The sequence below is a fragment of the Xenopus laevis genome, chromosome 3L (assembly GCF_017654675.1).
Source record: "Xenopus laevis strain J_2021 chromosome 3L, Xenopus_laevis_v10.1, whole genome shotgun sequence".
Classification (NCBI taxonomy): Eukaryota; Metazoa; Chordata; class Amphibia; order Anura; family Pipidae; genus Xenopus; species Xenopus laevis.
In genome coordinates this window covers 46342011-46414099 of record NC_054375.1, presented here as the reverse complement: position 1 = coordinate 46414099, position 72089 = coordinate 46342011, and the positions used below count along the sequence as shown (strand labels likewise).

The window sequence follows — 72089 nt, the reverse complement described above, 5'->3', positions numbered from 1 at the left end:
CACACACACACACACACACACACTGGACCACGTAGCATCTCTAGCTTGCAGCACATGGCTCATAAATTAAATTACAACTTGAAGATGATCTACATGAAGTTTGCATGTTCTCCCTGTGTCTAAATGAGTTTTCTCCCACAATCAAACAACATACAGGCATGGTAACTGGTTCCTGATAAAACTGCCCATAGTGTAGGTTAATGTGACCTTAGATTATAACTTCAACTGGGGGAGAGTCTGATGGGAATGTGATAAAGACCTTAGACTGTATGCTCATTGGGACAGGCTGGTGATAGGGACCTAAAAGTGTAAGCTTACTGGGGCAGTGACTGATGAGAAGGTGATAGGGAACTTAGAGTGTAAGCTCACTGGGTAAGCACTGATAGCATGGTGATAGGGATCTTAGAGTGTAAGCTTACTGGGGCAGTGACTGATGGGAATGTGACAGGGACCTTAAAGTGTAAGCTCACTGGGGTAAGCACTGATAGGATGGTGATAGGGACCTTAGAGTGTAAGCTTACTGGGGCAGTGACTGATGAGAATGTGATAGGAACCTTAGAGTGTAAGCTCACTGGGGTAAGCACTGATAGGATGGTGATAGGGACCTTAGAGTGTAAGCTTACTGGGGCAGTGACTGTTGGAAATGTGACAGGAACCTTAGAGTGTAAGCTTACTGGGACAAGGAATGGTGGGAATGTGACAAGGACCTTAAGAGTGTAAGCTTATGTGAATCATGCAAAGCATTGTGCAGATATATTGTTGTTATATAAATAGGAAATTAAAAAAGCAATGTACATTCAGTTCTGTAGTCATGGTGTAGCCTGTTACAAGCCAAAAAATCAATGAAATAGAAAACGTCAATTAAAATAGGGTTTTTTTTTATGCGAAAAGTAGTTACCATTATAATTTACATTATGTGGGAGAAAGGACAATAGAACTGTTTTAGGTATCAATTATCATTTTTAAAGTTCCAATATAATGTGCAAAGCACCACAGCGAAGAATGAAATATTGTGTAGAAATAGGGAAAAATACTGACATTTTAAAACAATCGTCATTGTCCTTTCTAGCACTCCCTTACTTCTTAAACAGGAACATAATAAAGAATAGGTATTCTAAAGGACAGCAAAGCCATAAACTTCATCCAATTGTACATTATTAATCATAATATAGAAACTTTAGGCAAGAAAAATATAATTGTAACCCATTCATAAATGTCATCTTTTTAAAATCATTTAATTCCAGGACAGTAGAGCCCACTGTTTTACAAAGAATAAAGCTGGTGTCAGACATAGCCGTTTCTTAGTTACGCTAATCATCTTAGTCACTCTTGCACACTGTTTTACAAAGAATAAAGCTGGTGTCAGACATAGCCGTTTCTTAGTTACGCTAATCATCTTAGTCACTCTTGCAAACTGCTGTATGGTTGCTAGGGTAAACTGGACCCTAGCAACCCATATAGTTGATTAAATTGCCTACTAGGAATTTGCTCACAAGAAAGCTACAATTTAAAAACAAAGCCAGTTGCAGATTTTTCCAATTTCAATTTCAGAATCATACAAAATATTAAAGGTGAACTATACTTTAAATGTTTAACTTTACCTTTAAACTAAAATGTCTTGGTTATATGCTTTTAGATATGCAACAAAAGCTTACTCTATATTTAAAAAAAACCTCACCGATTAAGTTTTCGTGTGGTAAATGTACACAATGATCATTCTGGGTTAATGATTATTAACTACGCAACAATCAAAACCGCAGCTTTGACACTTGCTCCCAAACTTGCCAATAAATGGTTAGCTAGACTTAAAGGGGCGGTTCACCTTTAAGGTAACTTTTATTATGATGTAGAACGGCCGATTCGAAGCAACTTTTTAATTGGTTTTCATTGTTTATTTTTTATTGTTTTATAATTATTTGCCTTTTTTCTTCTGACTCTTTGCAACTTTCAAATGGGGGTCACTGACTACAGTCTAAACAAATGCTCTGTAAGGCTACAAATGTATTGTTACTTTTTATTACTCATCTTTCTATTCAAGCCTCTCCTATTCATAATCCAGTCTCTTATTCAAATAAATTTATGGTTTGGACCCTAGCAACCAGATTGTTGAAATTACAAACTGGAGAGCTGTTGAAGAAAAAGCAAAATAACTCAAAAACCACAAATAATAAGAATATCGATCTCTACATCATACTAAAAGTTTACATACTAAAAGAAAAGTTATCTTAAAGGTGAACAACCCCTTTAAAGGGCCAGTAACATCAACAAAAATTTTACAAAAAATTTGTTAGAATACAACGAAAAAAAAACACTGTTGGGGAAACAGAACCGACTGCTACTGGAGCCTATGGATTTCGTCTGGCCAACAATGCCTCGTATTCTGGATCCGGGGAACTTGCACCAAGAAACACCAACGAGTGGATCAGAATAACAAGTTCCGTCTATTATAGCCCAAACATAGGCTTATATAGGGTATAAGCAAAGACATCCCAATATAGTGACGTATTAGCATAGTATATGTCTTGTAATAGGTTCAGCATTCAGGATAGAAAAGAGAGAAATAACAGACAATTATGTGCGTGCGTATTAGCTAAGATATTTTGGCTAAGGCAAGCTGATAACATTGTTTATGGTACATGATGCTGCTTTTGCAAGGTTGTCTAAGAAGAGACAGTACAGGGTCGTACAGAAAAACAAGTACAGAGGTCTGCAAGGATCGGCACGTAGGCATGACAACCCTTCAACCCCCTCTTTGATCATAACATGATCATAAGACAAAGAATACAAAGTTAAGCAGGGTTCTAGAGGTGGTCATAAAGAAGGGATAGTTGAGATTGCTCAGCAGTATGAATAAGAGAATTAACACGAGAACGAAAAGAACAAATGAGATACAAATTAAACAAAACAAGAACAGTATAACAGTAACAACAAGAATAGGATAAAATATAGCTGGCATAATTTGAGTAGGAGACTAGCCAGTGAAAACATCAAACTAGTGGTGCTGTAAATCATCTTGCAATAGAGAACCTAAAAAAATTCATCTGTGTTTGGTAGCAACAGTTTTAACAACAGTATCATAAAATTTATCAGTGTGTTTGCGATATGCAGCAACAGTGTCAGTATGATGATGAATAAGTGAATGACACAGAGAAACAGGGAGTTAATAATTAGCAATAAGTAAAATTAACCTAAACTATAAACTCACCTAAATGCAAATAACCGTATTGAGACTACTATGCTCTGAAGAGGGGCTAGGCCAGTCTTCAAAACCAAGAACTCATTCTTGACCAGCAGAATTAACACAACTACATGCTGGAGAGTTCCTAATCCATCACAATCTTGTTATTTGCCTAACTATACAAACTACTTCAGTTTAAAAGAATTAACATGAAGTATTACATATCTAATTCAACCAACACCCAAAAGATTCCATGCCATGTATTTTGAAATATTGCGTTTAGTAAACGTAAGTCTTTTTATCCATGTTCCAGTTCCGTTTAGAAAAGATGTTTTGAATAAAGGCATCTGCAAAGGTATTGTCCCAAGTATAGTTCTTAGAAGTGATGAACTTAGTATATCTCCATGATATAGTCGTGTTCTTGTAGAGATAGGTGTCAGCAAACATTTTCTTTAAAGTGCTTTGGAAAGAGACATGGAAAAGACGTCCGTAATTAAAGGGAACTGTGAAATAGGAATGGTTCCTATCTATCACAGATTTTGAATTATCAATAAAGAGTGTTCATTTGAAATCATCATCATCATAAACATGTAGCAAGATAAACAATTGCCAAAATCTTCCACATGCTCAGTTGTTTATCTATAGAAGTAAACAAATTATAATGTTAGAAACTACTTTTATAAAGAATTTCAGAATCAGGATCTTGAATCCTGACACGGTAGATATGTTTAGCATTAGGTTTTGTACTCTGAGAAATTATAAACACAGTAAGTTTAGAAAGGGCATAAAATTATAGCAATATAATGAAAACCATGAACAAGAAAACACTATCTTGCTTAAGTAAAACTAAATATATTACTAAATTGGAAACCTTTAAAAGGGTTCCACCCCTTATGCTTAATTGCCCTTGCTTCATATTGTAACTCTTTAATCTTATTTACAATTCCACAAAAAATATGAAACCTTACTATGGTAAACAATTCTCTTAAAAAGATTGTGGCGTGATATTAAAAAAATTGCTGTTAGATTATCCTAATCTACAATTGCTATGGCAGGAGCTGAAGTAGCAATAATACAGGTGCCATTGCTATTCTCTGGTAACCAAACATAAGGCCATGTACCACATATAAAGTAGTAGGTAGATTTCTATGTTATTAATCCATAAATAGCTAATTTTATTTTAGAATAGAATAGGTTCCAAAACTTAAAATTAGTATCTGTCAAATTAAGAGTTGTTTTATAAATACCATCTTCTGATCGATGCTAAATTCTTAAGCTTCATCTTTGGTTGCCTGTAAAAACACACTTAGACCAATCATTATTTCCCATGTGTCATTTAAACGTGTTTAATGCTTTAAAAGTGCTATTTTCCAAGCCGTATATAAATAATAATTGTTATTGTTAAACTAGTTTATGAGCAGAAATTGGGAAAACTACCATGGGTAGTCCCATTGAATCAGTTGGCCTAATGCCACACACCCAACAATTAGTTTTATTGGTTCCCTTAGTTATTCTTTTTTTGTAAAGTTATGTAATGATTTGATTGTTCATAAAAATTACTTTTGCTAGAGGACATATGAACGAAACCAAAAATCAGTAGTACTTAAAATACAAATACATGCTTGTCGGGTACACTTGCTCTACTACAATTTCGAAACATGTATCTATATATCTTTGTTATGTAATTTTACTGAAGTAGGTGTTACTGATTGCACTTAGAAAGGACCTTCAAACCTTGGGTCCAAGCTGTTCCTCACAAGCTTTTTAATCACTACCCAGTCACCCGGTTTAAGATAGTGTGAACCAGTATTGACATTTGGATATGGAATAGAATCAAAAACATATTTGTATATTTCATTTAGACATTTCTGTACAATAGCTACATATACAATCCCATTCTTAGGGCTGACCCAGACAGAATGTCTGTAAGGGCCTTTTGGATTGGCGCATATTGAGAACAAATCAGTGGAAGGAAGTTAACCCAAGACTTTAATGTTTCTTCAGAATCTATTACATTTTATTCTATATAACACCATTTAGGCTTTCAACCTTCCTAAAACTCTGAGGGTTATTTTTATTTAAGACATTATCTGCCCTGTAAAATGTGTACTCCTGTTACTTTCAATGTAGGTTGGTAAAGAATACCTACACATTACCTCATTTAAAGTTTCTTAGCAGTTGCTTTTGTTGTAGCCTTAGCAACTTGGCCATGCCTCAGGCCATCCTGAGAACATGTCAATACATACTTGTACATATTCATATGGACCTAATTTAGGCAGTTGGCTGTAGTCTATTTGTAATCGCTGGAAGGGTTATTCTGGTTTAGCAAAGTGCTGTCTCGGAGATTTGACTATCTGACCAGGATTATGACGTAAACAGGTAACACAAGAAAACACACATTTTGCAACAAATGCTGGAAACACAGGTGCTATCCAACTTTTCTGAACTGAAGCAGCCATTGCATTCTTACCTGAGCGCGCAAGTCCATGAGTTAGATGTGCCATCATAGCATACACTGTTTTTGATAGACAGTATAATACACCATTTCTCCATAGATCCATGTCATCCTTGGAGTCTCCCAGCTTCGGCCACTTTCCCTTTTACATCTCAGGGGCCTAGTCCTGTATTTTAGCCAGGATATCCATGTCCAACGGCCCATTGTGGTCTTTCTGGATGCAACTTACTGTCATTATAGGCAAGAGGGCAGCTGACTTGGCTCTCTCATCAGCTTTTGCATTTCCTTTAGCTTCTGGAATCTGAAGCTTTGTGTGCGCTTGTACTTTAAGAATGGCTACCTTAGTTGGAAGCTGTAATGCTAACAATAGCTGTTTTACTAAATTTGTATTTGTATTCTTATTTGGATTACCTGATGACGTCATAACATTTCTGGCCCTCCAAATCAGAAGATAGTCGAGACAAATACCAATACAGTACCTGCTTTCAGAAAAGATGTTTACCCTTTGACCTTCCGCTAGTATGCATGCTGTGAGGAATGCTTGTAGTTCAGCTTCTTGAGCTGACATGTGTGGAGGTAGATTCTGCTGAACTAAAACATCAAACAAATGTTACAACAGCATATGATATTTAGCATCCTCAGTACAGTAGCGAGAACCATCAAAAAACAATTCACAATAAGCATTTAACAAAGGTTTATCTTTTACATTATCAAACCCATGTACCTCACTTTGTCAGGGTGTATGAAACATTTGATTTATCCCAATGTCTTTACAGATTTGTTGAATCTATCTGCAATATCTGAAATGGGTACATTGATTGTACATATTTGGCTGCGATAGATGAGAACCCGGGGCAAACCACACTCTTGATACTGCATCACACCTCCCCCTTTTTGAAATGTGGGTGAGACCATGTGAGGCAACAACCAAATATGGTAACAGAGCATGGGGTGCGACAGGGCAATCTCCTAAGCGCAAAAAATAAACATCACCTTCTGGAGTTTTGCAATCTGCTTTGGTAGTCACATTAGGCACTACCGGATGGGATGCAATAACAACTTTGTTAACTGCTGTGAGATCCTGAACAAAACGCCACTCATTCTTGCCGGGCTTTTTAATTGGCAAGATGGGCTGATCTTGTGAATTAACACTCCCCTGTCAAGTAACCCTTGAATGACTGGGCGAATCCCCTCTCCTTGCGCCCTGGACAGTGGGTGCTATGGGATTTTGGGCAGGGGAGCCGTGGGTCTACTTGTTTGGACACAGGTGGGATGGATGACATCAACTAGACATCCGTCGGTGATAAAGTCCACAAACTGCTTAGGACACATTGTAATTCAGGAGGTATGGAAGGTTCCTCCTTAGACATTTCTTTGAGTGACAAAAAATTTGCTGTATCTTGGGCATTAGTCATCTCAACACTTACTGGGGTGGGACAGACACACACACTCAATCTGGAATGCAGTATATGGTGCACCCTAGTTTACAAAGGATGTCCCTACCTATGAAACTGTCAGGGATGGGGGCACTGATAGAAAGGGAGCTTGTGTAGATACGGGACCCCTACTTGGGCTGAGTCAACAGGGTTAGTGTCCCAATTCATTTTAGCTAGCAGATGTTGGTAATCCGCTGGACCAGACACATGTATGATTACAACTAACATATCAATCCAATTAGGGTTATGGGCATTATGGATAAACAAGAGTTCCTGTCCAAATTTGTGTGGATTAGTATGGGGCTGTGGAACGTCTTGAAAAATCCTTCTAAGTTTTGGTGCTGTCCATGGAATGAGGTTTCTGTCTGTGTTAATGAGACGTGCTGCAGGGACGCTTGCCACCCCCCGTTTTTCTCTACGGGCGGGGTAGAGCTTGGCTGCGGGGCTGAGAACTGCCTGTATCAGCGCTGCTGTTTTCAGCACTGAAAGATGAATTGTCTCTTCTCACTATTCTCTATTTTCTAACGTAACCCTTCTACTAGCAGCTTTTCTTGTTCCTCTCTTTGCCTTCTAGTTTCCTCTGATTCTACGGCACTTTCCTGACCTTCTATGTCACTTACCTAACCTTCTTCTATGTCACTTTCTGATTCTTGCTCTCCTTTGCTCTTATTATGGGAAACATTCCTCGTTACAACCACTCAACTCTTGTAGGGCTAGAGCTTCTAATACATCACTTTAACTTTCCCATTTGATTCGATTATTCTTCGTTCAGACCAAAATTCTTTGTGTAAGCATGTAGCAACTTTGAACCATGCTTCAGCGGTCTCTACAAAACCCGTATCATTATGATGTACAGAGACAGAGTTGTTTCAGCGTCCTATCGACGTCCAGATACCACACACATTAATCATCTAATTTTACTCTTTAGGAAAGAGAATATCACAAAACATAAAACACAAACCCGGGTAATAGATAGCTCTATACAGGTTCAATAAAGAGCTGCAGGCAAGAAAATATCTGTTGTTGCTGGCTGCCAGGAGTCGATTTAGACAACAGGTATGAACAATAATAGCAGGTTTGACACGAGTAAGAAACTATAAAAATAGGTCTTCCCGTGTCCCGGAGGTGATCAGTCTCCGTCTCTACACCAGAAGAACCACACTGACACAAGATGTTCAGTATAGGAAAAACTTCTCCCCATCCTGCTATTTTATCTACCTGTGGGTCTACATAAAATCCCCCTGTGGGGCTACACCTATACACATATTGTTTACACATTTCTCCGTAGACCTTTAAAACCTTTACTTCCCATGATGGGAAAATTTCACAGAATTACAGTATAAATAGGTTGAAATGAATCAGGAGCTAGATAAAGCTGTCTTGAGATCAGAGGTATGAACAATATCTTGAAAAATATTTAGGATGCAATTAATGACAAAAACACTTACGGGTATAACACGCTGTTTGCTTGCACCAAGTAAGTAGTGAGTTTCTTAGTGAGAAAAGAAGAGAGGGCAAATAGAAATACTAAAATTAAATATATGTAGTGTTACATGCAACTTTCAGAGTTCCTAAAGGAAGACTGCTTATTTGAAAGAATACTATAGAAGTGGTTATTACAACTTATATCCTAGATTTCAGAAATAATAAAAAAAAATACAGCCTGTCTCTGGATGGCAGAGCTCATGTACACTAATAGTGATTTATAGGGAACGTGTGGTTTCTAAACTCAAATACTACTACTGAGCACAAGCAAGACGTCAAAAAGAAAGAGGAAAGCGATCGCAATAAATCAAGACAATTTACGGGCTGTCTTGGGAGCAAGGGTCCTTAATATAGCGATCGTTTTACATGTAATTATACACAACAAAAATATGCATTAAATACCTTGAAAAGTTATTAGAACATACAAACAGTAAAAGACAGACACATACAACATGCAGTTGAATACAAGGCAGTGACGTCAGAGCAGAAATCCATTCCAGGAGTCACAATATATATCAACCGGGGCCCCTTTCTTTAAACCTGGAGTTAACTCTGAACTCCTAAACCTGGAGTTAACTCTGAACTCCTAAACCTGGAGTTAACTCTGAACTCCTAAACCTGGAGTTAACTCTGAACTCCTAAACCTGGAGTTAACTCTGAACTCCTATTGAATCACTCGTCAGGGATTTCCTTATATAAATAGCTCACTAAAAGCTATTTGTTTCCCCAAAAAGCTAAGAATACAGCATTAAGCATATACGGATGGCAAGAAAAATATCGTCTAAAAGACAGATCCTTTGCTTACCTTTTCCGTGCCGCTTACTGTAACCGCTTCTGACACCAGACTGTTTGGGAAACAGAACCGACTGCTACTGGAGCCTATGGATTTCGTCTGGCCAACAATGCCTCGTATTCCGGATCCGGGGGAACTTGCACCAAGAAACACCAACGAGTGGATCAGAATAACAAGTTCTGTCTATTATAGCCCAAACATAGGCTTATATAGGGTATTGCTCCCCCCTCAGCAGGAGAAATGAACCCTTCCACAAGCTTTTTGTATCAGCTGGTTTCACATAAGATGCTCAAAGAACTGCTGTTCTCCCCCTCAATCACTGCCTGCCTCACTCTCTCCCAGCAGCAGCCGTGGCAGACATTTACATCCCTTCAGTAACATTAAAGAAAAGGTTCAGCTTAAACTCAGCACTTCCACAATTCAAGTTGGCATTATTAAAGTTTTTACTTGCTAAGGCAGAAATTAGCAGTAGCAACAGCAGCACCAGATCTCCTGACTGCGGGAAGAGACTATAACTTCCTGATAACTTCGGCAGCCAATCACAGGAGAGGTATGAAGGGACACAAACTTCCTGATAACTTCGGCAGCCAATCAGAGGAGAGGTATGAAGGGACACAAACTTCCTGATAACTTCGGCAGCCAATCAGAGGAGAGGTATGAAAAAAAAAGACACAGGAAGCAGCAGACATGCGCAGTAACTGTAGAAGCTCTTCTCTTGTGCAAAAAGGAGTCAGCGACCCCCTCCCTGGTGCCTCCACTAACTCCTGCCCTAGAAAGAAATCCTATCTTTAGAGGTAATTTTCTCAAAAACGGTAGACCTTTTTTTAAATAGATACATTACATAGTTTCTTAAAGGGACCTTAAAGTTCACTCAAAGTTAAAAAAATCTAACACCTATTTGGGCCATACGGGGTTAATTCACCAGCTAGTTTAATAGAGCATGGGTTACACGTGACTAACACTTAAGGCTAGGGCCTTCGCTATATGGAAGATTAAAGGTGTGGTGTAGTGAAACTACAACTCCCACAGGCTACTGTGCAATAACAAAAGACTTGGGCGCCAGAAGGTTCTTAATAAAACAGGGATAAGGTTTATTAAACTATGCACGAGGCAAGTGACATCATATTGAGAGAGTTCACACAGATCTGCAGGCAGGCTCACCTAGAGCAGACACAGGCATTTCATGAGGTGGAGCCTCCATTAGGCATTTGCTGAATTCACACACATTCCCTCCTGGAAGTTGTCAGGAAATCAGCTTCTACCCTACAGTCCCTCTTCACTGAGGTCCCTGACTGGAGGCAACACACAGAGCCTCTGGGAAGCTACTCCCTTACTACAAATCCTTGTTGGAGCTCAGAACTGCTCTTTTTCCCTAACGTCTCTGCCTTTCTCTCCTAGAGAGACTATGACAAGTCTGCCCTAGTATATCTGTTCCTCATTCACGGGGTTTCCTGGTCACCGACTTGGACACATGCCTTCTTCTGGGCCTATTGCACTCAGTATTATAAAGTATTATAGTAATGTGTTTAAAATAATCTTTAAGAGCTGAGCTTATTTTACCCAGAGAGCTTTATTTACCAAGACAATTTTGTTCATTCACAAGACTAGAAGTTGTATTTTGCCCATTCCCTGTGAGTTTTGCCCTGATGCGCAGCTCTCTTCCCTCCTAGAATGGAGTACAAAGCAATTGGCTGTGCTGTTTAGAATGGGAGAGTGGTGGGCAGCATGTTGGCAACTCCTGGAATGACCTCTGGCTTGTTTATTGTTCAAGTCCATTACCCTAAGCCTTATTTACTAAACTCCGAATGCAAAAATCACGAAAAATTTGTGCTTTTTTTTTTTATTAAAATCTGACTTTTAAAAATTCCCAAATTTTTCGGAATTAATTAAAGCACGAGGATGGAAAAGTCCGAATCTGAAAATCTCAGACCTGTCGAGGTTGCATATAAGTCAATGGGAGAAGTCCCAATGATTTTTTGATGTGTGCCGGGTTTCAGGCAATACCCCGAAGTTTTCAGGTGAAAATTACCAAAAAATTGTGAAAATCGGATGAAAAAGTCCTTAAAATTCGTGAAAATCTGATTTTTCCTGCAAAGCAAATTTTCAGTCAAATGTAATAATAAATAAGCGTTAAACCCGAGTGGATTTGATTGGAGTTTGTAGCTGAAAATATTGAGATGAATTCGGACTTAAACACTAATTCACAGCAGGGAGCCTTGAGTTGAGCGCTGGATCGTTGTAGTATCCCACTTTCTATAGACGGAGATCTTGCCGGCTGCCTATTTGTCAGATCTGCCATTGCCATGGTAACACTTCCTGTCAATGAAGAGCTGGCGCTCGCAGCTCTTCTGTAGAGCTCGACTGGCGCTTTAGGCAGTAGTAGAACTAGCAGATGGGGCCGCGACCCAGCAAGGAAGTGAGAACGTCTGATTGCCTGATACTCAATGGCCACGGCGAGCTCTGTGGCATGCTGCCAGAAAGTCCTGAAGGGCCCTGGGGCCACACACAATATTGAGGGGCGAATCTAACAGCAATGGACACACTTGCAGCAACTTTAGTGATGTGCCAGTCGCTCCTTCCAGTACTGTGCACCGGACTCTCACATACTCTAAATATTTGGCTTCACTGGGATATCGAGGGGCGAATCTAACAGCAATGGACACACTAGTCGCAACTTTAGCGGTCTGCCAGTCACTTCTTCCTGTACTGTGCAGAAACTAACCTAGAGCTGTGGGTCTGCATTGCTCTGTAGCTGTTGCAACTGTCGCACCAGCACTGATTAAACTGTCTACTTCGGTGTGTCACTGTGTCCTGATGCTCAGCCAAGCTGCTGGATTGCACTTAGGGCACACAGCTACAGAACAGTGAACATTGGGATGAGCACAGTATTTCGCCACGTTGTGCTGTAAAAATGCCTATATACCATATATTAAAAGTCAGGCAGCAACATAGGACAGATATGTGCAGACTGGAAACAGACACACAGGCAGGGAGATGGGAGGGTTTGTTTGTCAGCCTGTCAGTCAGTGATGTTACCATTTCCTGTGAGAGACTGAACAGACACTCCCATCTCTCATTTCAGCCTAGCTTCTGACCTGAGAGGTTCTCATTGCAGCTCTGATATAATGACACTTTTAGCAGGTAAAATGCATTCAAAACGGGGGTTTTTTCTGCATCATTACATTGTTTGAGGAAAGGGCTTTTCTGGATAATGGATCTTCATACCATAGTCTACTAGAAGATCATGTAAATATTAACTAAACCCAATAAGATGGTTTTGCTTCCACTAAGGATTAATTATATCTTAGTTGGGATTAAGTACAAGGTACAGTTTTATTATTACAGAGAAAAATAAAATAAGTTTAAAACATTTGGACAGGATAAAATGGAGTCTATGGGAGACAGACTTTCCATAATTTGGAGCTTTTGGGAGAACGGGTGACCGGTTAACAGATCTCATACCTGTACTATGTATGGATGTAGGCCAAACCAGTAGAAAATTTAGGATCACCTCAATTTAGGTCCATTAACATTGCAGCATGTAAAATGTCCAGAAATGCTGTGCATCCTATAGGCCACAAAGAGTGTATTAAGCTCTTATTTGTGTTCATTATACTAGCAATAGATGTCTTACTGCCTTAATGAAAGCTACCTTAATATTGTAGTGCATTCCCGGAGTTCTTAAAGAAGTACTACCAGTATGGCACCCGTTATCCAGAAAGCACCAAATTATGAGAAGGCTATCTACCATAGACTCAATTTTATCCAAATAATTTTAAAAAGTATTTCCTTTGTGCCTGTAATAATAAAACAGTATCTTGTACTTGATCCAAACTAAGATATAATTAATCCTTATTGGAATAAATGCACTAGGGTGTAACTAGGGTCCAAATTACCCTAGCAACCATGCACTGATTTGAACAAGAGACTGGAATATGAATAGGAGAGGCCTTCATAGAAGGATCAGTAATAAAAAGTAGCAGTAACAATACAGTTGTAGCCTTACAGCGATGCCCTTTTGAAAGCTGCAAAGAGTCAGAAGAAAAAGGCAAAAAACTATAAAAAAATAAATAATGAAAACCAATTGAAAAGTTGCTTAGAATTGGCCGTTCTATAACATAATAAAAGTTACCTTGAAGGTGAACCACCCTTTAAGTAGGTTTTTTTCCCTGATTTTTATTCACTGTACGGTTTTCCACAAAATAAAGAGCTATTCGGTTTTAAACGGCATATGCAACAAGTAAATTCAAGGAGAGCTAAAGATTTCTGCCCTACAGAGAAGGTTGGTTGTAGTATGATGTATGCCTTATATTTTTTTCAGATACAGTATATTCCTTGCAGTGCAATCCATACACAGTTCAGAAAATGCCCACTAGATGCTGCTTTTGGACTGGTGAATGCCTCACCAAAAATTCACTGATATTCTATATGTACAATAAATAGTATTTATAAAGAAATCAAATATGCAGTGCTGGAAAAGTCCTTTCTTGCTAATAAAAATAACTTGCATCTACTTCCCCAGTAATGTTTTTCCTTCTACGAAAAACTAATTTTTATTTTTGCCAAACACAAAGGTGTCCACTGTGCAGGTTGAGATTTTTTTTCACATTTTTATCACGCAGCAATAACTTTGGCCATAGATTATATCATAACATGAATCCAGATCTGATCAAAGATCAAAACCACCAAAAAGGGGTGTTTTATAATTTTAGCATGATCATAGTAGCATTACCAATATTAGCATGATATACCGAGTTGGTAATATTCTTGCTAGTAAATACAGTAGTCAACACCACCCTATAAGATGCATAGAAAAGATTTATATCACCAGGGAACATGTTCAGGTTAAAACTTATCAAACCAACTGACCAATATCCATGGCTAAAGCATGCTTACAATATTCTCTGTTTTTATTTTGTGCTCTTGTATAAACAGTAGTTTAATCTCAGATTGTTGAAGTTGAAATTGTGGCATAATATCAGTCGCTTTTATGTTCTCAGTTTTTGGGCAATCAGAAAGGTCTGTACAGAATTAAAGAATGTATCCTGGTAATACGCATTATTCACGCATCTCATGGATGCAGCTTTCATTTGCCAAGATTCCCAGCATCCAGCAGCAACTTTGCAATCAGCTGCAAAGGAGGGTCCTGTCTGACACGATTACACTCCATTGGTTTTAAACATGCAAACCTTGAAAAATAGAGGCAAACACACCCATTCCTGATAAAACTCCTTAGATGAAGCTAGATGTATGTCCCATGTGTAAATTAGGAGCTGACAATTTTCATATGTTTCATTGTTTTCTATGGTCTATGGTCTAGTTGTCTGTTATGATCCCACTGGAAGTAATAAAACCAACTAACTTTGGACTGTGGAAACTTACCCTGGTGGTCTAGCGGGGCGCTTCTAGCAGGGAGGCCGAAGCCTTAGGTTGCGAGCCGATGCTGTGTTGCTAGATTCAAATATTGAAAGGCACATGCGGCAATTGTCAGTGTCTATTTTTATAGTTCCTGGGTGTGTTTATTCTGTGTTCTTGATCTGTTACTGACACTGCCTGACTCTGATTGTGTCTAGTTTGCTGCCTGTCCTGATTATTGCCTGGTTTTCGACTACTCTCTTGAATCCTGTTCTGTACTTTTTTGGTGTGTTTGACCTGGCCTGTTACCGTGACCATTCCTACATCCCTTGTATCTGTACCACATTGACTGATTTTTACCGACCCAGCCTGGCTTTTGACTATGCTCCTTGTTTCCCATTCTAAAACCCCACTCTTGGTTCCTTTGCTTGCTCAGAACTATCTCCTTGGGCCTCTCACATTAAGACCCTGCGGTATCTAAGTAGTGGAGGGCTGGTCCTGAAGCCAAAGGCAGCTGTGATAAGCAGAAAGGTGAGCCGTGAGTAACCTTGAAGGTGAACCACCCCTTTAAGTAGATTTTGTTCCTGTTTTGTATTTACTGCAGGTTTTTCCACAAAATAAAGAGCTATTCAGTTTTAAATGGCATCTACAGCAAGTAAATTCTAGGAGAGCTAAAGATTTCTGCCCTACAGAGAAGTTTGGTTCTAGCCCAAGACAACCACAGCTCTTCAGCAGTAACGGTCTGTGATAGAGTCCTGCAGCGGTTCGGGTACCCACGGGTTACAGATGGAAGTTTCGGGAGCAGGTATAGACGCGGGTCATCGGTTCTCCGGGTTTGCGGGTCATGGTTCTGTCGCGGGTCTACTCAATAGCGAGTTTTACTTATTTTTTTCTGATCAGGCCAAATTGTAATGATGTCACTTCTGGTTTACAATGACAGCACTTCCTGTTTCTTGATGGTCAGCAGGTTGCTGGTCGAGTAGCGAGTCCAAGTGGGTAACTATGCGGGTCTGGGTGTGGGTTGCGGGTTGGGTTTAACAAATTGGTTCTGCGCAGGACTCTAGTCTGTGGTTCCAAAGATGCTCCTAGTAACTCCCCATCTTCTTTTTTGTTGGTTCACAACACATATTTCGTACTCCTGTCAGTTACCTGAGGAACCACAACTCACAGGGTCGAAGTGAAAATTCCAATTTTCGAATTAGATTTTCGAATTAGAATATTTTTTTATTGCCAAAACTGTCAAATTCGACTAGGGAATTGTTAAAATTCGATTCGAGTTTTTTTTAAAAATTGGATTGTAGACTGCTTGAGACCTCTCTGCTGACTGAATCGGGATCTCCCAATCGCCTGCCGCAGATGTTAAAGTTTTACTTTAACATCAATGGATTATACTATGTCTAAATGTAAAAAAATGGCTTACATTAAAGGGTTTTTCTGATGTAGAAAAAAGTTAGCTCTTTATAATGGATGATAAGTGTGCCTTATATTTTTTCCAAATACTGTATATTCCTTGCAGTGCAGTCCACATACAGTTCAAAAAAATGCCCACTAGATGCTGCTTTTGGACTGGTGAATGTCTCACCAAAAATTCACTGATATTCTTTATGTACAATAAATAGTATTTATAAAGAAATCAAATATACAGTGCTCGAAAAGTCCTTTTTTGCTAATAAAAATAACTTGCACCTACTTCCCCAGTAATTCTGGTTTTCAACTACTCTCTTGGATCCTGTTCTGTACTACGATTGTGGTGTGTTTGACCCGGTCTGTGATCCCGACCATTCCCACATCCCCTGTATCTGTACCGCATTAACTGATTCTACAATCCCTCGCTTGGTAGTGTCCTGCAGCGGGTTGGGTACCTGATCTTCAACTTGCAACCCACAAAAACCTGCGGTACCCTGTGGGTTGCAAGTGTACTTTGTGTACTTCGGCTAGGGAATAGTCCAAATTCAATTTGAATATCGAAATTTATCATGTACTGTCTCTTTAAAAATTCGACTTCGACCATTCGCCATCTAAAACATGCCGAATGGCTGTTTTCGCCTATGGGAGACCTCCTACAAGCTATTTGGAGTTAATTGGTGGAGAAAAACTTTGAGTCAAATTCAATCGTATGCGGTATTACTTTACGATTCGTATGATTCGAATTCTGACGAATACGGACCTATCCGAAAGAAAACGGACCTCTTCGGCCGAAATTTTATTTTTCTTCGACATTCGACCCTTGATAAGTATGCCCCTTAGTGTAATAAAGCTAATCACGGCAATGCATGAAGTAGTGAAGGCATTCAAAGTATGCTTTATAAAAATATTATGCAACAAATAAATGGTATATGTCATTTGGGTATCTATTTCCTTCTAAACTTAAATGGATATTCTCATCATAGCTCCTTTAGACTATAAAGTATAATACATGTTGTTATTAGATTTCTTTACGATATTAGGTATTGTGAGTGAAAGTACAAGGCCTTTCTCAGATTTCTATTCTGTTCCATATTATTTCTAATCAATATATTTTTATATATTCTACTAAGAAATTATTTATTTCAGTGCTGTCCAACTTCTGTGGTACCGAGGGCCAATATTTTAATGGCCTATGTGGTGGAGGGCCGATAATAGAAGTCAGTGTTGGCCAGTCCCCCTTTTAAACCACACCCACTGTAAACCACACCCATATTACCACAAAAACCAAATGGTTGGTGCTCACTGCAGGGAAATCCCTCATCACTCATATGTGAAAAATTTGAGTCATGTTAAAACATACCCTTAAATCCATATGCCTCATCCTCCCCTGTGGATAATACAACAAACCCCAACACATGTTTAAACGCCTCAGGGGCCCTTAACAATTTCTAAATGCTAACAAACCCCAAGAACAAACCCCTAACAGACTTACATTATACAGGTAGCATAGGGCAAGCAGAGAATGGCACACACAAGCAGCACTGGACAAGCAGAGAATGGCACACAAGCAGCACTGAGTAAGCAGAGAATGGCACACACAAGCAACACTGGACAAGCAGAGAATGGCACACAAGCAGCACTGAGTAAGCAGAGAATGGCACACACAAGCAGCACTGGGCAAGCAGAGAATGGCACATACAAGCAGCACTGGGCAAGCACACACAGGGAGGGAGGGCAGAACCGAGCAGGAGACAAGGAAAGTTATCATTCTAAAATGTACTACATACAGTGACACAGTGCTGGTGCCCCATTAGCATTTTGAATAAGGTGTGAACAATGTGGGCAGTTTCAGTCTGGGTCTCAAAATATATATTGTATGTTGGCGTAAGTCTTTAGAATTAGAAAAATATGTTAGCAGGTGGCCACATAAGCAATAAGTACAAAACCAGTGCTGTTATGCTAAACATATACAGAAATAAAATTTTCTGCTGATTTGTTAGGCGGGCTGATAACATTTGAATTCCTTTTAGTTTACCCTGGATTTTATTTTAAGGACAACCTAGGTAAGTTTTCTTAATGTGGCTGACTTTTGTGTTATTACTCTTCAACTCCAAATACATCGAACTCCAAATACTTAAAATAATGAAACTGATTTGAACTAATTTATCTGTACATTATTGAATGTAACGGAGCATACTTAAAATTGCAATTTGAATAATATCAATATAACAGCAAGATAACCCCAGAACTTATATTTTGCATTCCACAGAATTTGATAAGGTTAAATATATCTTCACTATAATTTATAAAACATCCACTTTTCTGCATTTTACCTCCCCCACCCTTTTAGGTACAGTGAGAAAACTTCCTTAATTTTAATCCCAGGGATCTTCTGAACAAACCAATGCCCAATTTGTATATGGTTAGCCAATTATTTGTCATTTAGAAACCCCCAAATAAAATTAGTACAGGTATAGGATCCCTTATCCGGAAACCTGATATCCAGAAAGCTCCAAATTATGGAATGGCTGTCTCCCATAGACTCCATTTTATCCAAATAATCCAAATTTTTAAAATTATTTCCTTTTTCTCTGTAATAATAAAACAGTAGCTTGTACTTGATCCCAACCAAGATATAATTAATACTTATTGGAAGCAAAACCAGCCTATTGGGTTTATTTAATGTTTAAATGAATTTCTAGTAGACTTAATGCATGAAGACCCAAATTACGGAAAGATCCGTTATCCAGAAAACCCCAGGTCCCGAGCATTCTGGATAACAGGTCCCATACCTGTACTTACAAATGGTTATGGCTGATATTTCATCTACTCCAAGAAAAACACACTGCTTGTGCATCAGATATTTATTACAAATACACATTCTGATCAATACAGGGTATGTTTTTCTTCTCCAAATATGGAAACTATGGTTTATAATTATCTGTGATTTATATTCAGTAATGCATCCACCCTCTTTAATAATAAGCACCAGGCATTTCTTATTTATATATTTAAATCCAAAGTTTAATGCTGAAGCAGTTTTTTTTATATTAAACATTCCTATGTTTTTTTTTAAAAAAATTACAAACTATTATAGAAATAATGTCCAGACTGCAAAACCAGCCATAGAATGAACTTTGTTATCCTGATCGTGATTCCCCTCTCTGCTTTTTTCTTTTTATTAAAACATATATTCATTATGTTGGTTACAGAATGACACCTCTCAATGAGATTGCTGACTACAGATTACAGTGATAAAAATAAGGTTATATAGACTGGATATTGAAGCATTTGGCAGCACTTGAAACAATAATAGCTCTGCAGCATCCCACTCATATATAATGGGCTTAAACTTGCTTTGGCGTTTGTTGCTAGGAAACAGGCCTCATAGATAATGTGCAAAATACGAAGCCATTTTGTCTGTCTCTTCAGTCTCAACTGAACATGGCATAGTAATAAAAATATCTTTTAATATTTCTAACAATCTTTCATTAACCTTGTTTTATGAGATTGAGTATCACACGTTGTTCTAAGTAAATAATATTGCGGGCATTTCCTGGGTTCAAATGCATTGGCCTTTGGGACCATAGGATTAATGGTCCCTATGGCTTTAATTCCCTACACTTCCTGATCTCCCTAGTTGCTGGGCAGATGCCCATGTAGCTAGATGTAATTTGCATATCCAAGTTATTGGCCATGAAGTGAGTGAGAAGTGGTGAATCTTCCTCTTTGGTTTCTGGTTGCTGATTCAGTTGGATGTTCCAGGGAGCCTGGGTGCAACAAGGCCCAGTAAAGCCATGTGTCCTAGAGGGACCAATACCTCTAGAGATAAGTCAGAGAGCAGGGACCCCATGAATGAGGCCAGCTAGAGATAGGTTACTACCTGTAATAGCAATCTCTAGGAGAGTAAGATAGGCAGGTTAAGTAGCAAGAGCAGCTTGGCTCCAACTAGGAGGGATTACATTTCTGTTCAGTGAGTTTGCAATTGATTCTCAGCATTCAGCTCAGATTCAAAAGCAACAGATATGACCCATGTGGCCCCCCTTCAAGTCTCTTATTGGTTACTGCCTGGTAACCAGGGTAACCAGTCAGTGTAAACCAAGAGAGCTGAAAAGCAGGAAGTAGTGTTGTAGCTGTTATATTACATATCCAGTCACTCCAGTCTTTATCCATTACATTTTTGGCTAATTAACTATATTAAAAACCTTTTTTTTTTTTTTGCACAGCCTATCTATTTACCCAGTTTTTATTTTTACACTGAACAATTCCTTTAAGATGTTTTTGTCAGAAGTTCTGGAGCGTAAAGTCCATCGGTCATTCAACCATGATGAAGCATGAGGTTAGTTTTAAGCCTATTTTTTTAATTTAAATGTATTTTCTTTTTTATAGATCAGGGACTGTAAGCACTAGTATTGAAAAATGGTATTTCATGTATAAATGATATGGTTTTTTTATGCTAGAACCAAAGAAAGTGATACATGATTGAAGGTTCCAGACAATTTTGATTGGGATTATTCAAAGTCAAGGTTACTCAGACCAGTGGCATGTGAGCTGTTTACTGATAGTGACAGGCAGATTCCCCTAAACTGCCACAACTGGGAATTTTTTTGCCATCTGAAAAACATGCCCAGTGTGATTTTAGCCATAGGAGATGCTAATCTAGATCCCCACATTTTGGGCACACTCTTGCACTCCTAGTGCTCTATCTATTATTATAGCTAGAAATGTCTTTGAGGCTTGAAAAGAACATGCAATTATTTACATTAATCACTCAAAAATGATAAAATTATATATTTTATTTTTACTTGATCATAAATACGGTGAGAATAAATGATTACAAAATACATATTTTTGTACGAATTGAGACTCTCTTTCTGAATTTTCCCAATTCTTTCTCAATGGTTTCATTCATTTCTTAAACAGCCATATTGCCATATTATAAAAATTCATACTGGTCTAATAAAACTTCTGCTGGGAGGGGTGTTTGAAGCTTTAGTGGATAAAATATTAAAGCTGTCATTTTAATTTCCTGATTAAATTGAGTAAATTAATTTACTCCGTAGCAGTAACTATTCCATAAAATATTTAATGTTTTTCACCAGATGAAATATGTATTTCAGTATACTATGAATTTATAAGACTGATTTGCATAAAATATTTGTTTTTACAATTTTATTGCTAGTTCTTGGCCCAGCAACCTTCCTACCTTCAGGGTTAGAGGCATTAATGCATTGACTTAGATTTGATCAGCTCCTTGGCTTTTTTTTTTTTTTTACTTTATCACTATTAGCATTTTTGTAAAAGTAACAGAATAGGATGAAGCATAACACAAATCAGTGCACAGGCCTTACTGTCATTGAGTATATGTCAAGGTTTTGTTTCAGCTTATTCTATAATTAGGGGCTTAAAATATTTTAAAATTCAAGATTGTGTTTTTTTCCATAAATCAAGAAAAATCCGATTGGATTTCTCTCGAATTTTTAAGACTTATCAACCAAAAAAAATCTGGACAATTAGAATGAAACTGTTTATGACTTAAACCTGGCAAGCTTCTACACAAGGAGGGTTTAGTTTCAAATTCAAGATATTTTTAAAATACCTTGAGCTCCATAACAACTGGGTTTTCTCAAAAACATCAGGGCTGAGGGACAGACTGGGGGACTAGGGCTGCCATATTTTTCAGCTTTGGTGGTGTGGGTAATGTTTCAGGGGTGGGTCTATGATGTCAGGAAGGGGTAATGGCAGAGTTGATTGACTGGTCACCATGACATTCAATTTAAACTCCTGCAGATTTCCTAATTTGGAAATTTGGGCAAGCAGTTTTTACCCAGTCAGTCCTTATGAAACTGAATGGGGGGTGGGTGCAGTTTTTATTACCTGGGCCTGTGGTCCCCTATTTATATAGGGAGGGAAATTCTGATGTTTGTAGTTCCAGTCTGATACATTTGTATGTGTCTCAATGAATATCTTTCTCTTTTTTTAAATGTAGCAAGTTCATTTAAAAGCATAGTGTTGAAATGTTTTTCAACCTAAAATGAAAAGCTAAATATACTGTAAATCTGCTAACTTATTATGGGGATAGAAAATGTATTATGGGCCACAGTAAAAAAAAAAACACAAAATGTGGGCTGTTAATTAGCCCATTTAAATGTTCCATCTGTTGCTAAGCGAAAATGTGCCATAGCCAGTCATCAAAGTGTTAAATAATTTTCAGAAAGGAATATGCTTTTCACCTTGTAGAAGAGACTTTCAGATTTATTTTGTATTGTTTCTCAGCTCTGTTTCTTTCCCTAAGTGGCATTGTCAAATCTGACTGTTTTACAAAGGCATTGGTAAGGCGACAACTAGAATATGCAGCGCAGTTTTAGTCTCCAGCACTCAAACAGGATATTGTTGAATTAGAGAAGGCCAACTAAGCTGGTAAAGGGTATGGAAAGTCTTGGTTATGAAGAAAGACTGGGCAAGTTGGAGGGGAGAAGGATAAGGGGATATGATAACTATGCATAAATATATAAGAGTAACATGCAGTGGTGTAACTACAGAGGAAGCAGACACTACGGCTGCAGGGGGTAGGGGGGGGGCCCATGAGGCTCTAATTAATGAGCAATTTCAACATATATTGGTCAAACAAGTCAACCTCTGGATATGTTGAGGGCCCTAAAATTAATTTGAAATGAGCTCAGTAACATCTAGTTACGTCACTGGTAACATACTATAAACTCTGCTTAAATCACCTGTAGGTCCTTCCAACAGACACACAGCAACGGAGATTAGAAGAATAGAGGTTCCATCTTACGGTGCAAAGAGAGTACATAGTGAGAGCAGATACATTAGATAGTTTTTAGATTAGATAAATTGGCTTTTTGAGAAAATACAGGGGCAGATTTATCAAAGGTCGAATTTCGAAGTACAAAAAACGTCGAAGCTCAACCATCTAATTAAAAAACTTTCAATATCGAATTCAACATTTTTCCATCAAATTTGGCAATCCTGCAATCGAATAAAAATCGTTAGAATTTTCGCGTAAAATCAAAGGATTTTTATTCGATGTGTGAAGACTTTAAAAAAGTTTGTAGAAGGTCCCCATAGGCTAACATAGCACTTCGGCAGGTGTAATTTGGCAAAGTATTGAAGTTGAAGTTTTTTAAAGAGACGAAAATTCGAATATTCCAACGATTTTTACTTTGAATCGAAGTGGAAGTAAATTCGAAGTCGTAGTATCCTATTCGACCCTTAGTAAATCTGCCCCACAGTGTTAATAAAATTAGCTCTTATGGTTCCCACTGGGTTGCTAGGCTAGGACCACAGCCAGTGTATCCTAAGGACGTTATAGCATATAGATGAACTGTGGAAGGGCATAAAAAGGGCTGTAATTAAAGGGATTCTGTCATGATTTTTATGGTGTTATTTTTATTTCTAAATTACACGGTTTACACTGCAAATAATTCACTCTACCATGTAAAATTTTATTCCTGAACCAGCAAGTGTATTTTTTATTATTTATAATATTGGTGTGTAGGCAGCCATCTCAGGTCATTTTGCCTGGTCATGTGCATTCAGAAAGAGCCAGCACTTTAGGATAGAACTGTTTTCTGGCAGGCTGTTGTTTCTCCTACTCAATGTAACTGAATGTGTGGCAGTGGGACCTGGATTTTACTATTGAGTGTTGTTCTTAGATCTACCAGGCAGCTGTTATCTTGTGTTAGGAAGCTGCTATCTCATTACCGTCCCATTGTTCTTTTGTTAGGCTGCGAGGGGGGGGCGTGTGATATCACTCCAACTTGCAGTGCAGCAGTAAAGAGTGATAATGTTTATCAGAGCACAAGTCACATGACTGTGGGCAGCTGGGAAACTAACTATATGTCTAGCCCCCATGTCAGATTTCACAATTAAATATAAAAAATCTGAACTGAAGTCTTGGCTGATGGAGAGGCGACTATTGCTATATGTAGCCAGACAGAGCACTGCAGAGAATAGAAAGGGACAAACATATACTGTAACTCATAACAGCAATTGGAGATTAGGGGAACATACATGCAGCATAAATGCATCAGTGGTAATTCAATTGGCCAATAGAATAAGAATGAGATGTCTGCTTCTTGCAGCAGACATACGGGTTATCTTCTTACCTCTTTGAGGCTTTTGAGATTAAACCATTGACAATTCTGCACAAATAAAATGCCCAGATTTTTCAAAATGGTACTAGGTTTATAAAAAAAATCTTTAAAAAACTCTATAAAAAAATATGTTAAGAACTAGACAAAATTCTCAGGCAAATGGCAGCAAAATGCGTAACTAATCTGCTACTTACTGTAAAGAGAAAATGACAGCAAAACAAGAGAATATGATCATGGGAAGGAGGCAGTAACTGAGTACATTGGATACACCGCCAAACAAAACCCCTGTCATGCTCATTAAATTCAGCAGACAATACATTCCCAGGCAACCAATTACACTGATTCCATAGCCAAACTGTATCTATCCAGCCTACAAAATAAAGAAAAGACCAATTGACACTTCTTTTTTAAAAGCTATAATGGTATACATTCAAGAAATGTATTTAGGATATATAGGGAAAAAAATAAGCAGAGGCTGCTCATTTAGAACATATGCATATACAAACACATACTGTTTAATTAACCCTGGGAGGCCTCCTTCCTCCTGTTTTGCAGTCCCATTCTTTTTCTTAAAGGGGTTGTTCATCTTTAAATTAACTTTTAGTATGATGTAGGAAGGGATATTCTGAGACAATTTGCAATTCGTTTTAATTTTTTAGTTATGGTTTTTGAGTTATTTTTATTTTTTTGAGTTTATTCAGCAGCTCTCCGGTTTGCAATTGCAGCAATCTGGCTGCTAGGTTCCAAATTATCGTAGCAATCATGCACTGATTTGAATAAGAGACTGAAATATGAATAGGGGAGGGGCTGACTAGAAAGAGGAGTAATAAAAAGAAGCAAAAACATAAATGTGCCTTACAGAGCATTTGCTTTTTAAGATGGGGTCAGTGCGAAAAGAATGTAAATAATTAAAAAACTATAAAAACTAAACAATGAAGACCATTTGAAAAGGAATTATCCATTCTATAACATACTTGGGGGCACATTTACAAAGCTCGAGTGAAGGATTTGAATTAAAAAAACTTCGAATTTCGAAGTGTTTTTTGGGCTACTTCGACCATCGAATGGGCTAGTTCGACCTTCGACTACGACTTCGACTACGAATCGAACGATTCGAACTAAAAATCGTTCGACTATTCGACCATTCGATAGTCAAAGTACTGTCTCTTTAAGAAAAACTTCGACCCCCTAGTTCCGCAGCTAAAAGCTACCGAACTCAATGTTAGCCTATGGGGAAGGTCCCCGTAGGCTTGCCTGTGTTTTTTTGATCGAAGGATATTCCTTCGATCGTTGGATTAAAATCCTTCGAATCGTTCGATCGTAGGATTAGCGCTAAATCGTTCGACTTCGATATTCGAAGTCGAACGATTTTAGTTCCTAGTCGAATATCGAGGGTTAATTAACCCTCGATATTCGACCCTTAGTAAATCTGCCCCCAAAAGTTAACTCAAAGGGGTTGTTCACCTTCCAACACTTTTTTCAGTTCAGATAGTTCACCAGAAACTTTACTTTTACTTTAGCTGTTCTGGAAAGGGGGGTCACTGACCCTGTAAGCTGTTCTAAATTGATACATTAGTTGATACATTTATTATGTTTGTCCCAGCTGAGCAGAATCTCTGAGTTTCATTTCTACAACCGGCGTCAAAGCAATTTCCTAGTTTCCTTCCCACTGGCAGTACTGTGAATTGCCTGTGTAAAAACACATGTTGCTTCCACTTTCCAAAGTTGCCTTACAAGGAAACTTTGGTCTGCTTTGTGACTTGTATGTTTTCCCATTGTTCTACTCACCGTAGAGATTGGCTGAAAAACCGTCCTGTGTGCCAATGCCTTAAAACACTAGGAAAATATTATTATGCAAGGCCTGTGTGTGTGTGTAGATTGTTTGTGCACTAGTAATACTTTGTTTAGCACGCAGCCTGCAAAAAACAAGTAAATCAATAAATGTTTTATATAACACTGAAAACATATAATTTACTAACAATAATGTAGCTCCAAATGCGAGACAAAAGACCATTGGACCCGCCAAATCTGTCTCATTCATAATGTTGCCCTCTGCTACTTTTGTATTGATGGTGATCAGCAAACAGTTCTCAGGGACAGGGGGTTTAATCAAGAGGAGGAGCAGGGTAGGAAAGTGAACAATAACTTGGCACCCTGCCCCCCCCCCTCCACCAGTGATTTTAGCTTTCCTCCTTCTTTAATACATTCTTTGTGAGAATTGTCTATATTTTAGTAGTTAGAAACACAGGGCCTTTACCTGCAATAAATATGCTGCTGCTTCCAGAGAAAAGCACAAAGTTGTGTTCTGGCTATTATGTTACACATCCAGTCACTCCAGCCTTTATACAGTACATTTTTGGCTAACTAATTATATTAGGGTCTGGCCACACAAGCAGATTCGGGGAGATTAGTCGCCCCAGCAACAAATCTCCTCTTCTTCGGGGCGACAATCCTCCCTGAATTGCCTTCCCCCTGCCCTCCCCCGGCTAAAATGAAAATCGCCTGGGGCAATACACACGCGACGCTTCGTTTTCCGAAGCCACCGGATGTTGCCTCACAAGGAAACTTCGGGCGACTTTGTAAAACAAAGTGCCGTGTGTGCATTGCCTTAGGCGATTTTCATTTTAGCCGTATTTGTTTCAATACACACGTGTAGAGCGGATTTGTCAGATATACATGTTGAAGCTATAGAATTCTACCTGTATCTGACAGTTAAAGGACCAGTAACATCAAAAACATTTTTTTAAAAAATTCATTCGTTTAGAACGGAAAAAAAACACCAAGACAAATTATTCTTTAAAATCACGAAGTTTTTATTAAGAAATAACTTACCAAAACTCCACTTCCGCTCTTCCTTCAGAAAAGGCGACAGGGTAACCATCCATCCTGCGGGGCTCGATTCCATCTCCCTGGCTATTCTACTAACAGGTCTTTGATCAGCAGGTCCCCATCCTTTTCCTCTTCTTCCTCTGCCCGGGTCTTCTCCCAGCACATCTGCAAAAGGCAAAGTATAGGGCTGCTGGGGCTGCGGGGAGAGACCTGTACTCTCCCCCCTTCTAACTGGTGCCAACTCCCGCACTGGGCAGCAAAGCTATGGGCACACAGGTAATATCATGGAGAAACAGACTAAGCAAAGCCCTGAGGGCCCCAAGTGAGCCAGATCCCGGGGCCTCCCCGTTCCCTCTGCACCCTGCGGCCCCCACTCACCAGAACACTAACTTCTTCATAGACAACATTCTTCAGCCGGACTTTAGCTGCAGGAAAGAGACCCCCGGGAAGGGCAGCTCCAGCCCTCTGCACAGCCGCCCGAGAAACTCTACTCCCAGCCCAGACTTTGATAGACCAGACAGTTCCATGGGCAGCGACTCGAACCGGCTCTGCTCCTGGTGGGAAACACGGCACTGACGGAGCGCTTGTGCTTGCTTGCGCTGCCGCCGCTACTGGTGGTTTATTTAGCACAAGCGCTCCATATAGCTCCCTTACCTTGGGTGCTGGTGTAAGGGTGGCTGAACGGCAGACGGCACACACGGAGCTGGACTACATCACTTACTTAGTAGCGGCGGCAGTGCAAGCAAGCAGAAGTGCTCCGTCTGTGCTGTGTTTTGAGTATAACTTGTCTTGGTGTTTTTTTTTAATTCTAAACTAACAAATTTTTAAAAACATTTTTTGATGTTACTGGTCCTTTAAGTACTAACAATGGCTGATGTTTGGGTGCCTATCAAAATTTTCCACCTGGGCCGATCGACAAGCTGATCAATACCCTATATCGGTTGTCTCGTCTCCTGCCATACAGGCACTAAATATAGTACGAAAATGTTTTTGCATGATATTATCTGTGCGTCTATGGCCACCTTAAGAGATAAGTGGCCGATAATTTAAAAAACAATGGACTTTAAAGCAATCTAATGACATATGTGATTTAGGTAACTACAAAGTTACGAAACAATGCACCCCTTACATAAGACATAATTTTTGTTTCATTAATACAAGACAACACGATAATTGAAGGTAGACAGGTTGTAATAACGATACATATGGGTTTACACAGGGAAAAGTAATCTATCTGTCACATTATCATCAGTGTTTTACCACCCAAAGATAATTATATAGTGGGACAACTGAATTTAGTGGAGTACATGTGCATCCATTAGTCTGAAAATAAAATGTACTACAGCCCTTAAAAAATATGTAAATCCAAAAATTGTAGAATGTGGTCTAATGAAAGAAAATGTAACGCTACGCAACTTTTCACTACACATTAATTAACAGTTAATACTGTAAGTTTCAATTGAAAGCAGTATCAGCCTGTCGCCTGATGTTCTTTGTTCGGCTTGTTCTGACTTTTGAAATAATGTAGCATAAATCAGCTGATTAACAAAATTGTTTTAGCAGATGGAGACATACATCTAATGATTTGGCCCAGGGCATTTCACATTCCAAAGGTCATGAACATATAACCAGTCTTCCCTTTAGCAAAGGTCAAATATTGGTTTCAATGGAAAGTAAAATCTATGTGTGTGTGTGTGTGGTGGGGGTTATGTTGTTAGACAACCACCAGTTACTCTAGCCATTTATTGGGTTACCTTCACCCTAAAAGAAGAGAAAGCATCAACACATGGTACTACTTGCTAAACAACTGTGCCACAAACGTTCCCGCTCCTTATCACTGGGTATGTGCAGTACAGAACTTTTCCAAAAAGTTCTGTAATGTGCATGTGCCTGCAGAGTTGCCTAAAGAGGCATCAGGGATTAGAAAGAAGATGGAGGTGCACCACAAGCAGTACCCCAAAAACATGTGGCTGTCACCATGGTAACCCATAAAGACAAGTACAATATTTTTCACAATTTAGGGTCAATGGATGGGCTAATTTAGGAGAATCTAATGAGTACTAACATTACTTTTTCAGGCTTTTTTTTACTGGGGTGTCAGAAGTTCCCAGCCATGTTTTATCATTGCCAACAGTATTTGCCATCATCAGATGCTCTTCTCCCAAATTGATCAAAATGTAAAGAATTTCTGTGCAAACTAGGACCAGGTGAAATTAAGCCATCTGAGGTTTTTTTTCTGCAAAGAAGGGGCAGAACAAGGGTAAATTAGGAGAAATGGACCAAAAGTAATCTTGTTTCCCCTGCTCCTAAATTCTGTGTTCAGGTTCCCTGGCAGTTCTGCAGCAGAAAGTTCCGGGGCCCCAAAAGGGCGTCGGTGAAAACCAGTGCTGCCAGGGGTTTCCCCTGTTTCACGGAGGAGTTAGACCACAAAAGTGGCTGTCACCCATGGTAACCCATAAAGACAAGTACAATATTTTTCACAATTTAGGAGCAATGGATGGGCTAATTTAGGAGAATCTAATGGGTACTAACATTACTTTTTCAGGCTTTTTTTTTACTGTGGCGTCAGAAGTTCCCAGACATTTTTTTTCGTTTCCTACAGTATTTGCCATCATCAGATCCTTTCCTCCCAAATTAATAAAAATGTAAATAATTTCTGTGCAAACTAGGACCAGGTGAAATTAAGCCATCTGAGTTTTTTTTTCTGCAAAGAAGGGGCAGAACAAGGGTAAATTAGGAGAAATGGCCCAAAAGTATCTTGTTTCCCCTGCTCCTTACTTCTGTGTTCAGGTTCCCTGGCAGTTCTGCAGCAGAAAGTTCCGGGGCCCCAAAAGGGCGTCGGTGAAAACCAGTGCTGCCAGGGGTTTCCCCTGTTTCACGGAGGAGTTAGACCACAAAAGTGGCTGTCACCTACAGTTACCCATAAAGACAAGTACAATATTTTTCACGATTTAGGAGCAATGGATGGGATAATTTAGGAGAATCTAATGGGTACTAACATTACTTATTCAGGCTTTTTTTTTACTGTGGCGTCAGAAGTTCCCAGACATTTTTTATCGTTACCAACAGTATTTGCCATGATCAGATGCTCTTCTCCCAAATTGATCAAAATGTAAAGAATTTCTGTGCAAACTAGGACCAGGTGAAATTAAGCCATCTGAGTTTTCTTTTGTGCAAAGAAGAGGCAGAACAAGGGTAAATTAGGAGAAATGGACCAAAAGTATCTTGTTTCCCCTGCTCCTAAATTATGTGTTCAGGTTCCCTGGCAATTCTGCAGCAGAAAGTTCCGGGGCCCCAAAAGGGCGTCGGTGAAAACCAGTGCTGCCAGGGGTTTCACAGAGGAGTTAGACCACACAAGTGGCTGTCACCCATGGTAACCCATAAAGACAAGTGCAATTTTTTTCACAATTTAGGAGCAATGGATGGGCTAATTTAGAAGAATCTAATGGGTACTAACATTACTTTTTCAGGCTTTTTTTTACTGTGGCGTCAGAAGTTCCCAGACATTTTTTATCGTTACCAACAGTATTTGCCATCATCAGATGCTCTTCTCCCAAATTAATAAAAATGTAAAGAATTTCTGTGCAAACTAGGACCAGGTGAAATTAAGCCATCTGAGTTTTTTTCTACAAAGAAGGGGCAGAACAAGGGTAAATTAGGAGAAATGGACCAAAAGCAATCTTGTTTTCCCTGCTCCTAAATTCTGTGTTCAGGTTCCCTGGCAGTTCTGCAGCAGAAAGTTCCGGGGCCCCAAAAGGGCGTCGGTGAAAACCAGTGCTGCCAAGGGTTTCCCCTGTTTCACTGAGGAGTTAGACCACAATAGTGGCTGTCACCTACAGTTACCCATAAAGACAAGTACAATATTTTTCACAATATAGGAGCAATGGATGGGCTAATTTAGGAGAATCTAATGGGTACTAACATTACTTTTTTAGTTTTTTTTTCACTGTGGCGTCAGAAGTTCCCAGCCATGTTTTATTGTTACCAACAGTATTTGCCATCATTAGATGCTCTTCTCCCAAATTGATCAAAATGTAAAGAATTTCTGTGCAAACTATGACTAGGTGAAATTATGCCATCTGAGTTTTCTTTTGTGCAAAGAAGAGGCAGAACAAGGAGAAATTAGGTGAAATGGACCAAAAGTATCTTGTTTCCCCTGCTCCTAAATTCTGTGTTCAGGTTCCCTGGCAATTCTGCAGCAGAAAGTTCCGGGGCCCCAAAAGGGCGTCGGTGAAAACCAGTGCTGCCAGGGGTTTCTCCTGTTTCACAGAGGAGTTAGACCACAGTAGTGGCTGTCACCTACAGTTACCCATAAAGACAAGGACAATATTTTTCACAATTTAGGGGCAATGGATCGGCTAATTTAGGAGAATCTAATGGGTACTAACATTACTTTTTCAGGCTTTTTTTTTTTACTGTGGCGTCAGAAGTTCCCAGACATTTTTTATTGTTTCCAACAGTATTTGTCGTCATCAGATCCTCTTCTCCCAAATTGATCAAAAAGGAAAGAATTTTTGTGCTTCACCAGGTGAAATTAAGCCATCTGAGTATTTTTTGTGCAAAGAAGAGGAAAAACAAGGTCTAATTTAGAAGACAATGGGTGAAATTGAAAAAAAGTTTTGTTTTTTTCTCTTCATTTCCTCTGGTTGGAACTTTGATGTGTTCAGGTTCCCTGTCAGTTCTGCAGCAGAATCTTCCAGGGCCCCAAAAGGGCATCAGTGAAAACCGGTGCAGGCAGGGGTTTCACAGAAGAGTTAGGACACACAGTGGCTGTAAACCACAGTTACCCATAAAGACAAGGAAAAAAATTAAGGAAAATCTAATGGGCACCATCATTTATGGCTTAATTTTTAGGTTCTTTTTTTTTTTACCAAAAGGGAAGGGTATGCAAACTAGGCCCAGGTGAAGTGATGGTATCATAGGCAGAAAGACTTCTTCGGGCATGAAAACTGGAGAGTTATCCCTGGGTTTCGCTGCCAGTGGCTGTATATTGATATGATATCAATACCAATCCAATGTTTTGGCGTTCATACATCTGCAGAAGAGTGATGGTAACAAGATTTCTTGTTTAGTAAATTGTTAAACAAGGACCTAACAGCAACAAATTTATAGGTCCTGCACCGCTCAAGCAAATACTGAAATTCCTCCCAAGTGCTCAAAATCTGCCCCAAAGGCAGAGCTTGGTCATTTCTGTCACCAAACACACACATGGGATATCCGTGGAACAAATTGGCTTTTTTCTCCTGCTGCTGTTTTTTACCCAGCAGATCAAACACACTATAAGCTAAAAGCTTAAAGGGGACACATTGTCAAATAAATATAAATTTGAATATTTTTTTCCTAAATATAAATAAGCCTGTTTTCAATAGGAATCATTATCACTATGATGTTACCAGTTTGAGCCTAAGCTGCTTCCTTCACAGCCTTACTTGTTCCTATCTGTGCTTGTTTTTAACCATTAGGCCTCGGGTGGTTTGATGATTTTTTGTACAAATTCAATGGTTTAGGGTTATTAGAGTCAGGGTGGGCATTAAATCCATAGAGCTTGTGCAAAACAGTCCCCAGACAAAGGCGATGATTCCCTAGGGCTATTTAAAGAATAGCTCTAAACCCTGCTCTATAATAAAACTTTATCTACACTCAAGGAATGTAAAGTATAACTTGCAGCATTTCTTTATTAACTACAAATGTTCCCAGCAATCCCTGGCAGGCAGCAGTTTACAGATATGAGCTCAAGGGGTTGGACAGCCAACCTTATTTGCTACACCAGAGGCTAAAGCTCCCACAAAACCAAAGCCGAATTTAAGTTTCAGGGTCACTGACATATCTGATACACATACAGTGACACTCATGTACCACCCGTGTATCCCTTTGCTCCAACTAGTTGGTTCAGCAGAACTCCGCCATCCTCTGTTACACGAACCCCATCACTTGATTCTGTCAGCTGACATTCCCCTTACATCACTCCCTCTACAAAAGGAAGAAGCTGTTAGAAGAGAAAGCAGGGGGCCACAGCAACCTCTCTAGCGAAAGAGGGCTCTGCAGTATCAGATCTGCACATGACCTTGTGACTGTCACGGGAGCTAAAGTAGGTTTTTTTCTTTTTTTTCTACCCAAACTAGCTTTTAGGGTGTGAGGGGAGTAACAAGTAATGGCAGCAGAGAATATTCTTTGGGGTCCAGGAGTGTGAAGGGCCACTCATGCCCTGATAAAGTGCAAACAAGTCATCTATTTCAGAAGTAATTTTTTATTATTGACGCTCTTAGCATCACCCAAAAAAAGCACAAGTTCGTTAAGAACACAAATTGCAAAAATAATAGTGCAACATGTCTTTGCCTTAAAAAAAAAAAAGTCCAACTCTTGGTCACTGGCTAAAAAGATGCAATGAAATAGATTGTTAAGGCCTGCCTTTGACCGAGGATGAAGGCAGGCCTCTTTATCCCCCAATATATTGGCAGGAATATAAAAATGTCTTTGTACACCCAATGCACAACAGGCTGGAGTAAAAAGAGCAAAGTTCCATTAGGTCCATGGGAGGAGCCCTGAAAATTGTGTTGTAAGGGGCCCTGTGATGGTAGCCCTGATGTATTTCATCCACATAGTGATCATATGCTGCAGCTCCGGAGGTACTGAATGTAGGTGGGTCCCTGGCTACCTTGTATATCTGTGTATCACAGACCCAAAAGCTATTTAATGCAAATTTGTGGGTGAATATAGCATGGGTTAATAAGGCAGACATGCTACCTGGGTGTTGTTGGTAGTTGTATCTACCAGAACCTTATTTTATATGAGAAGAGTTAGAGATTAGGTTCTTAGCATAAACAGATGCTTTTATTTGTATGTCAAAAATACAGAGTCTTGGGAAGCTTTCAGACACACAGAATGAAATGTATCACAGAAGGTTTCAAATGTGGCTTTTTAAGTTGTAGATTCTTATAGGTTACTTGTTTTACAGTTTAGATAATATTTGCAGATAACGCCAGATGCACAACGTTACTTGTAAGAATCCTATAGGATGCAGCTAACCCACCCAAAAATGTATGAACAGCATTTACAGTACATCATAGTCTGCTTGACTGCATGATAGAGATAAGGATGATTAAGCTTGGTCATCTCTTCTGTATGCCTTATGTTTTTACACAGAATAGTTGATGTGACTGCTCTGTATTCTTTTATGTGGTATTTCTTTATTATTTAAAATACTTATGAAGACTCCCTTCTGCTCACCTGCCTTAGGTTGTCTTTATGGGGGGCATACCATTTTGGGAAACTCGGGGTGACCCCTTTACATAGATCTTACCTGTCATTAATTTGTGTCTCAATCATTCCCCTCTTGAACCTCACAAGAGCTCAAACTAGAATACAATTTTGGGAGCCCACAGAGACAATGGAGTATATTTATAGGTTTGTGCTGCGAGAACAGTGTTTGTTATAGCCTTGACAAGACACTCCCTTTTGCTTACCTACTTTAGGTTGTCTTTATAAGGGGGTCACAATTTGGGGGAAATTGGGGTGACCCCTTTATACATATCTCACTGTCATCAATGAATGTAGGAATGTAGGATAAGTGATTTAATCAAGGCGATGAAAAGAAGAATAAAGCGTTAAAAAGCTTTTGCTGTAATAATATTAAATTGAATTGCTTAGCCCTAAGACACAGCACCACTTACCTCTCAGACCCCTCAACACCAGCTCTCTCAGCTATAAACCCTCCCCAACCTCTCCTGTTCCTACGTGTCAGATACAGACACCTTCTAAGTCATACCCAGTCATTAGTGATACATGTGCAGAGTTCTGCATTTTGCTGTATGAGTCTAACTTGATTCAGACTGAAATATACAGCAGTGAAGTGATACTAGTGATACTCACACAGTTATACAGACTGTTGGTTGGTTTATGTGCATAGTTCCTATGCTCTGCAAGGAGAGTAATGTCACTAGCTATTAGTGGGAGATTTAAATAGACAGAATGTTGTTATGATGTTGTTAGGCAGTCGACATACACCATACAACTTTGTGCTTTGTGCTGGAGAGGGTGGATGGGGAATAAACTCTGGCACTTGATGCTTAGGGAAGGGTGTGTAAATATTCTCTGCCAAGTTATGTCGGGGGGTGGGATCCAATTTGCCAGTTGATGCTGGGATATTGCAGTGCACCCTCTGATGATGTTGATGGGGATACACCCATGCCACTTTGATGCTAAGATGGAGGGATACACCATGCCACTTGAGGCTATTGAGGAACACTGTGCTACTTGATGCTGGGGGGAGTATACATTGTGCCACTTGATATAAGGAGGATACATTTTCTGTTGTTGCTGGAGTTGGGGATACGCCATGCCACACAATGCTGTTGGGAAGTATTCTGCTTAATTGATGCTAGGGGGATACAACCCAAGGTTGGACTGGAGCCTTCGGGCCCATCAGGGCTGCAAAACGAAGGGCCCTCCAAGTAAAGTACGTCGCAGCCACAAGTAAAAGATGTGCGTCACACGTACTCATCAAGCAGCATCAAGGCTGCCACATGGAGGTGCAGCAGCTCGTTTTTATGGGCAACTGTGGAAGCAGGTTTGGGCCGGCAGGGGCCCATGAAGGCTGTGGTTTTTACGGTATTTCACAGAAAATATGCTTATTTATCAAAAGACAAAGTTTAGTTTCGGCAGATGAACACTGGTCAGCGAAAATGTTCAGCACAAACATTTATATGCGAATGTTTGCTTGCATTACTTTCTTCCAAGCAAACCTTTAACATACTTGCGCTTATGTCAATCTAAATATGATGGGTACATATAGGTCATGCATATGTCTTTATTAGTGAGTATTGATGAAATTTCTGGAAGTGGCCACTTTTAAAAATGTCCAAGGAATCAAGATGAATACAAAGAGATCTTATATTGTCCTAGACATGAGTCCATCCTAAAATAAATGTGGAATGAGCTTCAAATGGTTTAAAAAAATTACCAAAAATATATATTTAACAGTTACATTTAAACATAATCCTACATTAAAATATGAAAAAATGCCAAAGTTTTGTCTGTTTTTTAGGACATTTTTCGGCATACAGGGTATGATGTCAGTGACATAAGATTGAAGAGGATGTAGCTTTATCTTATCAATTCCCTTTAATTGCCATAAAGCAATGGCAGGACAGATCCTGCAAACTGAGTGAGGAATACTGTCATACAAAGGCATACAAAGAAGAAGGTGAAGAAAAATAGTTATACAATAAAATCCTAATATTTTAATTTACAAATAGAAAAGGAAATTACTAAGGTATTATTCTTCTGCCTCTCCATGTTCTGCCTTGTCCTTCTTTCACATTGTGTATGGCATGTTAACTTGCGTTTTTGCACATAAATTTATAATAAATCAGGCCCATATAGAGTTAATGGAAGTCTCAAAGGAGCAGTATAACCCCTTGTTAATAAGTTCCATGGGATTTAGGAACAAGTTAGTGAGGACAACTTCCTACTACACATGTTAAGTAATTTACCTTAAAGCTTGTTCTTTACTAACCCAAAAACAGGTTCGTGATTTTCATTAAAATTCAACTTTCTGCAAATCCAGTGGTGCAGCTTCCTCCTAACCCAACCTAACTGGGCTACTGTATGTTGTTGATTGACTGCTTATCTACAGGCATGAATTGAATGTATTAGCCTATTATTGTCCTGTTGTATGGGCAAAAATGAAAATATTTCATATTTAGCTAGCAACAGTGTAAATATATACTATATAATACATGCTGTTTAATGTAATACCTTCTGTTGTTAATAAGAATATCAGATTCACCAATATATTAATTTTGTTGTAGAGCTTTTTATACAGGTCATATAATATCATTTTAAATGAAAGTTCTGAATGTATTATGCATCATAATATTGAATAATTGATTGTAGATGACAAAAATAATGTGTGTGTCCTTTACATGTGATGGATTGTGAAGTCAGCACGAAAATAAGTCAGGCTTATAGACTGCAGGTGCATAACCCATTTACTCAGCCAAGGGAACAATTCAATACATGGAGACGCAAGGCAGGGTATCCATGAAGCAGAAACACAGACATAATATATTTATACTATAGTAATTTACTAGTGATTAAAAGAGAACTAAACCCTTAATGAAAAAAAACCCTACCCTACATAGACCCCCTCCATGCTTCGGGTAGCTTAGCTGCTACCTCTGGTAAATGCCCCTAACGCTTTACTTACCCCTTGGCGCAGATTCAAGGCATCAGATTTCACGGGCGTCATCTTTTCGGCACTTCGGTAATATTCGGGTATTCTTCCTTCACTTCAGCAATTTCCATGACTTTCGGTGCGTGGCAGTTGTCGTGAATCGGAAGATTGCTCCAACTGCACATGCGCCAATACACCGATCTCATTCCAAAGATTACCAAAGAGAAGAAGATGGCGCCTGTGAACTCCGCTGGACAGAATTTGCACCGAGGGGTAAGTAAAGAATTAGGGCCATTTACCAAGGGTAGCAGCTAGGCTAGGGGGGAGCAGGGATGGGATCTATGTAGGGCTGGGGGTAGGGTATTTCAATTAAGGGTTGAATTCTCCTTTCAGGATGGTAATTGCGATAAAATAGGGCAATGTATTGTTGCTCACTCCAGCTCCATCTCTAGTTTATTGTGACACCAGATGCAAGTGCTATAGCAGTAAAGGTCACAACAGCACACCTCTTTTGGTCTCCAATTTGGTGCAGAGCATACCACCAGCAGGCACGGGGTAGCCTGTTCCTTACCTTCTGCCATGGGGCAGACAATAAGTATACAGTTCCAGCTCTCCCTAAATTGCTTATCTTCATGACACGAAAGTTAGGGGACATGAGTCTAGACATTTACATGGAAGTTTTGGTCACTAAACCATAAAAGTTCCATTTGATTTCACCTGCAGCACAATTACTATTGGACAAAAATAGGGCTAAATACGGGATGCATTGATTATTAAATAGATTAGACACATCAGAAACACATCTTTCTAAATGACAATGAATATTCAGATACATTTATTTAGCTAGAAGATTACTTAAGCAGCAGGCACTAAGAGTACCAAATGTACTTCTGCCTATTTATAATTACCGGAAACAACTTTGCCGGCCAAAGCATGAAATTATTTTGCCAGATCCTATTCTTGAGGAAAGTTTTAATACACATCCTTTAATTAAAAAATTCAAGATATGTTGTGTTTTTTTTTTCCAAAAATGTGCTTAATACTTATAGGATTAATCAAAGTAACAAAAGGTCAAAAAATCCCCCTTACTCCCCTATTTTTATTTATCCTTTATGAAAGCAACAGTTGAAATGCTATTGCTTGTAATGAATGGCATACTGAATTGATAGAACTGAAAAAGCAAATTATAATTTAAGATTGACTAGTGATTTATCAATAAGCCGTACAATTTACTGAACGGGTACCACTCAGGACAAATTGTTAAAGGGCAGAAAAATAATTGTCTGATTGGTGCATCAAGGCTTTGGATGCGTTTTAATACTGACCCCCAGTGAAAATGAAAGTTTTTGACTGCTCAAAAAACCATGCAGGCTTGATACAGACTTGATATAGACTGCTGCTGGATATATGTTAAAAAGACATAAACACAGAGCCATCTGTGTGGCATACAAAATTGAAAAAATACAATATAACAACAGCATTATACTTTCTACCTTCTACCTGACCTGCAAGAGCACCCAACCTGCTACTCAACACCTGCTATAAAACCAAAAGTGCCATCATCGGAGGACAGTAAAGGTGGTAGAGAAACCAACCTTCAACCCCGACTTGCACCCATGCTTTTATTTTTTCTTTGTTTGTGTGTTGCCTACTGGTCTGTAAAACTTGCACCATGTTGGCTTTTTATTATGTTCCAAAGTTTTGATTCTGTCATCTTTGTAAACTGCGTTTCCATACGGAGGAGCTTCACTATAACAGTCATGCACAATATACATTAGTGAATATCCTGCTGACAGAATATTCTTCTGAGTATCATTATCTGCAACATTCTGTCCCTCTGGATCCAAGGCAACCCGAAATAACTATAAATGAAATGGAAAGGAAGCTGATTAACTGCTTTATTCTGTGACAAAACCAAACTCGTATGTTTCTTATATATGCATCTGGAGATTTAAGGTCACGCATCCACTGGGCTTGTTAGTGACATTTCTGATGCTTATGAGCAGGATATGCTGTAAATGGAGTACCTATTCACTAAACATGGCTGAGTTGGAGCTGCAGGACAAGTACTGTGTCTTAGTCTAAGGAAAGGTAAAAGTGCCCCAAAACATTTATCTATATGTTAGTCCCAAGAGCACCTATCAATAAAACTGGGGTTATCCCCTATGCCTTCTGCATTAAAACTTTGGCTTTTTTATTGTATGGACTACTTTACTGGCCAGATCTAGAAATCCATCTCCTTTACTTTTATTTTGGTTGCACTGTGCCTGTAGAAATTCCGAACCAGCACATTTATTAGTGAAATAAGGGGTTTGAGCGTTCCTAAATGGCCATGAACCTTCATTTATTATGGGCAACAACAATGAATCAAGATACTTCAGGGAAAGTGCTCACCAGTAAACATTGTCAAAGTATGAAGTTGAAGGTGCAATGAAGGTGTGAACTAGTTGAGGAACTAACTTAATTATTAGTTTCATCTGAAGAGCTAGTGTAAAGGAACTGCTGTTTAAATAGTACCCTTGTAGTATATGTTTATATAGAACCATTGTACAATATTATATTATGCTGATATTCTGCCAGGAAACCTGATAAAATCTCTTGCTAAATCCCAGGATTTAGGAAATGGTAGAATTACTAATGATCATATCAGAGCAGATGAAGTGGAGAAGATGAAAGCTGCATTCCTAAGAGCGGGTTACCTGGTGGGTATAATGAAAGTAAGGAAGTAAAGGTGTGTTATAGCTCTATTTGCAACAGTGTATAGAAGAGTATTATACAGTACCACACAGAAGGTTAATATTAATAATAATTGTAGTTGGATAGAGAATTGGCTGAAGAATAAAATGGGGCAGATTTACTAAAGTAAAAGTTTGTCATCGGCACATCGGCAATTAACAAACAGGCGTAGAGAACAAGGAACGAGTACATTGTTTTCCATAACTTTAGCGCTTTCGCCAGATAAAACTACATCCTCCTCAAACCCATGTCAGTGACATCATATACTGTATGCCAAAAAGTTATAAAATGCTGGTGGGTTTTTTTTTTCATATTTTAAAGTGGGATTGTCTTTACAAGTTGTAACTGTTAAAAAAATTAGTTTTAACTTTTTTTTAACCATTTGAAGCTCATGTCACATTTGTTTTAGGGTGGGCTCATGTCTAAGGCATTAGAGGATATCTTTTGTCTTTATTTTACTTCCTTGGACATTTGTTATAATAAGTGGCCACAAGAATTTGCACCAACATTTCTAATAAAGACATTTATCACCAAAATGTACCCGCCCTATTCAAACTGACTTAAGCGCAAGTGTTTTAACAAATTGTAAATAAGCAAAAGACATTCTCCGCACTGCCTTTTTAGTTTGTCAAAAATGCATCAAATCCTCTCTTGGGTATACCGCTATCCCAATATCTGGTAATGAATTAACGAATGAGGAGAGCACTTCTCAATAGCAAAAAACACTGTGGTTATGTTTATTTAGGGCTACTACAGGACATGTTTCGGGTCATTACATACCCTTTCTCAAGTGTTTTAACAAATTTTTGCTAGGCAGAAACTAACGTTAACGAAAGTTCATTATGAAATGCTTGTGCTGACTAATTTACTCTAGTGAAACTTCACCTGTGTTCGGCTGCAGAGACACAACTTCACATTTTAGTGAATTATCATAGTTGTGGTGAATTTGTGCCTGATAAAGTTGCAGGCCAAGATTCACCCTTTAGTGAATTTGGTAAATGAAACATTTTTCAATTGGATCAATGTTGTTATGGAGTACCACAGGGGTCTGCCATTGGCCCCTTGTTTCTCAACTTGTTTATTAATGAATTTGAGGTGGATGGGCATGTTACTGTCTCTATTTTTGCTGATGATACTGAACTGTGCAAAACTATAAGTTCCATGCAGGATGTTGCCACTATGTAGAGTTATTTGACTAGATTGGAGAACTAGACCACAAACTGGCAAATGAGGTTCAGTGTTGATAAATTCAAGGTTACGCGCATAAGCTAATTAAATCATCCTGACTATATTGGTTTGAAAATTCAATTCACCTGTTAAATATCTATTTGGCTTTTTAGTAGAAGATTAGTAGTTAGCCACCAGGGATTTACCAACAAGGCTGGAGGTGCTACATTTTCTAGCTGAACTATTTCTTGACTTCTGTAACTCAGGGGTGTCCTTGAAACCTTTCTTTAAAATTCCATATTAATTGTATTTGACATTAAAATTAATTTAAAAATAATTTCTATACCAAATTTCTATACTTTGCTGAAAGATGAAAATACATCTACATACATACATACTTATCAAATGGGGAAAATTACATTACGATCCTACATCTTTAAGGTACCTATGGTACAGAATCTGGAGACACGTGTCAAAGCAACTAAACCTGCACTGCAGAAGGGGCTTCCTTAATCAATCTCAGGTTCTTCTAAATGAAATGGTATATTATGTTAAAGGATACATGGAAGTAGTTCCTCTTTTGGTTGACTTTGTTGATAGTTTGGAATGTATTAATCTGTCAGGTGTACACTGTCCTAGTGGACATGCAACTCAGCCAGCATTCTCAGAGATGGATGTAGCACTTGCCATATAAGATATGCTGCAAGGCACAAAAAACAGTCATGTTTTCCTTTGCCTAAACTCTATATCCCCCCATAGCGAAATCCTGGAAGCAACACGCATGCACCGAAGGGCAAATGGATGTGCAATTAAACAAAGACATACGGACAGAGGGGACCAGGCGTGTGGTAGGCGACAGAGGAGGTACGTGCCTGGCGCCCTCAGCTTTTGTGTCCTGGCCACGTGCCTACTCTGCCTACCCCTAGTTCTGGCCCTGCTCTGCATTCTAGCTGCACCAGGTTGTCAACAATTTTATGGACATAGGGAACTAACTCCAAAACCCGCAAATCTGTGATATTCATTCAGTGTTTGGGGTATTGTTCACAACAAGTAGTCGTCCTAATCTCCTCCCTTAGCAATACAAATGCAATCATCATCCAATCTAAAGACCTGAATATGACATATACTCTACACATTTCACTTTGAACATAATTTTGATGTACTGTATATAGGGGAATTATTTCAGCAGTAGGGCAGTTGTCCTCTCTCAAGCATAAATAATTATTATTATTATTATTAACATGTATTTATATAGCGCCAACATATTGCGTAGCACTGTAAAGTAACTGTGATTATACAACTACATCACATGAATTACATACATAGAATATATGGAGTAACAAACATCACAATCAATACAGGTACAAAGAGATGAGGAAGGCCCTATGCATAGGCATACAGTCTAAAGGGAAGGGAGTAATACACAAGGTGTGGGAGTGGGCAAGATCGAAGTAAGTGGGTGAGAAATGTGGTGTTGCGTTTGGTAGTTAAGCAGAGTGAGGGTAGGCTTCTCGAAAGAAGTGCGTTTTCAGAGATTTTTTGAAAGCAGAAAGGTTGGGAGAAAGTCGGACAGATCGTGGGAGAGCGTTCCAGAGGAGGGGTGCAGCCCTTCCAAAGTCTTGAATGCGAGCATGTGAGGAGGTAATGAGAGAAGAGTTGAGTAGCAGGTCAGTAGAGGAGCGAAGTAAGCGAGTGGGTGAGTATATAGAGATGAGTTCAGAGATGTAGGGTGGAGCAGAGTTGTGAAGTGCTTTGAAAGTCAGTGTCATTAATTTGAATTTGATTCTGAAAGGTAACGGAAGCCAGTGCAGGGATTGACAGAATGGCGAGGCAGAGGATGAGCGGTTGCTGAGGTGTATGAGCCTCGCAGCAGTGTTCATTATGGACTGGAGAGGTGACAGTCTCTGGAGGGGGAGGCCAATTAAAAGAGAGTTACAGTAGTCTAGACGCGATATGATGAGAGAGTGAATAAGAATTTTGGCAGCGTCTTGGGTGATAAATGATCGTATTTTGGATATGTTCCTTAGGTGGAAGTGACATGATTTAATAAGTGACTGAATATGAGGAGTGAATGACAGGGCAGAATCTAGGATAACCCCAAGGCACGGGGCCTGGGGAGAGGGGGTGATAGTGGAATTGTTAACTATGATGGATACTTCGGGGATGCTACTGGTGTTTCTTGGAGGAAAGAGAACCATTTCAGTTTTAGAGAGGTTTAATTTAAGGTAGCGTTGCGACATCCAGGTAGAGATAGCGGACAGGCAGGAGGAGACGCGAGTTAGGAGTTCTGGGTTGAGATCAGGAGATGAGAGATAGATTTGAGTATCGTCAGCATAGAGGTGGTAGTGGAAACCATACGAATTTATTAATTTGCCAAGGGAGGAAGTATAGAGGGAGAATAGTAATGGTCCCAGGACAGAGCCTTGAGGAACTCCAACAGAAAGAGGTAGGGGAGAAGATGATACTCCATTGTAGGAGACACTGAAGGAACGATTGGTGATGTAAGAAGAGAACCAGGACAGGGCTGTGTCACGAAGGCCAAGCGACTGGAGGGACTGGAGGAGGAGAGGGTGATCTACAGTGTCAAATGCGGCTGAGAGGTCAAGCAGTATTAGTAGTGAGAAATGATTGTTGGCTTTAGCGGTTAAAAGGTCATTAGTTAGTCGAGTCAGGGCAGTTTCCGTGGAGTGTTGTGGCTTAAAACCAGATTGTAGGGGGTCCAGCAGGTTATTGTCAGAGAGGAATGAGGTAAGTCGGTTGTAGACTAGGCGCTCAAGTAGTTTAGAGATGAAAGGTAGCAGAGAGATAGGTCGGAGGTTGTCAAGATTGGAGGGATCAAGAGAGGGTTTTTTCAGAGTGGGGGTGACAAGAGCATGTTTTAGTTGAGAAGGAAACAGTCCAGTTGAGAGCGAAAGATTAAATAGGTGAGTTAAGGCTTTGATTAGACAAGGATTGGTATTGCGGAGAAGTTTCGAGGGAATTGGATCAAGCGGGCAGGTGGTAAGGTGAGAAGAGGCCAGAAGCTTTGAGACTTCCTCATCAGTGACAGGGGTGAAGGAGCACAGGAGAGACTGGGCAGTGTGCAGGGAGGGTGGTGGAAGTCTAGGGGGTTGAGTAGTGTAATGTCCCTTCTGATAGTGTCAATTTTGTTTTTGAAGTGCTCAGCAATATCTTGAGCAGAGACAGATGTGCATGGAGGGGGTGGAGAAGGGGAAAGGAGAGTGTTAAAGGTGGAGAAAAGTTGTGCTGGTTTTTTAGAAAGGGAGTTAATGAGTGAAGTAAAGTATGTTTGTTTGGCTTGGAAGAGGCTGGTGTTAAAGGAGCGCAGGGCGGATTTGTAGCTCCAAAAGTCTGATTCTGAACGGGATTTGCGCCAGCGACGCTCAAGTGCACGTGAGTGTCTTTGGAGCGCTTTTGTATGAGCAGTATGCCAAGGTTGAAGTGGTTTGGGTCGAGAACGTTTAGTTTTTATAGGAGCAAGCTCATTTAGGGCAGTGGTGAGAGTACTATAGTAGACAGAGGTAGCCTCATTAGGACATGAGATGGCTGAGATATTAGAGTGAAGAGAGTCAAAGGAAGAAGAGAGATGTGACACGTCTACAGCTTGCAAGTCACGGTAAGTACGTGTTTGGGGAATAGCAGGGGGTGAGGAGGGAGTTAGTGAGAGTTGAAATGTGAGCATATTGTGATCAGAGAGGGGAAATGGTGAGTTAGTAAAATTGGAGGTTGAACAGAGTCTGGTAAATATGAGATCCAGAGCATTACCATTGGAGTGAGAGGGGGAGTCTGAGCACAAAGATAAGCCTAGGGAGGAGGTTAGTGAAAGAAGTTTAGAGACAGAAGAGTTGTTAATGTTGTTAACGGGTATATTAAAGTCACCTAATATGATGACTTTTGATGTACTGTATATAGGGGAATTATTTCAGCAGTAGGGCAGTTGTCCTCTCTCAAGCATAAATAATATATTTCAATAACATGCTGTTAAAATTAGGCCTCAAAAGATAAAATACCTATTTATGAAATGAAGTAATATAGAATTACTTTGCACCTTGTATTGATTTTCCCCAAAAAATAGCTCCTTCAGGAACCTTGAAAGGAAATTTTAGAAAGCAGGGTATGAAAATGGAAATGTCTATATCTAACAGAAAGACCAAGCTTCATCCTGATGCTTCCAGCAAATGATGTATGATTATCTCTTTGCTTTTCACTTCATTTCATATCTGTGTCAGATGTTCCCTATGGTGTCGGCATACATGGGATTTTATTCTATTCTAATTTCTGTCACTTACAGGGTCCTTTTACCCAGTGACAGTCTATCAGTAATTATCATCTCATTCATGCAGAGGCAAAAATATTATAAAAACAGGAAAGGTTGTTGGATTTTAAGATCTGATAACAATGAACTTACTAAGCAGTGGACTGGAAAGGTCATCTCTGTATACTTCACAGCAAAAGGACACTTTATAATGTCAGTTGAGTTACTCGGTTGTCAGCACTGAAAAAAGGTCATTCTTTTTTGGTGAAGGCACAGTAAATTTCCAAAGATGGTGCTGTTGGAAAGCAATACATAATGAGAGCTGGAATTTGAGCCGTATGGGCTCAAATTCCAGCTCTCATTATGTATTGCTTTCCAACAGCACCATCTTTGGAAATTTAATATTTTATACATGTACATTCAGATATGGCTCAGTGTCTAGTCCAGGCATCTTTTAGATCATTAAACTCTAATTATCATTATATGATTTTTTTCCTGTAGTGATCAATGATTATAAACTTTAAGGCACTCAAACACATTGAAAGGAGCAGTAATATCAACAACAAAAAAATAAAATGTATTACTTTCTGTCTGTTTTGTACACGTGGAAAGCATTTCTTAAAAATAAGTTTGCCTTACTTTTTGGGCTGTTTCCACCACAATTAAAGAAGTTATAACCCCAAATATTCAAGGTCACCTATCATGCAATAAGTGTTTTACTTGTAGAGCAGGGAGTATAGTCCAGAAAACATGACATGACTCCCTTTGGCTAGTGGAGAACTAACTACTGCAACATTTTTTACTTGTTTTGAACATTTTAATTGAAGGGGTTTCCAACCAAAAACATCTTTTTTTGTACAGCTGGAAACCTGTTATCCAGAAATTACTGGAAGGCGATCTCCCATAGACTCCATTTTAATCAAATAATTCAAATTTTTAAAAAATGATTTCCTTTTTCTCTGTAATAATACAACAGTAGCTTGTACTTGATCCTCACTAAGATATAATTAATCCCAATTGGAGTCAAAAAAATGCTACCGGGTTTAATTTTTTTGATTTTTTTCTTGTAGGCTTAAGGTATGGAGATCTAAATTACGGAAAGGTCCCTCGTCTGGAAAAGCCCAGGTCTCAAACATTCTGGGCAACAGGTCCCAAAGCTGTATTGTGAATGTAGATTTAATTATAATCACTCTAAATGAAATGTGTTGAATTAAAAGTTGACGTATGTAAATTAACTTAGGGTTAATATTTTCAAGCTTTCAGTGTCAGACTGGGATATCAGGGGCCCACCAGAAAACCTAAGACTGTTGACCCACTTTCCAAATTATTATTCTTCCTCTCCTAACTCAACCTCTTTATTCTCCTAGTCTTTTATTATTTATTATTTAGCATGAAATAGGCCAAATGGTTAGAAGCAAGAGGCCCACTGACACCTGGGTCCACCGGGACTTTTCCTGGTATCACGGTGGGCCAATCCAACACTGTGGTTGGACTGGGGGGGGTTCTGGGCCCACAGGGGCTGTGCCACATCAGGCCCCCCCCTCCCCAGTCATAAGGGCCCCCTTCCCAGCCGCAATCCCCCCTCCCCCCCACGCCAGTGCGTACCTGCTTTATGCACAATTCTTTATGCAATCGAGCAGGGAGAGCGGTCAGGAGCAGTGTTTAGAGTGGATCTGGGCCAGCAGGGCCCAGGAGGGCTGGGGTCAACCTTGTTTTTTCCCTGTGTCCCGCTGGCCCAGTCCAACGCTATTTTTCTGTTACCTAGGTCCTTTTTTCTTAGGGGCAAATTTATCAAAATGGGAGATTTGAGTTTCCCTAAAGAAAAATTCACTTTCTATTCATTCTTACATATAGTCCATTTCAAAGAAGTAACACCCCAACCAAAAACAACTCACCCCCTCACCAACTTCACGTGTAACCTGTCCCTCACAGGTGCATATATACATTGGAAGTATCAATGTATGATCCATGTTTCAATGATATGATGTACAGGACTCGTTTAAAGATGAACTATTAAAGGTGAAATTTTATCAGTTTACTCCCTCTTAGTGCTCAGTGTTTTTTTTTATACTTTCTATTCATTCCTATGGAATATTTAGAAGCATATTTATCAAATGGCAAACTCTAACTTTCACCCATTGATAAATACACTTTTAAAAATCCCATCGCACTCAATAGAAATAGGTTAAGTTTGAAACTCAAATGTCACATTTTGATAAGTCTGTCCTTTAGTCTTTTCACTTTCTTTCTCTATTAAATCTGGCATTATTGCCAAAAAGGTTGTTTGTATCTTTTTAAACCATGCATGGTAGTAATAAATAAAAAGTGCTGTTAATAACCAACACTTTTTAATCCACTACTGTTTTATGCCACCCGCATTTGTCTGTTAAGAGATGGTTTCCTATAGGCCAGGAATACTTATTGTATATTTTATAATATGGTTGTTTCAATAGTAGTGCCAAGGTCTACAATAAAAATACATGAAGTAACTATTATAGTTTATATCAGTTATATCAGTTGACATCAAGTGACCTGTAGACTCCAATCTACAGTACTGCTTCATTTTATATGCTCAGGTGGGGCAGGGGGGTTACTTAAACTCAAAATTTCCTCCCTTTTATTTTTAAAAAAACACTCATTTACACCATTTACATGTCAGTTATTTATCTAAATATCTGAATTGAAATGCATGAAGGGGGAAAAGTCATAAAAGTCCCGGAAACTGCGTTTTTTTTTTACTTATTGCACAATAACTATGACTTTTCCGTACTGTTATACAAAAGCCAAAAACAACCGAAAACCTCACAAACCATGAAGCAAAGACATATTTTTCAGTTGTAAAAGGAGCATCTGCCATTGGAATATTTTTATATTCGGTATTGTCTCATAATAAATCCTTTTTTCTGTGACTTTTTTAGGTTTAGTAAATCGACCCCATAGTCTAAGTACAGTATATATAACCTCTGAAATAGAATCTTTGCTTGACCCTGCCCATTAAAAGGCCACTGTAACTTTATTATTTAATTTCCCCAATGGATTTTGTTCAAAGAAAATATGAGCACCTGAATGTACATTTATTTATTTTCCAATGATTTTATTCCCCAAGGTTCCAGAAAAGTGTTACTGGGCTAGTGTTTGCCATTGTGAGCTCCCACAGAGCCTACTGCATTTATAATTCAATCACAAGAAGTCTCAGAGGCATGTGGCTTTTAAAGGAGAAGGAAAGGCTAAAATTAAGTAAGCTTTATCAGAAAGGCCTATATAAATATACCAGTAAACCCTCAAAGTAATGCTGCTCTGAATCCTCTGTCAAAAGAAACACAGCATTTCATTCCTTTTATTGTGTATACATGGGCTTCTGTATCAGACTTCCTGTTTTCAGCATAAACCTGCAGGGCTTGAGCATGCTCAGTTTGCTCCTCTCCCCCTCCCTCCTCCCATCCCTGCTGTAATCTGAACTCAGAGCTGTAAGTGAGCAGGGAGAAACTCAGGCAGGAAGTGATGTCACACCAAGCTTATATGGCAGCTGCTATCTTAAACAAACAGAAGCAGTGTTTAGAGCTGTTTACTCAGGTATGGTAAAGCATTCTGCAGAATAAATATAGTGTTGCAAAGTTATAGACTTTCTTAGAGCATGCAGTGAGAGGTAACATAAATCATAGGAATTCCCTTGTACTTCTAGCAGTTCTGCAGAACTTTTGGAATGAAGTGGTTCAATAGAGAAAAGCAATTTGTCCTGTAACCATATTCACTCCATATGTAAATTGCTGCTTACATACATTAGCATAAAGCAAATATTCCTGTCCTTGAAAACTGCAATATACTGTATGGTATTTTCTAAAGTGAGAATCATACTGCCTCTATGGTTACATGAAATGTATTCAAGAGAGGCAAAAATAAAATCCTCTGTAAAGCCCATCAAACTCTTCTTTATTAAAAGATTGTTTGAAATCAAAGAAACTCCATCTGAGGTTTGAGCTTATTTGATAAAGGCAACACACGGTGTAAATCAATACACTCATCTCAAAAACTGCACAGAGCAGGATAACTTGTTCCGAATATTGATATTCTGATGGAAGTTACAATCTTCTCTTTAGAGACAAACACTGAATAATACAGACAAGAGAATGACTGCTTTATCATCATTAGGTTATTTTAGTACTTCAGCTTGTAGCCTGAATGATTGTTCAATGGCACAGGGTGCTGAAACCAATTTTTTAAACTGTCATCATGAAACAATTTCTTACTGCACTTCTTCCATTATCCAGAGCTTCTGTATCTCAGGATCAACACTCCTAAATCCCTTACACAATGTATTCTTACTAGCATGGAAGTTTAGCACAAACTACTTTATTTAAGTGCTTCAAGAGGTCAAAAAAAAAATCGGTACCATAAAAAGCAAAGTTTCAATTAAAACATGGCATATTCTGTAACAGTAGATAAACCAAAAGAAAAGACAAAAAAGACATTCATATATGTGTGCATTGTTTTATTTTGATTATTATGTTTAGTAAGCAATTGTAAATAGACATTTCTTTCAACTGATGATTATTTTCTACAGTCTTTTCTACCAGCTTCTGAGTTGTTTTCCGGATTTTCTCATGAACTTTCCTCATCAGAGCTGCCACTTGATTCAGATCTGTCCTGATATTCAAAGTCCATCTCACTGTAATCAATGAAAAAACACAACACGTTAGTACAGAGCATCACCAGCAGACGGTTTGTCAAACTAATGTAGTAATACAGGTATGGGATCCGTTATCCGGAAACCCGTTATCCAGAAAGTTCCAAATTGCGTAATGGACATCTCCCATAAATTCCATTATAATCAAATAATCAAAATTTTCCAAAATGATTTCCCTTTTCTCTGTAATAATAAAACATTACCTTGTACCTGATCCAAACTAAGATATAATTAATCCTTACTATTAGCAAAACCAGCCTATTGGGTTTATTAAATGTTTACATCGTTTTCTAGTAGACTTAAGGTATGAAGATCCAAATTACGGAAAGATCCGTTATCTGGAAGACACCAGCTCCCTGAGAATTCTGGATAATAGGTCCCATACCTGTATTACATTATATTGAATGGACACAGCCCCTGCACTGCCCAAGTCTTAAATTATTTACTGCCACAGACCATCACACAAGACAAAGAAATCATATCTTACTCTGAATCATCACTGCTCATACTGCTCTCATTGTCGGTGCTCTCTGAGGTCATGTAATCTTTTTCCATTTCCTTAATTGTTTTAAGTAAGTCCTGACTTTTAATACCGCCTCTCTTTGCACGAGTCTTTATGTCACTTTTGGTATACTGGATACGCTTCTTCAATTGCTTCCTCTTTTCCGTGTGCGTCTTCTCCATATTTTTCCGTGTCTGCATCCATACAAGGATATCTTCTTCATCACTGGAGTCCCTAATGATAATAAAGAAAAACGAGTGGAAAATGAAACAAAACCAAAGCAGTCCGGTATAAAGGAGTCTTAAATGGAATATTTCATGATCCCATTGCATTCCCTCATATGACATATTTTGTTGCATTAACAGAGCCCATTGCATTTCTTTTCATTGACAGAGCAACTCACAAACATCATTCTGTCACAAGTGGCCCAGCATTTACAAGCTATCTCTAGGGAGCAATGGGACAAGGGTATTGAACAACAAGATGGCAGAAGGGGAGGAATAGCACCTATGTATAACCATGTAAAAATACAATAGAATACATGTTACCATGCCAGAGAAACAACTATAGCATATCCCATGATCTGCAAATGCTAAATGATATGTGAATAGCAGTGCATAAATACATTTTATTTGTATCTGCTAAAAGACCTGGGAAGCTTGAGGGGAACTTTGAAAAAAGATATTGGTTTGCATATCTAGCACTTTAGATGGGACCCTAGTGAGAAATACAAAAAATATTCCAGAGGAACTTACATCTCAACATCTATGTTATTGTCATAAGTGAAAGGCATCAAACACATGATACATGTATTGTTCAGAATGTCAGCGCAGTCTCTGCAGTAAAGAGCTGTGGAGAAGCAAACAAAGGTAAATATAAACATGTTACAGGACTAATAATGGAGTTAGTTGTCAGCTGGGGACTCCGCTTGGATTTTGGATGGGTACAGGTACCATGTTGAGATTTACATTAAAAACCCTACCTTTGCAGCCAGTGGTGATGCATGGTCGGAATTCAAAACTGTTAAAGTCCTGGAAGATCTTGGCACATGATGTACAACACTGTGTTCCTTTGGTTAGCCGGGATTTGCGCAACAAAGGTACTCTACAAAATAAGGGTCATTCAGAGAATGGTGGTTAGTAGGTACAATTGATTAATAATATATAGAAATAGGTTTCTGAATAGAAATATTACCCTTTTTCATCTTACAAGGTTTCAACCCCCTTGGCTTTTTATCTTATGTTCTGTTTTGCAAATATATATATATTTTAGCCTAGTGAAATAATTTTACAAGTAAGATATACATAACGTACTTTAATGCCAATACATTGAAGATATTCGTATGTCCCGTGTCTCCTGTTGCTTTCAATGACTTCTTCAAATTGGTTGTCAAGATGTGACGCTTGGTCATCAGCTTATTGTACAAGTAACAGATTCTTTGCTAGATAAAAATAGAAAAAAATGCCTAAAGTCAGTTCTTTTTCTATTTGAGTTCCATATAGTGAATTAGAGGTCGAGAGCAATGACCCTTACCTGCTCACGGAATGGATAGTAGTATGCACATATAGAGTGTCGCAGTCTTTGAATATACGGTCCAAATATACAGACAAATAAGGCTACCGCATGCACGATTCCTGTGGGAAGAGAGATTTGTTTATTGTAAGATTAACCTGCAGACCAGCAATCTTCGGAATCTATTTTAACATTTATATCATGTTATTCTCAAATGGTATTTCTCTTTCAATTATTATTTCTCACCAAGAATGATGTATTGCTGATGGTTTGGTGGTGCAGGAACAACCAGGCAGTTACTGGCTACGGTTTTTGTTGAGTCCGCTTGCATGGTATTTAAAGAATTAGCCAGGGAATGAATCGTCTCACTGAAGAAACTAGTCTCACTCTCTCTCCCAATGGGAGTAGTAGCTAAGAAAAGAAAAGATATGGCAGTTATTTCATCAGGTCTAACTTGTTGTTCTCCTTCTTCAAATATTAGAGAGGAAGTAAACTACTGTATATCCCTACATTGGAGCTGGCCATGATTACTAACCTTTTACTATCGGGTCTCTTCCCAGTATGGCATATACCATTTGCAAGATCCAGTATATACCGTAATCCACGCACATGAATGTAAATGCCAGCATTGAGTTTCTAAAAACAGTGATTATGCCATACATATATCCTTGCGTCTCCTTCTTGGAAAGAGATAATGAAGCTGTAGAGACAAATAAGAGAAACTATTACTGATATTACTGATGTTAGTGATAGATAGATATCACTGCACACTGTGTAAAAGTCTTACCTGGTCGGTAGAGTTTTGCGCTTTCTTTTTTATTTAGAGGCATCAGGATTTCAGCACCTCTCCGGGCTCTGAACGCATCTAACTCGACAAAATTCCTTGTTATATAAACATTGTCGAAGGCATTTTCAAATAAATAACTTGTGCGATACCATAATGCCCTGGTGGGAAGTAATAAAACATCAGGTTACACATAATAATATACTGTATATGACCCCACTTATATTCCCCATATGTCTATATACCTGCAATTCTGACTCCATTTGCTTTAAGCAGAACCTTTGCACCGATAATACATTTATAAAAAGAATACATGCATTAAGATTTGTTGTACTCACTTGACATAGAAGTTTAAGATTAGGAAAAATATGAAGTAGGTAAACATGCTGGCCGCCTCTCTGTAGGGGGCTATTTGGTTATCTATTTCTTCTAAAATATCTCGCGCAGCTTGAAACATGCTTTTGCTGGAATTGAAAGTGATATCGAAGTCTTTGTTGACTGTCATGTTGAAAGCAAACTGTTCCTTGAAATTCTGTATCATCCATTGGATGGCTGTGGGAGAGGCAAAAGGTTTGAAACATAAACAACTAACGGTTTGGGTGAGGGGTAACTGTAAAACACCTTGCATAAATATATAAAGTTATTTTTATCCATTTCCTTTAGATGTGCTCGATCAGCCTGATAAGTCTACACTGAGGAAACAGAGATTTCTGTTACCTGTTTTCTTTGTGATAGAAATATGTACAGAGCAAGTAGAGCAATAAAGTGACCAACATTGTAATGCAATAAAGTCATGCTTACGTTTTGTCTTGTGGCTCCTGGCCAAGAACTGAACGAAGGCGGGCGCAACGCAAACAGCTGTAAAAATAGAAAGGAAACAAATCCATCAAGCAGGGCCATGTGACACCATGTGAAATCATACTATGCTTTGTTATGAATGCGTGTGCTACTGTAAGTGCAGACCGTCACAATTGGGCTCATTTATGAACACTAGGCAATTCTGTGTCTGGACGGCAACCGATATCAACTAATCACCAATTGCCATTGTCCAGACAGCTGCAGGCAGATCGGTGACAGCAAAAATTTAATCGGTTGCCATGGGTTATTACTAGTGACGGCTAAACATTTTCACCAGGTTTCACCGTCATGTATAGTTCATGGAAAAGGGAGGGGAAAAAATGCCCATTGACTTCAATGTGTTTGCCGAATTTTCACAGTTTAGCAAGTTCTCTGCAAAGTGGAATGGGTTGACACTAGCGCTATTGTTAGCAAGTGAGCTACAGTGAGTGTTAATTACAACGTGTTACAAACTGATGCTTACGGTTAGACAAGTGACACAGTACGCTGGCGGCATCTACGACGTTGCATATGAAGCCACCTTTTCCCATCACGTTGAGACAATTCTGTTTGCCATTTTTAAATATCTCAAAGCATTTCTTGTCTGGAGCCCCTATAGCTTCATTGCATATTTCTTTGAGGTTGTACAAGTTGAACCAGACTCTGTGTAAGCCGTGGCCTGTGAAGAGAAATGATAATGAATGAAGAACTGGTACAGAGCTTTACAAGACACCCTGGGGCTCATTTATTAACATTGGGCAAATTTGCCCATGGGCAGTTACCTATAGCAAACTTTGGTTGGTCTTTTTTTATTCGACTTTCGAAGTTATGAGTTAAAAAAAAACTCCCATTACTTCGAAGTTCTGCCCCTGATACATCTGCCCCCAGTCATAGACATACAAGACACATGAGATGTAACATCAGTTAACTAAGTGCTCAGAAAATAATATAATCAAAATAATAACAGAAAAGGACCTCAAGACTAGTGGAAACTAGTTAGTTCAGCTATTCACGAGATGCCTTTCCAATTCAATACCCAAATCCTATGTCAAAATGAGTATAAAATACTTAGGAAGCTGCTCTTTAAGAATTGACCCAAAAACGTATATGAGACTCCAAATACCACTATCCATCTGGCTAAACCCTATTCCCTGCATACACCCTATTCCCATGTTTCTCAACTCACCTATGCGCTTCACTTCATAAGACAAGTTGTCCAAGGCATCATTTGCCTTATCTCCAACTCCTTTAAACGACTCCGCAAGTTTCTTGATCGAATTTGCGAACACTGAAAAATAATATGCACATTTGAGAAGATGAAAGCAAGAGAGGCTGTTTGGTTACTAAAGTCACTCCTTAAATAGTTACTTACACATCAAAGGCTTTTGCATCAATAGCATCATATCTATTGTTTGGTTTACGAACTTTTCCATTCCGCACTGCATTGTATCTCCTACTCTGCCGACATTGTCTAATGTATTCAGTCCCGGTCCAGTAAAGATCATGATAAATCCTAGCCATAAGAGCAATTCCTTTCCATGAGCTATGAAAGATACAAAGTTGTATTAGTACAGCATCCTGCTTAGCTACAGGAATACAAAGTATTGTCTTTTAGAAAAGTGGAATATTTAATACATAACTGGGTTCTGTACTATATTGTATGAAAAGCTACACATGTATATTACATAGCAATTACATACCTGAGAAGAATTGCAGCAACATAAGCAGCATATTAACGCGAACGGTCTCGTAGAAAGCCATACCCAGTGATAGGAAGAATCCCATTATTGTGGTTGTCACAATGCAGAAGTACAGGTTATAATTCAGTATAAACAGGACTGTAAATCCATAGACAGAGGTGAGCAAGAGGCCACAAAAGAAGGCAAAAAAGCTGCTCAGCACATTCCTGATCTTACTGTCTTCTTTAAGCTTAAGTGTCGCCTTTCCCTTATCTAAAACGTCATCAATACTATCCAACGCTGAAACCTGAGTGACTGGCGTCGTGTCACCAAACCTAGGGCAACATGACGACAGACACTTCAGGCTGCATGGGCAACTCTCCGCACAGCATTTACATATGTTCAAGAGATCTTTGCACACTTTTTGGCATCCCTCGAGGGTGTATGTGCAGCCTTGCTGGAGTATTATGCCGCATTCTTCACAACAAGTTAAAAATCCTTGACGTGTTGATTCCATGATAAAATGTTTTTTTTTTTTAAAAAAAAAGTTATGAAAAGTTTGTAAATAAGATTAAAATTAAATTAGATTTTGTTAGTGTAAATTTAGTGTTAATTATGTTTGTTAGTGTCAGTACAAATAATCTGTTGACTGTCTGTACCAGCACTAACTGAATGACTTGTCACTAGCACTAACTGAATCTCACTAGTCTGTGAAACACAGCTGTGCTGCTTGCAAATAATGACATCACAATGGTAGAGACAATGACCTCACAAAGGAACTGGATCATCCAGAAGAAACACTTTCACTCTGTTGCTATGGTTACCAATGAAATCACAATGGTGCTGAACTCAAGGTCGTTGAACTCCAATGACATCATAATGGTGCTGAACTCCAGGTCGGTGAACTCCAATGACATCATAATAGTGCTGAATTTCACAGAAGATAATCATCAGTGAAAGAGTAATATATTAACTGAGGTTAAAAAAAAGATGTACATCCATCAAGTTTAAAGTTTTTGTCCGAATTAAACCTGCCTACCTGCTAGGCTAAGAGCTAAAAAAGGTGAAAAATAAATACTGCAGAAAAATACTGAAAAACTGCACCAAGTAAATGACCAGTATTATATTGTATAAATACTGACTTATCTGCTTAGTTAAATATCAGTTTATTGCCAAGCCATAGTTGTACTGCTTAAAGGGGGGGGTTCATTTTTTATTACATTTTATTATGTGATACATTTCAATTGGTCTTCATTTTATATATATATATATATATATATATATATATATATATATATATATATATACATATATAATCGTTTTTTTTTTTTTTGCTGCCTTCTTCTGAACCTTTCCAGTTTTCAAACGGGGGTCACTGACCCCATTTGGAAAACAAATGTTCTGTAAAGCTACAAATTTATTGTTATTGCTACTTTTTATTACTTATCTTTCTATTCAGTCCCTCTCTTATTCATAGGCTTCATATTTCTGTTCCTGATTCATTCAAATCAATGCACGGTTGCTATGGTAATTTGGACCAGACAGCTTAAATTGCAAATTGGAGAGTTGCTCAATAAAAAGCTTAATAACGCAAACCCACAAATAATAAAAAAAATTCAACCTATTTGAAAATTGTCTCAGAATATCCCTCGCTACATCATACTAAAATTTAATTTAAAGGTGAACAACCTCCTTTCAATCTTGATGGCAGTCTTCCTTAAGTCATTTCTTATCCAAGTTTCAAAATAGATATTTTTATTTAAAAATGATCCTCTGCACCGCATATCCGCATATGAAATGCAAAACAAATTGTATATCAACAGCTTTTTCAACACACTTTCAGGATATAATAGATTTTTTTGCTTTTGGCATTAGGATAAAAATTTTCCATTTCATCCATTCATGTTGCTGTTGACTGGCCTCCTCTGTATTGGCTTAGTCTTTTTGTTCAACAGCAGAATGTCTAGGGCCATAAACGTCACACGTTTCTAGTTAGATTGCTGTCTTTTCATGGTGACCATTCCAGGAAGCAATTGAAATTCTGTAGCATTTTATCCTGTGAATAGCTTGTACTTAAAGGGGTTGTTCATCTTTGAGATAACTTTTAGGGGCATATTTATCAAGGGTCAAATTTCGAATTTGAAAAACTTCGAAATTCGAATTCAAAAAAACCAACCGAAATTTTTTTTTTGGCTGCATAGGTCCGTTTTCATTTGAATAGATCCGTATTTGGCCGAATTTGAATAGTAGGAATTGAATTAATAGCGCATTGGATCGAATTCGATTCAAAGTTTTTCCCACTACGATTTTTCAAAGTCCACTAATTGTCTCCAAATAGGTTCTAGGAGGTCCCCCATAGGCTAAAACAGCAGTTCAGTAGATTTTAGATGGCGAATGGTTGAAGTCGAATTTTTAGATAATTTTTAGATAAATTTTGATATTCAAATTTTATATTTGTTTGGACTATTCCCTAGTTGAAATACACAAAAAATAGCTTGAAATTTGAATTTTTGGAATTCGAAATTCACTTTAACCTTTGATAAATTTGTATGAGGTAGAGAGACAATTTGCAGTTGTTTTTTTTTAATTTGTGGTTTTATTTGGCTTTTTATTCAAAAGCTCTTCAGTTGGCAATTTCAGCAATCTGGTTTCTAGGGTACAAATGACCCTAGCAACCATGCATTGATTTGGATAAGTGACTGGAATATCAATAGGAGAGGCCTGAATAGATAGATGAGTAATAAAAAGTAGCAATAACAATACATTTGCAGCCTTACAGAGCATTTGTTTTTTAGGGCTCTTACTGACGAGTGGTTGAAGCTGTGCTCCCCTGCGTTCCGTTTTTTCAGCATTCAGCCACAAGGGAGCACAGGAATGGACGCATTGAGCTTTTTTCAATGGGGCTGTACTCACACAGGCGCGTGCAGGCGCCAAACGCAGGAAAAATGCAGCATGTTGCGTCTCAACCTGCGCCTTTGTGAATACAGCCCCATTGAAAAAAGCTCAATGCGTCTATTCCCGCGCTCCCCTGCGGCTGAACGCTGAAAAACAGAACGCAGGGGAGCGCAGCTTCAACCACTCGTCAGTAAGTGCCCTTAGAAGGGAGTCAGCGATGCCCATTTGAATGCTGAAAAGAGTCAAATAAGGCAAAAAGGCAAATAATTGAAAAAACTATAAAAAAAAATAATGAAGACCAATTGAAAAGTTGCTTAGAATTGGCCGTGTTTAACATACTAAAAGTTAACTTAAAGGTTAACCATCCCTTTAATGTTTATTTTGGTTAATATTTAGGGGATTATTTATTAAAGTCTAAATGCCAAAAATTTGAAAAATCTGAGTTCTCTATACTATAAAATTCAAATTTTTAGTGGAAAAAAAAAAAAAACTCGAATTTATTATACCTTGAGGATGGAAAAGTCTGAATCCAAAAATCCGGCATCTCAGACCTGCCGAGGTTGTATATAAGTAAATGGGAGAAGTCCCAAAGATGTCTTGATCTGCGCTGGGTTTTTGGGTGGAAAATTGGAAAGATTTGTATGATTTGATTTTTTTCACGTTTTGTTTTCGAGTTTTTCCCGCACAGGAAATTTTCTGAAAAAAGTCTTGATAAATAAGGGGATAAACGTGCGGAATTGGAGTAGTTTTCAAAAAGATATTTTAGGATTTTGATAAATAACCTCTTCAATCACAATGGCCCCAACTAATGAGAGTACACATTTGTCAAATATGACTGGCTATCCTTGCTTATTTATTTATAGCAGCATTTACTTTACTATTCTACCCACAGATGTAAACTTTGCAATCATATATAGTATGTCTCCGCTTAAGCTTTCACAACATGTTCCGTTCCTCCAACTGAAATAATTAAAATATAAATATTACTTAAACATCATATGAGACAAATTGTTTACCGTCATAGCTAAATGAATAAAGCACACAGCCCATGCACATGTGTTTTTATTGTGTATTTCAGTTTGTAATAAATGTTGATGCTCCATTTACACTTCCTTTCTCTGTCAGAGTATACACAAAGGCAGGTTTAAAATGTGGCCTGAAAAATAGAAACCTTAAATAATAAAAGCAAAGGAAAATAAATATTTCCGTATTGAAAATGTTTCCCTTTATCAGTTTTACACAAATCAACTGTTGTTTCTATTTAAAATGTCCAACTGAAGATTTTATGAGTTGTCAGACTCCTAGAGCCAAACAGACATTTTACTCTCCTGGCTCAGCCAATCAGAAGTGTCACCAGTTGATGTGCACATTCAACAATTGCACAAAATTGTAAAATATAATATATTTTTGCCCAGTTTTGTATTTGTTTGATAAAATCCATATTATGCAGGTAGTTGATCAATAAAAATCTGTAACTAATATGTCTCGCATAAGCAGAAGATGATACAACAAGCAAATCCCAGAGATATCTGGCTCAGAAAATAGGTAAGCAGCATCAATACAGTGTTTGAATTGATAATACAGATAGACATGAATCTAAATAAAGTCTTTATTTCCCACAGGTACAGTATTAAGGAGAAGAGTAACTCAGCATAAGACTGGATGATGCCGCAGGTAGTGATGGGGTTTAAGGTGACGGTTTGAACCCGATTTTGGATTTTAAAAAAGCAATCAATTGAAAAAAAAACTTAAGCTCTTTCACATTTTCTTACATTGTATCACCTGAACCACAGGTAGGACTAATTATACGGCTACCCTTCAGTAAAAGAGGGGCAGAGTAACTGAAGGTGCTGAGGGATGGGGATATTACAAATGGAGTAACTGAAGAAATCCTCAAGCGGGCAGTTCTATTGAACAGGAGACTGAGTGAAATAGGCAGCTTTCTGAATAGGATATCAGTCTTACTTCAAGTCTACAAAGGCAGTTTATTGGATCCCTAGCTTATTCCCCTAAAGCCTGTCTGTCTTCCAGGCTCTGATTAATAATGCACGATGCAGAAGCATGGTGCACTGTATAAAACAGAAGGTGCAGCTCCGTAACTGCCTTTTCCCAGCATAAACTACCTATATAAACAACAGTCTCAAACGCTCTGCCATAGGTTTAAAGATTTTATTATGTGAATTTTTTGGATGCACTATTAGTTCTTCAACTTATTATATTCCATCATGTTTTAGTTCCTTGTGCAATTACTTTCTATATTTGTTTGTTAAAGGGGAACTATCACTTAAATGAAACTTTTATATAAGCTTCAGTATACTAAAATAAGTAACTTTTTAAAAACAATTAATTAAAAATTCTGTACTGTTTCTGAAATAATGAAGCTTATCTTCACAATCCCTCTCTCAGCATCTTTTCTCTTCATTCTTCTATCTTTCTTCATTCGTATATATCTTATAGGGGGGCTCTTTTTGCCTAGAAGATGTATTAGAGCTCACTCTATTAAAATCACCAGAAATCCTGTCTCTTTACATGCAGAATTTGTGCAAAAGGCAGTTATTTTGTTAGATTTTGTTTGTACAGGTATGGGACCTGTTATCCAGAATGCTCGGGACCTGGGGTTTTCCGGATAACGGATCTTTCCGTCATTTGGGTCTTCATGCCTTAAGTCTACTAGAAATTCATTTAAACATTAAATGACCCCAATAGGCTGGTTTTGCTTCCAATAAGGATTAATTATATCTTAGTTGGGATCAAGTACAAGCTACTGTTTTATTATTACAGAGAAAAAGGAAATCATTTTTAAAAATTTGGATTAATTCAGAGCTTTCTGGATATTGGGTTTCCGGATAAGGGATCCTATACCTGTACTAGAATCAGTTATTTGAATGAGCTTTAATTAATCTGCTAGGAAAGGAAGCCCCTTATAAGATATAGTGGATCTAACTGACGCCCAACTGCTGCATGAAGACAGAATGAAGAGAAACAGATGCTGAGAGAGGAATAGTGAACATACATTTGATTATTTCAGAAACCATGCAGAATATTTAATTGATTGTATTTACAAAGTTTCAGTATGCTGAACGTTATATTCAATTTCATTTTCGCGATAGCTCCCCTTCTAATAACTTAACCCATGGCCTACCTTGCAATGTGGTTTTTACATGCACCTGATCTTGGACTGTTTGTTGGGATACTCTCTTCTCTATTCTTTATCAATAGTTTAATGTTTGGCCTTCTGGGAGCTCTGGGAAATAAGTGGCAGCCAATATCTGAAGGTGATACACAAGTGAAAAAGGGATTTGCAACAGCAGAACAGTCATTTGTTTCACCCTACATTTCTCATGATCTTTAAGCCCTTACAACTTCCTTAACACAGAAATGGACATTATTAATCATGCTATGTCATTTAATTAAAAATGCAATTCAAAATCTTTTCGTTTTTGGATAACATTAAAAAATGTACAAAAAATACTGTAACTAACTCATGTTTACTTATGTTTTAACAATTATCTGTAGCAATCCAAAATGTTTTCAGCCATATCTCATAACTGTGAATCACTGAATTTCTAAGAATTCTGAAACATGTTCAACCTTCCCAATCTTATGGTGTGGGGGGAATTTTTTAGGCATATACTTGGGTAAAGGATGTGTTTCTTTCCTACTACTCATGGAATAATATTGTAGTCCACATCTTTTAGTTTGTCTACAGAGCGTTAAATGCAATTTAACATGGCAATATTAAAGCAATCTTTTGGGAAATAAGTAGAGGGGTCGCAGTAAGGAAAAGGTTGTTGACCTTTCCTGCATTAAGAATTTGCAATTTGAATTTTATTCCCAAAAGAAGGTACAATTATTCTTTCTCTGAGTGTAATTTTATATTTGTTTGCTATTTGGTAATCGTTTTAATTACACAGATCCTATTCTTTATTCAGCACTGAATTCTACAAATGAGGTAAATGAACTATTTGCATGCACCGCTAGGTCGTCTGCTTCAAAAAAAGAATTCGACAAAGAATCTATTAATTGGCATCCATATTTAATTCCCAGTTTTCAGTGCCTGGTTCCTTATAAATATCTAATTCAGAGGACCTTTTGCAAACAAACAAGCTTAACCCTTACTTGTATGTTTGCAGCAGCTGTATTAGTGTAAATGCAAAGGTGCTGTTCTGTTATTTTCCATTGTTCAAATATTAGAGTAATTTGTTTGCAAAAATGTGGAAAAGGCTTGAGCTATAAATACTATTGCCCTTAAGGGTGGTAACACATGCTAAGATTCCGGGGAGATTATTCGCCTAGCAACTAATCTCTCAGAAATGCCTTCCCACCAGCTACAAATAAATCGTAATAAAATGTAAATCGAGGCGGAATGACACTCGGAGCACTTCATTTTCCGAAGTCGCCTGAAGTTTTCTCGTGAGGAGACTTCTGAAAACAAAGCACTTTTCAGGGAGATCAGTCGCCCGAAGAAAAGATTTGTCGCTGGGCAACTAATCTCCCCGGTATTTTAGCATGTCACCACCCTAACGCCAAACTGTTGGATAATAAAGTCCAATATTATGAAATAATGAGAATGATTGTGGTAATTAAAAATGTGTATTCTATATGCAGAATATTATAAATATATGTCCTTTACATTTTTATGTTTTAGTTTACTAATCTTTATTTTTAATTTCAGACATAATTGGGATAGAGAAAGACCGAACCGAATCCTAATTTGCATATGTAAATTAGGGGCAGGAAAGGAAAAAGTGGAAAAAGTTCTTCTTTTGTGATGAAAAGTCACATGATTTGTCTACCCACTCCTAATTTACATATGCAAACTAGGATTCGGATTCGATTCGGCCGAATCCTGCTGAAAAAGGCGGAATCTGAACCGAATCCTGGATTCGGTGCATCCCTACGTGTTTCTAAAAGTTATTTGTATCTAAGTATGACAACAGGGAGGACATTTTAGTAGCTTAAGGCACAAAATGTATCAGTGTTATTAATTGATTATGGCTTGAGTAGAGAGGACTCTTGTAGTTGTCTATATGTATTTTGTGGTCACAGCCTCATTGCACCCCCGCTTAATGGTTTAAAAATTAGTGGTGAGCACAACTTTCCCTTGTTTCTTATAGTTTATACAGGAGCAGTGGCCAGCTCCATGTTGTAGCTCCGACCCTTTCCAGCTATAGTCAGGTGATCCCACTGGTGGCCAATAAAAGGGCAGCCATGTTTGGGAGTTTTACTTTGAAAGCAGCTAGTAAGTTGCAGGTAAAACTTATCCCTGTGTGAAATGTATAATGAATCAATAGCATTCTTAAAGGGGTGGTTCACCGTTGAGTTAACTTTTGGTATTTGTAGAATGGTCTATTTTAAGCAATTTTTCAATTGGTCTTCAATATTTATTTTTTATAGCTTTTGAATTATTTGCCTTTTTCTTATGACTCTTTCCAGCTTTCAAATGGGGATCACTGACCCCATCTAAAAACAAATGCTCTGTAAGGCTGCAAATGTATTTTATTGCAACTTTTTATTACTCATCTTTCTATTCAGGCCCTCTCTCAAATCAATGTATGGTTGCTAGGGTAATTTGGTCCCTAGCAACCAGTTTGCTAAAATTGTGAACTGGAGAGCTGCTGAATAAAAAGCTAAATAAATAAAAAACCACAAATAATAAAAAATGAAAACCAATTGTAAATTGTCTCAGAATATCACTCTCTACATCATACTAAAAGTTAATGTATAGGTGAACAACCCCTTTAATGAATCAGATGAAAGTTGAGTAGGCATGAACCACATGGTGCGGCTTCTACCAATCTGACGCGATGAGAGGAAACAGATGCAACAAGACGGTTGCGGCAAATATAATGTAAGTAATAGGAATGCCGGACCTACAAGCTGTGTGCATCCAACATGGCACGCGTCTGACAGTCGTGCCGGATACACGCAGCTTGTAGGTCCGACATTCCTATTACTTACATTATATTCGGCACATCTGTTTCTTTGCATCCACTTCCACTCATCACATCGGATCGGTAGAAGTCACACCATGTGGTTCAGCCCTATGACTGGTCAAGACCAGCAATGACTTTGACATTGTTGACCAACTTAAATATATTGCAATATATGGACAAATAATCACTGTTTTGTAAAAGGAGAACTCAACCAATTAAGAAAAGTCCCTACCTACTAACCTAGATAGTTTCCCTCCCTGCTTTCCCCCCTCATACTTCAATAGCCCTGAAAATATATCTCAATCTATCAGTACAGAGTAAGCGCAGTGGAGCTTGCGGGCGCCATCTTTCGGATCTCCAGTCATCTGGAATAGATCAACGTATTGGCGCATGCACAGTTGGAGCAGTCTTCTGGTTCATACCAACTGCGCATGCAACAAAAGTGCTGGAAATTGCAGAAGAGGACCCGAAGAAATCCAAAGATCTGGAAGATGGCACCCATGAGCTCCGCTGCGCTTGATAGGTGAGAAATATTTTAGGGACATTTTCAGGACTATTGAAGTATGTGTGGGGGGGAGAAGGGAGGGGGGAATATCTAGGTTAGCAGGTAGGGGCTTTTCTTAATTGGGGGGGTTGAGTTCTCCTTTAAGGCACAACATGTCTATGTCCTTAATATATTGATAATGGGTGAGTGCAGAAGACCTCTTGTATTTGTCTATGTGAATTTTGTGGTCACAACCTCATTGCACTCCCGCTTAATTATTTGTATGTAAGTATACATGCACACCACTACTGTGTACTACCAACAGGTACAAAGTATGTGGTTCTTCTAAGCTTTATCAACCAATCATTAAATATGAATATTAAATTACTGGTGGGTTATTTGGAAGAAAGCATCCAATTTGTTATCACTATACACTATACTAGTTCCAGCTATTAGATTAGCTGTGTCTGTTTAGTCTGTAGTAGGACGACAGTCACACAAGAATTACTCCACCTTGACTCCTATTAATATCCTCGCACAGGAAAATGAATTTAAATAGTTTGCTACCAGATACTGCTACACATATTTCTGCAAAAATGTTTTTCGTTGAACTGCACAAGTATCGCTCCTAAATGAGAACATTTATATTCATTCTACTCCTTCTTCCCCAGTAACGATCAGTCATTTCAATTTTGTAGCACAGAAACACAAACAACTGATTAGAAATGTATATCCATTTCTCCAGTCTCGTTTTTCGGTTTCTGCCAGATGGCTAATGACAATCACCATAACAATGTTTTTTATGAAACGGGGTATTAAATCCAAAAAACTGACAACCTGTTAGTGGACAGCTTGAATTGAAGAGGGTGAACATACGTTCTCTCTATTGTCTGACAATTTGTACAAAATGTAATCACGACACCGATCATTGCAAGAACAGCAAGATGTGCAAAGGTAATCTTTTATTGTAAGCAAATAAGGCATAGAAGTCTAACGAGGGATACTTGGGAAGGAAAGGGAGGATAGTGGAGCAATAGACTTAGCTCCAGTATTTCCTGCAACAATTACATCACTTTGACAGATGCAACAAAGCTGAGCAGAAAAATATATATATATATATAAATATATCTTGTTTCAGGTTTATGGATCACTTTGGCATAGGCTTGTTTTCTACAAAGGGGTATCATCTGTCTTACATTAACCTTGTCATTCCACATTAAATCCTCATTTCACCAATACCCTCTGAGGAAATTTGCAGTCAGGAATGTTTGTGCTAAATAAGATGATCCCAGTGTATAATATAACAGTAACTATTCATTTACCTCACTTATGATGGGGGTTATTTTACAAAGGGGGTTTGGTTCCCTTTTGCCAGAAACATTACACCACCAAAAGTCAGAGTACTTTTCATTGAAATCACTTTTTTTTTTTGAAACTTGTATGTTTATTATGTAATAAACGAGTTCAGAACAAACACTTGACTTGATTGTACATAATTAAAGCACATTTAAACACAAACAATATGCAAACTGTTTGGTACATAAAAGAAGGAAGAAAAGTAAAAAGAAAAGAAAGTAAAATAAAGCAATATAAAGGTGTCATGGAATAAAAGAAAAATCTTAGGTAGTACATGGCATATGTGGCATATTAGGTAAGGTAACAGGGCATGTAGCCTATTCCCCATAATCCAACTACCACCAGAAGCAGCAATGGCAGAGGGCATAACCTCACAAGAGTCATAGAGGGTGCCATGGGTCCCAAATTTGGCTACATTTGAGTTTGGACTCCAATGATCTTGCAATCATTCTCTCCCTATGTATTGAAATCACTTTTTGATAAATACATAGAACCAAAAAAATATGAAATGAATGAAAATAGGTAAAAATTACACAAAAAGACACAACAGGGATTAATCAAAGCACATTCCCCGGCTGCTTGTTTTCACTAGTACGGGACCTGTTATCCAGATCCTCGGGATTTGGGATTTTCCGGATAAACAGATCTTTCCGTAATTTGGATACCTTAAGAAAATCATGTAAACATTAAATAAACCCAATAGGCTGGTTTTGCTTCCAATGAGGATTCATTATATCTTAGTTTGGATCAGGTACAAGCTACTGTTTTATTATTACAGAGAAAAAAGAAAACATTTTGAAAAATGTTTTTATTTGATTAAAATGGAGTCTATGGGGGATGGCCTTCCTGTAATTTGGAACTTTCTGGATAACGAGTTTCTTCATAACGGATCCCATACCTGTAATTTATTATTTCAACTGGTGATTTTCCAGAAATGTGCGATAATAAACACACTCATCAAAGTAAAGTCCATCTGATCCATCTCCATCTGCAAAAAACATCCACACTGGCCCTAATTGAAGAGGTTCAAATGAAAAAGTAACATTTCATACTGGTAAATGAGACTCGGATGTTTAATTATTCAAACTTCACCTGTTCTTTGGTCTGTAAGATCATATAATTACTGTCTGGGCCAAGGCAGTGAACTAAATTTTAGCAAAATGCATTGCATTGTATATAAAATTTGAGATTTATTAAGTGTAAAAACCCATGAAAAACTCCAATACAAAAATCCACCAAGTAAAAGTTGTCGAGGTCCTATAGAAATCAGTAAGAGCTGCACTGGTCCTATTGGATTGGTTTTTTATAATAAAACATTTGTTTTTTCTCCAATGAGCTTACAAATACACATGGGTTACATGTTATTGAGATTAGAGCATTGTTACAGTTATCCCTAGGTTCCTCCGCCCACAACAAGGCCAAGAGGGCTGTGTTGCTGTGTCCCCTACATCATAGAGTATAAAACATAGCCAGAAAGAAAAAAGACCAAAAATTAAGTAAAGGAGAAACTGTAAGGGGCTGATTCACTAACTTCGAGTGAAGGATTCGAAATTAAAAAACTTTGAATTTCGAAGTTTTTTTTGGACTACTTCGACCATCGAATGGGCTACTTCGACTACGACTATCGAAGGATTCGAAAGTAAAAATCGTTCGACTATTCGACAATTCCATAGTCGAAGTACTGTCTCTTTAAAAAAAACTTCGACCCCCTAGTTCGCCATCTAAAAGCTACCGAAGTCAATGTTAGCCTATGGGGAAGGTCCCCATAGGCTTGGCTAACTTTTTTTGATCGAAGGATATTCCTTCGATCGTTGGATTTAAATCCTTCGAATCGTTAGATTCGAAGGATTTAATCGTTCGATCGAAGGAATTATCGTTCGATCAAACTATCTGCGCTAAATCCTTCGATATTCGAAGTCGAAGGATTTTAGTTCCTAGTCGAATATCGACCCTTAGTGAATCGGCCCCTGTAATGGAAGCTGAAGTCTCTCACCCTCGTGTTGGCCATGGCGTCCAAGATGGCGACGGTGTCCAAGATGGCGACTCCTTCCTCCATGTGGATCCTGCTGGTCCCTGTGTGATGACGTCGGCTGCCTCCCGCTCTCCGATTGGTCGCCGGCGACGGAACGTTCGTCGGCGTCAGAACGTTCGTCGGCGTCACGACGTTAGCGTCTTGACGCCGGCGTCAGCGTCATGACGTCATCGCGTCCAAATCTTGGCGCCAAAACTCGCCTATTTAAACCCCCTGGACATTGCTATCATTGCCCAAGTATAGGTTCATCTTCGTGATTCCTGGGTGTGATATTATTGACTGATTCTCGTGTACCAACCTTGCCTGTTATTCGGATTGACCCCTGGCTGCCTGGATTGAAACCTTTGCCTGTACCTCGACTATTCTTCTGCCTGATCCCTTTGTACCACGAACTCGCTGACTACCTGCCTCCTCCTTGGTCCGCACTTCAACTGAGCCTTCGGGCCCTTACAGCCCCTAAATGAAGGCAAACACTCGTTTTTCTTTGGGCAGGTTCCAGGCAAAGTGTCATCTCAATATGAGGGCTTGTGCCATTTTTAATTAATTCTTTTTGAGACATTTAGAGGTTTTCAGATTCTTTAGTTAGTAATTGCCCAAAAAAATTTAAATTTTTAGAGGTATTCGTATTTTTTTTAGATTGCTCATTGCTTTTTTTCATTCGTGCTTTTAAATTCAGATCTTTTAATACATTTCATGACATTTGTGGTTTTAGAGAAAGTGAGTTTGTTCATGGTTTCAAATACCTCTAAAAAATTCACTAAAATTCTAAAAAGGCCTCAATGTTTTTTTATTATAATGCAGCATTTTCCCCCCCTATAATTGCAGCTTAACTGTGGTTACAAGTAGCCAATGGGTTTGACAAATTTACAGCCAATGTGGCAAAATGTGTGCAGTTGTGCTTGCACTTCAATGCAAATCAGATAAGTTCTCTGACAATTTCTTCCTTTTAGATGGTGTCACTTCCAGCTCATCATTAAAATCGTGTGCACCCAACTCTGTAGGCACAAGTGTATTGCAACAAGTGATGAAGGCTCCTGTAGGAACCTTGAAACTGAAGCCACTTACAGAGGTGGTGGTACCCTCGGGGCTCCACTGTGTCAATAGACAAACTGCCCTCAATTTGGAGCAGGATTTAGTAATAGTTTAGCAAGAGAGATTATTGGTGTGCACCCAACTCTTTAGGCACAAGTGTACTGCAACAAGTGATGAAGGCTCCTGTAGGAACCTTGAAACTGAAGCCACTTACAGAGGTGGTGGTACCCTCAGGGCTCCGCTGTGTCAATAGACAAACTGCCCTCAATTTGGAGCAGGATTTAGTAATAGTTTAGCAAGAGAGATTATTGGTAAAATATTCTTATTGTTTAAGCACAAGTCCTTTTTATGGAGGAATTACTTCCCAGGTTTGCTATGAATATATATTTCACAGTCAGCTAAATGTACAATTGTAGAGCTTTTCTAGACATGTGCCTAGGTGAGCTTTTAAAGATCTTTTATCCCTGACAAAAAAATAGAACAAATGCTTTTCCAACATATTATTTGGGATATTAGGTAAACCAGTAATGGTACAATCATTGTTCCTTTGGATATTGTAACTTCATGCAATGTCGGCTATTGCGTATTATTAGATATCCAGTTTGACTCATTCCGTTGCCCATGTGGGCTGTTTTCAGCAAAAGAGCTGCCAAAACAGTTCAGCATCTGCAGCGTGGAACAATGCCTTAATTGAACACATTGTGATTGTACTATATATGGGCTAGCAGGTTTAGGTTGACTAGAAAATGCACTGTGAAATCACATACGCATCAGAATACTGTGAAAACAGCATCTGTATTCAGTTTTTCATTTGTGCAGATGAAGAATCCAAGCTTCCATGAAGCTTTTAAGTACTTGCGATATTAGATTCTAATTAGGATCTTATTTACCTACTACACGTTTACTGTTAAGAATACAGTATAATAAAGAACTTTTTAACACATATAATTGTGTAAATGTTGCATGGCATGATGTGGAATAAACCAAAAAAAGAGCAGCTCTTGTAGCGTGCGAAATCCTGGTTGTAGGTTTTATTGTTAATAAAACGTAGTGGATGTTATTTTAGATATAAATTCAAAAGATGCTTGTTCTTTAATTTGCATTGCTTTTGACAATTAAACATGTGAAAGCTTTGGTGCTTTCCTAGAAAATGTCATACTGACATATAATTATTGTAACGTCACTCGTCCAAACGGTGCCGTCTCGGGGGGTTTAGGTAGATTGCAGGGATCGGATTGGTCTCAGAAAACCACAGTTCACACTCAGCGTTGAGTTTTAGGCTGACCGCAATCGGCTTTATTCACACATAACCGGCACACAGGAGCATATTGGAAAACAAAACATAAAAAGAAATCCTAGCCTGTCCGGCTCTAAATAACATACAGTCGCTCCCTCTCTATACAATAGAGAGGATCTAGCATCCAACTCTACAAAAAACAGTTGTTTGTTTGTTTGGTTACTCACTGTGTCCGGCTCTCCCCTTACTGCATGCAGGCAGTTCCCCAGGAAGAGAGAGAGAGAGTAACTCTGAGACACACTGTTTAAAGGGGTTTCCCCTGAAGTCTAACGAGGCCACTAATTAGCCAGGCTTCACCAAAACCTGGATAGCCTGGTGAATGGAAGTCCCACCCGCTCACTTCCATTCACTCCAGGGCCCTTTTTACCGGCTTTTCCAAAAGCCAAATGCAGTGAAAGAACACTCTTTCACTGCTGACATACTTTCCCTGGAGCTTAGTATATATAAGAGAGAAATCTGGGAGAAATATAAACACCTTCCACCTCTAATCCAGCATTTCTCTCACATTATGGTTTCTGCTAAGAAAGAAAGATATGCTTAAAGTGATATACAACCATATATTAGATAATCATGTATGGGACATGATATATATACGAATATAACAATGGTAACCTTATCAAGAGTGATTAAAACTAGGAAAACTGTTTATACTTTACAGAAGGAACAAGTTGTTTAGCGGTGCTCCATACTGTTTATAGGAAAGAAAGACAACCTACTTTTTGAGCCATAGAATGAAAATTAGGTCTCCACCATGAATGAGATTCATTATGCTACATCAGGGGTACCCAAACTATCAGCAAGCTCTACTAGGTGGCCTCAAAGCAGTGTAAAAAGCAGTTAGAGTGGGATTTTCAGTAGATTTCTTTTAGGACTCGAACATAGTCAGGAAAGCCCATCATTAGGGCCCATGACTAAATACCCTAGAGGCACTAAATGCACAGGCCCAGTAGGAGATATTTTTTTTTAAATGTAAACCAATAAACTGACATATTTTACTTCATATTTATAGCTCCATGGTTCTTCCAGTGTGCCCGCAGCCCCCTCCATTGATATTGCCGATGGTTATCCCGCCCCTGAAGCTGAGGGTTTGGGGCTGGTGCACCTGGACCACTGTTTCAACTGGGTCAGTGTATCAACATTTAGGGGATTATTTATTAAAAGTCACATTTTAGAGTTGAGTTTTTTTACTCGAATAAACTCATATGTACTCACCACTTTAATGGTACCTTATTTATGAAAAAACTCAAATGTCTAAAATTCGAACATATGTTACCAACCTGAAAATTCAAATCAAATTCAAACACCATTCGAATTGAGTTTTGCTTCAAAAAAATACATTGACTTCTATATGAACTCGGCAGGTTTAAGGTGGTGACCTATCGAATCCAAATTACTTCCAAGGTAGGGGGATGATAAATCTAGAATTTGAATTGAAGTTGGTGGTTTTAAACTCAAAATTGAGAGTTTTGACCAAAAAAAAACTATTTAAACTATTAAACTTTAGTAAATCTGCCCTTGAGAGATTTGTGGCACCTTTTTCTATTTGATTATAATTAGCCCATCATTAGGGCCAAGTAAGGTGAGAACTTGTTCGACATAATGCTTGAAATGTAAAGGATGTTCTCATTTATCTTGACACTTTTTAATGACGGTGATTAACAAGTGTTTGACC

The 72089-nt window shown here is 38.5% G+C and overlaps 1 protein-coding gene across 1 annotated transcript; it reads right to left on the bottom strand.

Moving 5' to 3' along the window:
* Window positions 1–49861: 49861 nt before the first annotated feature.
* LOC108705900 (DC-STAMP domain-containing protein 2-like) lies at window positions 49862–55902 on the bottom strand. The gene is made up of 15 exons (XM_041586189.1): window positions 55407–55902; window positions 55079–55249; window positions 54893–54994; window positions 54191–54385; window positions 53671–53727; window positions 53208–53421; window positions 52873–53030; window positions 52621–52785; window positions 52332–52496; window positions 52107–52207; window positions 51887–52014; window positions 51556–51677; window positions 51329–51422; window positions 50559–50807; window positions 49862–50053 (listed from the first exon to the last, which is right to left on the bottom strand). Exons 1-15 carry the CDS (start codon window positions 55900–55902, stop codon window positions 49987–49989), a joined length of 2484 nt encoding a protein of 827 aa, XP_041442123.1. The 3' UTR covers window positions 49862–49986.
* Between the last annotated feature and the right edge of the window lie 16187 nt (window positions 55903–72089).

Bases quoted from the DNA above. Each gene is read 5' to 3' on its own strand.
- LOC108705900 (XM_041586189.1), bottom strand. From the start codon at position 55,902: ATGGAATCAACACGTCAAGGATTTTTAACTTGTTGTGAAGAATGCGGC. The intron at 52,497-52,620 runs GTTAGTAATCAT...TTCTTTTCTTAG, and splicing joins AAGAGACCCGATAGTAAAAG to CTACTACTCCCATTGGGAGA. The intron at 51,423-51,555 runs GTAGGGTTTTTA...GCTTCTCCACAG, and splicing joins CATCACCACTGGCTGCAAAG to CTCTTTACTGCAGAGACTGC.